Source organism: Triticum urartu, chromosome 2A (assembly GCF_056163025.1).
Source record: "Triticum urartu cultivar PI428250 chromosome 2A, HENAU_Tu73, whole genome shotgun sequence".
NCBI classification, from domain to species: domain Eukaryota; kingdom Viridiplantae; phylum Streptophyta; class Magnoliopsida; order Poales; family Poaceae; genus Triticum; species Triticum urartu.
Window position 1 is genome coordinate 380,354,491 of NC_141874.1, and position 72,089 is coordinate 380,426,579.

The window sequence follows — 72,089 nt, forward strand, 5'->3', positions numbered from 1 at the left end:
TCAAGAATGATGGTGGGCTTCTTAACATGACCCTATATTACCCTTGTGAAGCCTTCGGGTAGTTCTTTCATTTCCAATGCATGCAGTCAAGAGATCCAAGCAAACATGGCCACCCTCTTACTTCTAAGATTGCCAGAAGCCTCTCGGTGTCTGCCACAGTTGGTTCCCTCAGGTACCGAGGTCCGAACACCTCGACCATGGCAGTTGCAAACCTGACCATGGCATCTCCGCATGTGCTCTCAGACAACCGTAGGTACTTGTCCCACGAATCAGCGGTCGTGCCATATGCAAGCATCCGGAGTGCGACCATGCACTTATGGTAACCAGATAAGCCAATCGTCCCCACGACGTCCTTCTTCAGGATGAAGTAGTTGTTGGGAAACATAGCATGCAATTTTTTAAAAAAAATTCCTACGCTCACACAAGATCTATCTAGGGGATGCATAGCAACGAGAGGGAGGGGTGAGTGCGTCCACGTACCATTGTAGACCGAAAGTGGAAGCGTTTGACAACTCGATTGATGTAGTGGAACTTCTTCTAGATCCGACCGATCAAGCACCGCACGTACGGCACCTCCGAGTTCTGCACACGTTCAGCTCGATGATGTCCCTCGTGCTCTTGATCCAGCAAAGGTGTCGAGGAAGAAGATGAGTTTCATCAGCACGACGGTGTGGTGAAGTGATCCGTGTAGGGCTTCGCCTAAGCACTACGAAGATATGACCAGAGGCGTAAACTGTGGAGGAGGGCGTCGCACACGGCTAACAATTGTTGGTGTGTGTTCTAGGCGCCCCCTCCCCATGTATATATAGGTGGGAGGGGGAGGGGAACAAAGCCTTGGGGCGCCCCAAGTAGGAGGAGTCCTATTTGGGGGCCTATTCCAACTCGCCCCCTACCATATTTGCCGAAAGGGAAAAGGAAGAGATGGGAGAGGAAAGGAAGGGGGAGACCGACTCCCCCCCTTTCCTTCTTCCACTTGGCCAGCGGCTTAGGAGGGGTGCGCCAGCCCCTTATGGGCTGGTGTACCCCTTCCCCTTTGGCCCATGTGGCCCATTAACCTCCCGGGGTGTCCGGTAACCCCTTCAGTGCTCCGATAAATATCTGATACACTCCGGAACACTTCCAGTGTTCGAATACTATCGTCCTATATATCAATCTTTACTTCTCGACCATTTCCACAGTCCTTGTCATGTCCGTGATCTCATCCGGGACTCCGAAGGACATTCGTTCACCAAATCACATAACTCATATAATACTAAATCATCATTGAACGTTAAGCGTGCGGACCCTACGGGTTCGAGAACTATGTAGACATGACCGAGACACCTCTCTGGTCAATAACCAACATTGGAACCTGGATGCTCATATTGGTTCCTACATATTCTACGAAGATCTTTATCGGTCGAACCGTAATGACATCATATGTTATTCCCTTTGTCATCGGTATGTTACTTTCCCGAGATTCGATTGTCGGTATCTTCATACCTAGTTCAATCTCGTTACCGGCAAGTCTCTTTACTTTTTTCGTAATACATCATCCCGCAACGAACTCATTAGTCACTTTGCTTGCAAGGCTTCTTATGATGTGTATTACCGAGAGGGCCCAGAGATACCTCTCCGATACTAGGAGTGACAAATCCTAATCTCAATCTATGCCAACCCAACAAACATCTTCGGCGATACCTGTAGAGAATCTTTATAATCACCCAGTTACGTTGTGACTTTTGATAGCACACAAGGTATTCCTCTAGTATTCAGGAGTTGCATAATCTCATAGTCAAAGGAATATGTATATGACACAAAGAAAGCTATAGCAGTAAAACTGAACGATCAATATGCTAAGCTAACGGATGGGTCTTGTCCATCACATCATTCTCCTAATGTTGTGATCCCATTCATCAAATGACAACACATGTCTATGGTTAGGAAACTTAACCATCTTTGATTAACGAGATAGTCTAGTAGAGGCTTACTAGGGACACAGTGTTTTGTCTATGTATCCACACATGTATCAAGTTTCCGGTTAATACAATTTTTCTAACTTGAATAATAAACATTTATCATGAATTAGGGAATATAAAATAATAATTTCATTATTACCTCTAGGGCATATTTCCTTCAGTCTCCCACTCGCACTAGAGTCAATAATCTAGATTACATTGTAATGATTCTAACACCCATGGAGTCTTGGCGCTGATCATGTTTTCCTCGTGGAAGAGGCTTAGTCAACGGGTCTACCACATTCAGATTCGTATGTATTTTGTAAATCTCTATGTCTTCCTCCTTGACTTGATCACGGATGGAGTTGAAGCGTCTCTTGATGTGTTTGGTTCTTTTGTGAAATGGTCACAAAAGATTTTCATTGGACCCGATGCACTAGGTATTACACCTAGATCGGATATGAACTCCTTCATCCAGACTCCTTCATTTGCTGCTTTCGAAGAAGCTATGTATTCCTCTTCACACGTAGATCCCGCCACGACGCTCTGCTTGGAATTGCACCAACTGACAGCTCCACCATTCAATATAAATACGTATTCGGTTTGTGACTTAGAGTCATCTAGATCAGTGTCAAAGCTAGCATCGACCTAACCATTTACAACGAGCTCTTTGTCACCTCGATAGACGAGAAACATGTCCTTAGTCCTTTTCAGGTACTTCAGGATGTTCTTGACCGCTATCCAGTGATGCACTCCTAGATTACTTTGGTACCTCCCTGCCAGACTTATAGCAAGGCACACATCAGGTCTCGTACATAGCATAGCATACATGATAGAACCTATGGCTGAGGCATAGGGAATGACTTTCATTTTCTCTCTATCTTCTACAGTGGTCGGGCATTGAGTCTGACTCAATTTCACACCTTGTAACGCAGCCAAGAACCCTTTCTTTGGCTGATCCATTTTGAACTTCTTCAAAACTTTATCAAGGTATGTGCTTTGTGAAAGTCCTATTAAGCGTCTTGATCTATCTCTATAGATCTTGATGCCTAATATATAAGTAGCTTCACCGAGGTCTTTCATTGAAAAACTTTTATTCAAGTATCCTTTTATGCTATCCAGAAATTCTACATCATTTCCAATTAACAATATGTCATCCACATATAATATTAAAAATGCTACAGAGCTCCCACTCACTTTCTTGTAAATACAGGCTTCTCCGAAAGTCTGTATAAAACCACATGCTTTGATCACCTCATCGAAGTGTATATTCCAACTCCGAGATGCTTGCACCAGTCCATGGATGGACCGCTGGAGCTTGCACACATTGTTAGCACCTTTAGCATCGACAAAACCTTCTGGTTGCATCATATACAACTCTTCTTCAAGAAATCCATTAAGGAATGCAGTTTTGACGTCCATTTGCCAGATTTCATAATCATAAAATGCGGCAATTGGTAACATGATTCGTACAAACTTAAGCATCGCTACGGGTGAGAAAGTCTCATCGTAGTCAACTCCTTGAACTTGTCGAAAACCTTTCGTGACAAGTCAAGCTTTGTAGATAGTAACATTACCATCAGTGTCAGTCTTCTTCTTGAAGATCCATTTATTCTCTATGGATCGCCGATCATCGGTCAAGTCAATCAAAGTCCTCACTTTGTTCTCATACATGGATCTCCTATCTTAGATTTCATGGCCTCAAGCCATTTATCGGAATCTGGGCTCATCATAGCTTCTCCATAGTTCGTAGGTTCGTCATGATCTAGTAACATGACTTCCAGAACAGGATTACCGTACCACTCTGGTGCGGATCGTGCTCTGGTGGACCTACAAGGTTCAGTACTAACTTGATCTAGTTCGAGAGAAGGTACAGTTACCTCATCAAGTTCTACTTTCCTCCCACTCACTTTTTTCAAGAGAAACTCCTTTTCTAGAAAGGATCCATTCTTAGCAACAAGATCTTGCCTTCGGATCTGTGGTAGAAGGTGTACCCATCAGTTTATTTTGGGTATCCTATGAAGACGCACTTCTCCGATTTGGGTTCGAGCTTATCAGGCTGAAGCTTTTTCACATAAGCATCGCAAACCCAAACTTTAAGAAACGACAGCTTAGGTTTCTTGCCAAACCACAGTTCATACGGTGTCGTCTCAACAGATTTAGATGGTGCCCTATTTAACGTGAATGCAACTATTTCTAATGCATGACCCTAAAATGATAGTGGTAAATTGGTAAGAGACATCATAGATCTGTTGGGGAACGCAGTATTAATTTTTTTTACCTACGATCACGCAAGATCTATCTAGGAGATGCATAGCAACGAGAGGGGAGAGTGTGTCTATGTACCCTCGTAGACCAAAAGCGGAAGTGTTTAGTAACGCGGTTGATGTAGTCGAACGTCTTTGCGATCCAACCGATCCAAGTACCGAACGTACGGCACCTCCACGATATGCACACGATCAGCTCGATGACGTCCCTCGAAGTCTTGATCTAGTTGAGGCCGAGGGAGAGTTCCATTAGCACGACGGCGTGGTGACAGTGTTGATGAAGTTACCGACGTAGGGCTTCGCCTAATTGAAAGTGCGTTATATCGACTAGAGGGGGGGTGAATAGGCGATTTTTATGAAAGTCTTCAAAACTTGGGAGTTATGAAGACAACCAGTGAAGATTATGCCTATTACTATGCAGCGGAAGTTAGATTACACTAGCCCAGCCATGGTCATGTATTCAATAGAGTGAAAGCACAATGACAAACAGCTTCAGTGTAATAAGGATCAAGTAGGAAGAAGTTATGAAGCCAAACAGATCATGCATTCACGTTGTGAAGACAAATGATAAAGCAAGCACGCAATGACTTCACAATGAGTAACAGCAAGAGAAGGAAGTGAAGATGAAACCAGTGACTCGTTGAAGACAATGATATGTTGGACCAGTTCCAGTTGCTGTGACAACTGTACGTCTGGTTGGAGCGGCTAGGTATTTAAACCTTAGGACACATAGTCCTGAACACACAGTTCAAGACACCAAGTCCTCACCGTAATCTCCTTGAGCTAAGGTCACTTAGTCCTCGCTCAATCACTCTGGTAAGTCTTCAAGGTAGACTCCCAAATCTTCACAGACTTCGTTCACTGGCAATCCACAATGTCTCTTGGATGCTCTGAACGCGACGCCTAACCGTCTGGAGGATTCACAGTCCTCAAGTGTAATAAGTCTTCAGATCACACAGACAAGAAGACTTAATTGATGCCCAATTTGCTCTGGCTCTGGGTGGTTAGGGCTTTTCTCCTCACTAGGAATTTTCTCTCAAAGGCTTCGAGGTGGGTTGCTCTCAAACGACAAAAGCCGTGCACTGAAATCTGAGCAGCCAACCATTTATGGTTGTGGGGGTGGGCTATTTATAGCCACTTGGCAACCCGACCTGATTTGTCCGAAATGACCCTGGGTCACTAAGGAACTGACACGTGTCTCAATGGTCAGATTTCGAACTCTCATGGCAACTTTACTTGGGCTACAAGCAAAGCTGACTTGTCCGGCTCTGGACAAGATTTGCTCTCATTGTCTTCACTCGAAGACATAGGTTTTTGATTTAGGCATCACTTAAGTCATTCTGACTTGTTCTCCTGGACCCCACTTAACAGTACGGTGGTTCCTATGACTCAACAGAAATAAAAAGAACTACGAAAGATCTAAGTCTTCGAGTTCCATAGGCTTCATAACGTGTCTTCTGTTGTCATAGTCTTCAATGTGAATATCTTCATATACCACCTTTGACTTCAATGTCTTCATTCATTTTTAGGGGTCATCTCTGGTAGTAAACCGAATCAATGAGGGACTTCTACCTGTGTTTTCCTGCAATTCTCACAAACACATTAGTCCCTCAACTAGGTTTGTCGTCAATACTCCAAAACCAACTAGGGGTGGCACTAGATGCACTTACAATCTCCCCCTTTTTGGTGATTGATGACAAACTAGTTGAAGTTTTCAACGGGGAATATAAAGTGTGAAGTCTGTAAAGGAATTGTCTTCATAAGTTGCAAGAGCTCCCCCTGAAGATGTGCATGTAAGTTAATTTGCTTTTGGAATGCAAATGCACATGGCAGGTTGTACTTGTGGAGATCAGCTTCAGCTTATGATGACAATCCACTATGCATGTGAAAGTATATGAAGATAATGACATGCATAATGGAAAATGGACGTCTGCAGAATGAGAAGAGTGCGGAATTTATCGTCACACGTGCGGAATTTATCTTCGCAAACAGAGTGGTAAACAAGTAGCAGACGACCATCGAGTTTTCGTGTTTACAACTCAAAAGAACCAAATGAAGCAAAACAAGAGTTGCAAACACGAAGCAAGTATAACAAAACAAGGCACCCGCCCATATTGACCCGCTTGAAGACTGTAAACATCATATGCTTCTCCCCCTTTTGTCAGGAATGACTAAAAAGGTTTGAAGACATAGAGATTTCTACGTGTTCCCAGGCGCAGCAGGGTCGGTGGAGTTTTTCGGCGGTGCAGAGCTTTGAGGTGCTGAAGCGGGTGGTGGTGAAGTAGCATCATCATCGTCATCAATGATCCTAGCAGTGACGGTGGCAGCAGATGAGGAATACTCAGAGTCTTCAAGTGACGGTGTATTGCGCATCACAGCCCTCCAAGGAGGTGTGGTGTCAAATTTGAAGCGCTCTGTGAAGCCATCCTCTTCAAGTTCAGCTTCAGTGCAGATCATTGAGAGCCCTTTCCACGTACGACGGCAAGTCTCATGTGTAACGAAGGCATTCTTGGTGGCCAGGTTTCGAAGACGATTGACATCCACCAAGAGGCTCTTCATCTGACGTTTCAGCCAGTCGTGATGCCTATCTTGCTTTTGGTGAAGGGCCACAAGAAGCTCTCGGTCAGTGAGGACACGAGCACGCTTCTTGGGTCTTGGAGCGTTTGTGCTATCTGTGGCTTCAGTTGATGCTGGTGCACGTGTAGTGGCAGCCATCGGATAGACCCTGGACATGGCTTCAACACCTTCAACATTCTGCGTGAAGCTCTGGTGTTCGGCATTCTGAAGACTTATTGGTTGCTTGGCAGGCTCAGGGTATATTGCTTCAACAGAGGTGTCCACATCTGGCAAGAAGATCCGATGGTTGCGGGCTGAGGGCTGATATGAAGTTGTAGAGTGAATCTTGATCAGCCTCATAACCCAAGGAGCATAAAACTTCAAACCAAAGAGATCTGAGCCGGATGCTGCAAGTTGGCGTATAAAGAGATCCTGTGCGTTGAAGCATTTGCCATGCAGAATACAGAAGATGAGAGTCTTCATTGCTCCTTCAACCTTGGCATATGGAGAGTGCCCCTTAATGGGCCATAGAGTCCGCCTGACGATGTGATATATGGTTCTGGGCAGGTACTCTAAGTCTTCAACGAAGAACTCAGTTGGATAGGGTGCATCCTGAGGCAATGGCTTCATCATTGAGAGCATCTGACTCATATTTGGCTCAGGACGCTGAAATATGCTCTCAATTGCTTCAGCATGGGGTTGGCAGCCTTCTTCGAAGAATTCGCCAGGAGTGGGAAGGCCGGTAAGCTCAATGATATCGAAAGCATTGGCTTCATGATGGATATTGCCGGTCATCCACTCCAGGACCCAAGTCTTCGGATCTCTGTTGTAGCCTTTGATATGCAGGGTGGCATAGAACTGGAGCAGAAGCTCTTCATTCCAGTGCTCTTCATCGGTGATAAACGGCAGCAGACCCACTTGCTTGAAGCAATCCAGTGCGTCTTCCAGGCTAGGCAGGCCAGCAACAGCTTCAACCTCAAGGCGCTTGTGAGGAAAGATGCGGCCTTGGTTGTACAGGATGCATGAATAATAGCTGCGCTGTTGATAGCTCCAGAACCTATCTGATACAATCCGTTCCCTTGAATAAGGGTTCTTGGAGCTGTTGAAAAATGTGTTGTCTGCCCTGAAGCTGTTGATGTTGAAGGAGCCAGGAGCTGATGCAGGACCTGGGAACCTTGGCAGTCGTGGGATCGGCTTCTGGACCTGGGGCCTGTACGCAACATGATAATTGAATTGGGGACCGGCAGCAGACTCAGGCACAGAAGATTCAGGAGCAGTAGCTTCAGTGTCTTCTGAAGCTGTTGTTGGGGAGGGCTCCACATTTGCTTCGGCGTTGTTTGTGGTAGCCTCAACATTTGCAGCCTCCACACGTGTAGTGGGAGGGACGAACTTAGGCACGTTCTCCTGGAGAACTGCTTCTTGTTGGTGCGGGGGAGTTGGAGCTTGTGGTATTTCTGCATGCTCTTCGGCTGATGCAGCCGGAATGTCGTCAGCCTGAGCCCTTGGCCCTTTGCGAAGCCTACGGAATATAGGCGACGCCGGTGGAGTTGCAGTGGGCTGGGGCTCATTATCTTCCTCCTGTGGGCGATCTGCCCACGATGCATCTTGTGTGATTGGCGTCAATGGACGACCAATGCTGATCAGTTCGCTTGTCTCAAGCTGAGGAAGGGTTGCATCACCTTGGACATTGTCTTGGAGACCAATGTCTTCAGCAACGTTGGGGTCGGCTGCTGGAATGTCTTCAGCGTGCGGAGCCTCTATGAAAGCAGGCTCATGCACTGTTAACTGACGATCTGCGTCAGGATAGCGGACGGAGAGGGGTTCAACTATCAAGGGCTCTGTGGGAGCAGCCCGAGATTTCTTGGTCTTGCGCTTTTTGATGGTGGGGTCAGAAGGAGAGGCTTCAGAGTGTTTCCTCTTCCTAGCTTCAGCCTCTGCAGTCCGTGTCTTCTTGAGTTTTGAGGCGGTTGATCGACTCTTTGGCTTCGAGCCAGTCGTTGCAGTGGGGAAGACAATCGGAGCAGTTTCTGACCTTGGCGCCTCTGGTTCAGGCACGCAGGCTTCTTTTTCTTCTTCGCGGCCACCCTGGGGTCAATGCTGGGACGCCCAAGTGCCTTGCGCTTCTCGGCCTCATTGTAGGCCTGCACGCAGCGATCAGCCAGAGTCTTCATGCGCTCTCGCGAGCCTTGAGCTTCGGCACGCGTCTTCAGAAAGTTCTCTTTCAGCTCGTGCATCATGATCTTGAAGTTTTTCACTTCTTGCACGCTGAGCTTGGCCACGTGCTTCTTGAACTGAGCCTTTTCAAAATCAATTTTCTGCTTCAGTTCAACAATGCGCTGGGCTATTACAAGTTCTGAAGCAATTGCTCCTTGAAAGGCAACGCTGAGGCCTATGGGCAGCTGCAGATCGTCGAAGCTGATGTCTGGTGAGGCAAACCATTCATCGATGAAGTTGTGGATGATGGCGGCATCAAACGGAGGCAGATTGTTGAAGATTTCAGCCTCCTCCTTGCTCTTGATGAGCTGCTCAAGAGCGTCATCTCCAAGATCTTCATCGCTTGATAGATCAATGGTTTCGCAGCGCAGAACGGCAGCAGCTGTGAGCTCTTTGCCTGTGTGCGGCTGAGGCTTCTTGGCTTCTTGGGGCTTGGAGACTTGTGATAAGTCTTCAGACTGCACACTGGCTTCAGGAGGTGCAGTTGCCAATGGCTTCGCTCTTGAGATTTTGGGAGAAGCGGCTGGCTTTGAAGCTTTTGGCTTCTTTTGCTTTGGCTTCGGCGCAGCAGGGGCGTCATCAGACTCAGTATCTGCTGGAGGGTCATTCACGGCAGTCCCTTGGACTAGGATGCGGGTGATGAGGCCTGCAAGATTGGCATACGGCCCGATAATATTGGGATCGGCGTCGCGTGTGCCATCTGCCCTTGGTTCAGAGGGACCAGGGTTGAAGTCTAATCCTGGCTTCTTCTTGTTTTGCTTTGCAGAGTTCTGAGCAAATTGGAAGTTGCGCTTGAACAGATTGTCATCGCGACACTAGAGAAGTGATGACGGATGTGCTTCAGCTGGCTGTGGTCCTCTCACCATGCATGGATAGAAGCCTTGAGCAATGGCTTCGTCTCTGGACCTGGGTACGAGATTTTTGTATAATACGTCTCCCCACGGTCTCTTGATGGCACACTTTTCGGCATACTCCTGAGTGACGAAGCGATATTGAAACCATTTCTCTGCCCAATATCTTCGAATCCATTGGATTCGTGTCTTGCGCTGACCATAGCTTTCTTCAGGATCAGTTTTGTACATCTCTGCCAATTCATCAGGCAGATCTTTGGACGTTCCACCACGTCTTGTCTGCCTCCCTTCCTTGCTGCTGTTTCTGAAGCCATGAATCTTAACTTGGAAGGCTTCAAGATGTTCAAAGTCTTCAAAGGCTTCCTTTTGCTTGACCAACAAGAACTGGCTTCAGGAGAGTTGATGTGATGCTGCAAGTACTCTGCAAATGAATGCAGACTATGAGAACCAAGTGATTCTCCCACGGACATGTACCTGTGACAGCATTAAGGTGCGAGGGAAGGGGAAGAGGTCATATGCATTCTCAGAATATTTTGAAGATAAATCGGTTTAGAAGACATTGACCTCATAGTGCGAAGACATTCACTCATAGATAAGAAGTTGGTTCCAGATTTGTACGAACCCACAGATCAGTACAAGTGAGGAATCTAACTACTTCGTAATGCACAAGTGAATATTCTAGGCAGGTTATGAGATGCAGACTGCGAGAGATGTAACTTGTGAGAGCAGAAACTTCTTATGGCAGAAAGTGACTGAACTATAGGATCAAGAGAGGCTGTAAAAGGAGGTTTTATTTACCACACTTGGAACTGCTAGACGAAGTGGGAGTTGAGGCCGAGCAGTTCGATCCTCCGTGCCCTAACTTGGCGACGGAAGACACCTACAGCGACGGCGGAGAGAGCGATGTCCGCTGTCGGCGTGAAAACGGCGTCGGAGAGGTTGCGGCAGTGAAGCGCTTCGTCACCGGCGTCGTCGAGAGCTAGCGGTGGCGCTAGGGTTCGTGCGAGGGTGGAAGAAGAGATAATGACCGCAGTGAATCGTGTATTTATAGGGATAGAGGCGGCACTGCGCTATTACTCAGGTGCCCCTGGCGATTCGCATCTGAACAGCACGTGGCCATCATGCGGTATTTTGGGGGCAGTTCCACATCCCACGCACGCCTTGATTGTCGGGTGTCGTTCCTACTTCTTCGGATTTCTTGTGGATGAATGAGCATTGAAAACGGTTTTGAAGTTTGTCTCTGTGTCTTCTGCTGACAAGGATGCAGAGAAGACATTCGACAGTTTCAATAGAATGCATACGACTTGGAGAGATAGAGTTTGAGGTAGAAAGCATGGAGAGGTTAGGGTCCGATCACATTCACTTAGTTCAAAAGATTCAAACAAGAAGACATAGCTATAAGTGAATGCTGTAGAGGACAGAACACCAGTACATATATATATATCTATATAATCAACGCAGTGAAGATAATCATGAAGACATATTGAGATTGAAGCCAAACCAAATGTGAAGACATTGCGAGGTAACGCCATGAGTGAAACACTTCAAAATATTGGTGGTGGCATTACCCACCGTATAGGAAGTATTAGACCCAGACACGGCGCACAATTATCGTGGCGCTCCGAAGTCAAATTCCACATTAATGGATTCACACTTAGAATGTATGTCTTCATTGATTGAAGATATACGTTACTTCGTGTGTTGCACATCTAAATCATCAATATGCATAAGTGTTAGGATGTGTGCCTGATCACAGGACATTTGAGGATTCCAAGATATTTAGCTCACACCGTAACTTGCAAAACCTCTTCTCATCCAAGGGCTTGGTGAAGATATCTGCCAATTGCTCTTCAGTGTTGACGTGTATGATATCAATGTCTTCCTTCACAACATGATCTCTGAGAAAGTGATGGCAAATTTCAATGTGCTTAGTCTTCGAGTGCTGAACTGGGTTGTTGGCAATCTTGATGGCGCTTTCGTTGTCGCAGTAAAGTGGCACTTGCTTCAGATGAATGCCATAATCCTTGAGTGTTTGCTTCATCCACAGAAGCTGATCGCAGCAAGATCCAGCAGCAATATATTCAGATTCAGCAGTGGAGAGAGATACACAGTTCTGCTTCTTTGAAGACCAACATACAAGTGATCGTCCCAGAAATTGACATGTGCCTGATGTAGACTTGCGATCAACTTTGTCACCAGCATAATCAGCATCCGAAAATCCAACCAAATCAAACTCTGAGCCCTTTGGATACCATAATCCTAGAGTTGTGGTGTGAGCCAAATATCTAAGAATTCGCTTCACAGCTAAGTGATGCGACTCCTTTGGTGCCGCTTGAAATCGAGCACACATGCAAACACTAAGCATGATATCTGGCCTAGATGCACATAAATAAAGCAAGGACCCAATCATGGAGCGGTATACCTTTTGATCGAACTCTTTACCATTGTCGTCAGGACCTAGATGATGTTTGGCTGGCATTGGTGTTGTGAAGCCTTTGCAGTCTTGCATACCGAACTTCTTCAGGCAATCTTTGAGATACTTCTCTTGAGATATGAAGATGCCATTGTGCTGTTGTCGGATTTGAAGACCAAGAAAGAACTTCAGCTCCCCCATCATGGACATCTGATATTGCTCTTGCATCATATATCCAAACTCTTCACTGTACTTCCGATTGGTGCAGCCGAAGATAATGTCATCCACATATATTTGGCACACAAACAGTTCACCATCGTATGTCTTCGTGAAAAGAGTGGGATCCAGGGAACCAGGTATGAAGCCTTTGCTCTTCAGGAAGTACTTGAGTGTATCATACCAGGCCCTAGGGGCTTGTTTGAGGCCATACAGTGCCTTGTTGAGCTTGTATACCATATCAGGATGTTTTGGATTTTCAAAGCCAGGTGGTTGTGCAACATACACTTCTTCTTCAATCTTGCCATTGAGAAAGGCACTTTTCACATCCATTTGATATAGAAGTATGTTATGATGATTTGCATAGGCCAGCAGTATGCGTATGGCTTCAAGCCTAGCCACAGGAGCAAAAGTTTCATCGAAGTCAATGCCTTCTACTTGAGTATATCCTTGAGCAACGAGACGAGCTTTGTTTCTGACAACTTGACCATGCTCATCTTGCTTGTTGCGGTATATCCATTTGGTGCCTATTATGTTGTGCTTCCGTGGATCGGGACGCTTAACTAGTTCCCATACATTATTCAGCTCAAACTGTTGAAGCTCTTCTTGCATAGCTTGAATCCATTCAGGTTCCATGAACGCTTCTTCAACTTTCTTGGGTTCTGATATTGAGACGAATGCAAAATGCCCACAGAAGTTTGCTAGCTGAGTTGCCCTTGAACGAGTGAGTGGACCAGGTGCATTGATGCTGTCAAGTATTCTGTCAATCTGCACTTCATTTGCAACACGAGGATGTATAGGGCGAAGAATTTGCTCTTGCTGATCTGCGTTGTTGTTTGGAGGAATGTCTTCATGCTGAGCATTGTCTTCATGTTGATCAGGTGCTGAGATGATGAGTTCTTCAGGATGAGCTTCAGAAGGCATAATCTCTCCAGTTCCCATAAGCTTGATTGATTCACTAGCTGGGACTTCATCTAGCACATTTGGCAGTTGCTCTCTTTGTGAACCATTTGTTTCATCAAACCGCACATCCACTGTTTCGACCACTTTGTAATGGAAGAGATTGAAGACTCTGTAGGAGTGTGAATCCTTTCCATATCCAAGCATAAAGCCCTCATGTGCTTTTGGTGCAAACTTTGAGGTGTGATGTGGGTCCTTGATCCAGCACTTTGCGCCAAATACTCTGAAGTAACTGACATTTGGCTTCTTGCCAGTTAGGAGTTCATAAGATGTCTTGTTCAGAAGCTTGTGAAGATAAACACGATTGATTGTATGGCATGCACTATCAATGGCTTCAGTCCAGAATTTTCTTGGAGTCTTGTATTCATCTAGCATTGTTCTGGCCATTTCAATGAGTGTTCTGTTCTTGCGTTCTACGACGCCATTCTGCTGTGGTGTGTACGGAGCTGAGAATTCATGTGTGATGCCCAAGGTATCAAGATATGTATCAAGGCCAGTGTTCTTGAATTCAGTGCCATTGTCACTTCTAATGTGCTTTATCTTGGCGCCAAAATTGTTCATAGCTCGATTGGCGAAGCGTCTGAAGACATCCTGCACTTCAGTCTTGTAAAGGATTATGTGTACCCAAGTATATCTAGAGTAATCATCAACAATGACGAAGCCATAGAGGCAAGCAGTAGTAGTAAAAGTTGAGTAGTGAGTGGGACCGAAAAGATCCATGTGGAGCAGTTCGAAGGGTTGTGTAGTAGTCATGATTGTCTTCGAAGGATGTTTTGCCCTTGTCATCTTCCCTGCTTCACAGGCACCGCATAGATGATCTTTCTTGAACTTGATGCCCTCGATGCCTATGACGTGCTTTTTCTTCGCAAGGGTGTGGAGGTTCCTCATGCCATCATGCCCAAGCCTCCGATGCCAAAGCCAGCATTCTGAAGCTTTTGCAAGAAGACATACTGCAAGTTGTGGTCCTGCTGAGAAATCTACCATGTACAAATCACCTTTCCGATACCCTTCAAACACTAGAGATTTGTCAGATTCCATTAGCACCAGGCAACGATATTTTCCAAACATCACAATCATATTCAAATCGCAAAGCATTGAGACAGACATTAAGTTGAAGCCAAGGGATTCAACAAGCATGACTTTATCCATGTGTTGATCCTTTGAGATTGCAACTCTACCTAGACCCAATACCTTACTTTTACCAGTGTCAGCAAATGTGATGTGGCTCTTGTCGGATGGACGTAAAGTTGAGTCCATAAGAAGGCTTCTTCTGCCAGTCATGTGATTTGTACACCCACTGTCAATAATCCATTCTGAAGACTTTGAAGTCGCTGGTGTCGTACCCTACAGTGCAGTTAGGGGGATAGGCTTCACGAAGAGAATTGTGAAGCATAAACATTTGATGAACCAGTGGGTTATGAAAACTTAGATCCAGATTAGGACTAATAGGGAGAGTAGCATGCGATTCAGGAGCAAAGTACATAATGATGCCATTCGGGCATTTTATCTTGTGCCCTACAAGATTTTTAAGGTCCCCAGCAATAGCATCAGAAGATTTTGTTTTTCTGCTGGAGACCTTTCCCTGCAAAAGAGAGTTAAGCTTTCTTAACCACCCACATCTTCAAGGGTGGCTTAGAAGCAATAAGTCTAAGTGCAGCATCTGAGAATTTTGGCTTTGAAGCCTTAGCAAACAGTCTAGCAGGTGGACAATAATACTCATAGGAATAAGCAGAATAATTTTTGGTCACATGAGCACGATTCGATGAACCGCTCTCATATTCATATGCCTGAGTATAGTTTCCCTGCAAAATATTTGCGTTAGTGCGACTCAGGTGAGTCCTCTGTTTGTATGAAGCCGTTGGACCATATGAAGCCTTTGGTCTGAGGTTTGTCTTCTTTAAGTGAGGTGTCATGAAGACATTCACAGGAAGATTTTCCAGACACTTTTTCGGAACCCAGATCTTCTTCATAGGCGGTCCATTCCTGCAGTTAGTACCAATGTACCTGGCAAACACTTCACCATTCTGATTCTTAAACAGTTTATAGTTTGCATCAAAGGATTCATCAATGATAATGGGGTTAGCACAAGTGAAGCCAGATAAGTTGGATGGATCTGCTGAAAGTTCCTTTGCAGCAACCCATGTGGTTTTGGGGTACTGCTCAGGTTTCCAGTAAGAGCCATCTGCATTGATTTTCCTCACAAATCCAACACCCTCTTTCCTAGGGTTTCGATTCAGGATCTGCTTCTTGAGGACATCACATAGTGTCTGATGTCCTTTGAGACTTTTGTACATCCCTGTTTCAAGCAATGTCTTCAACATAGCATTCTCATCAGCAATAGCAGTGGTATCCTCAGCAGAGGGGTTAGTTACCACGTCAACAGTTGAAGATATTGCAACAGCAGTAGCAGTGGAACATTCAGCAACAGAATTAGCATTATCACGCTCAATGCATTTAAGACATGGTGGTTCAAATCCTTCCTGAGAGGGACTGATCTGTTCGGAGCGAAGTGAATCATTTTCCTTTTGAAGATCTTCATGAGCCACCCTCAATTTCTCAAGTTCTTGCTTCCTTTGAAGATAATCATAGGAAAGCTTTTCATGAGTTGTTGAGAGAGTATCATGACGATCTTCAAGTTCCTGATACTTAACGTGAAGGTTTTTTATGTCTTCAATTAAGGATTCAGATCGAGTCATTTCAGCACCCAACAGATCATCGCTTCTGTCTAACAGTTTTTGAATATGTTCCATAGCTTTCTGTTGTTCAGTTGCAATTTTAGCAAGTGTTTTGTAGCTAGGTTTTGAATCACATTCAGAGTCATCGTCACTAGATGTTTCATAGCGAGTAGTGCGTGTGTTTACCTTGGCACCGCGTGCCATGAAGCAGTAGGTAGGAGTGGAGTCGTTCTTGTCATTTGCGCCGGTGTCGGTGATGCAGTCATTATCTTCAGTGTTGAAGATGGACTTGGCGACGTATGCTGTAGCCAGACTCGCAATGCCAGAATCAGACTCCTCCTCAGACTCCACTTCTGCCTCTTCAGATGCGGACTCCTCCTCTGAATCCATCTCCTTTCCAACAAACGCACGTGCCTTGCCAGATGAGCTCTTCTTGTGTGATGAAGACTTTGATGAAGACTTGGAAGAAGACTTTGAGTATTTCTTCTTCTTCTTGTCGTCAGAATCATATTCCTTGCTCTTCTTCTTCCTTCTGTTCTCATTGTCCCATTGTGGACACTCAGAGATGAAGTGTCCAGTTTTCTTGCACTTGTGACATGTTTTCTTCTTGTAGTCATGAGCAGAAGCTTCATCATTCCTAGAGCTTGATCGTGAAGATTTTCTGAAGCCTTTCTTCTTGGTGAATTTTTGGAACTTCTTCACTAGCATTGCAAGTTCTCTTCCAATGTCTTCAGGATCATCAGAACTGCAGTCAGATTCTTCTTCAGATGAGGAGACAGCTTTTGCCTTCAAGGCGCGAGTTCGCCCATAGTTTGGACCGTAGATATCTCTTTTCTCAGAAAGCTGAAACTCATGCGTGTTGAGCCTCTCAAGTATGTCAGACGGATCGAGTGTCTTGAAATCAGGACGTTCTTGAATTATCAGGGCCAGGATGTCAAACGAACTATCAAGTGATCTCAGCAGCGTTTTGACGATTTCATGTTTGGTGATTTCAGTGGCGCCGAGGGCTTGAAGCTCATTTGTGATGTCAGTGAGTCTATCAAATGTGTGCTGGACATTCTCATTGTCATTTCGCTTGAAGCGGTTGAAGAGATTGCGAAGGACACTGATTCGTTGATCTCTCTGGGTTGACATGCCTTCATTGACTTTGGAGAGCCAGTCCCAGACCAGTTTGGATGTCTTCAAGGCACTCACACGGCCATACTGTCCTTTGGTCAGATGACCACAGATGATGTTCTTGGCAGTAGAGTCCAGTTGAACGAATTTCTTGACATCAGCAGCAGTGACACCTTCTCCAGCCTTGGGAACGCCGTTCTCGACGACATACCATAGGTCGACGTCAATGGCTTCAAGATGCATACGCATCTTATTCTTCCAGTAGGGATATTCAGTTCCATCGAAGACGGGGCACGCAGCGGAGACTTTGATTATCCCTGCAGTCGACATAGCTAAAACTCCAGGTGGTTAAACCGAATCACACAGAACAAGGGAGCACCTTGCTCTGATACCAATTGAAAGTGCGTTATATCGACTAGAGGGGGGGGAATAGGCGATTTTTATGAAAGTCTTCAAAACTTGGGTGTTATGAAGACAAACAGTTAGGATTATGCCTAATATATAAGTAGCTTCACCGAGGTCTTTCATTGAAAAACTTTTATTCAAGTATCCTTTTATGCTATCCAAAAATTCTACATCATTTCCAATTAACAATATGTCATCCACATATAATATTAAAAATGCTACAGAGCTCCCACTCACTTTCTTGTAAATACAGGCTTCTCCGAAAGTCTGTATAAAACCACATGCTTTGATCACCTCATCAAAGTGTATATTCCAACTCCGAGATGCTTGCACCAGTCCATGGATGGACCGCTGGAGCTTGCACACATTGTTAGCACCTTTAGCATCGACAAAACCTTCTGGTTGCATCATATACAACTCTTCTTCAAGAAATCCATTAAGGAATGCAGTTTTGACGTCCATTTGCCAGATTTCATAATCATAAAATGCGGCAATTGGTAACATGATTCGTACAAACTTAAGCATCACTACGGGTGAGAAAGTCTCATCGTAGTCAACTCCTTGAACTTGTCGAAAACCTTTCGTGACAAGTCAAGCTTTGTAGATAGTAACATTACCATCAGTGTCAGTCTTCTTCTTGAAGATCCATTTATTCTCTATGGATCGCCGATCATCGGTCAAGTCAATCAAAGTCCTCACTTTGTTCTCATACATGGATCTCCTATCTTAGATTTCATGGCCTCAAGCCATTTATCAGAATCTGGGCTCATCATAGCTTCTCCATAGTTCGTAGGTTCGTCATGATCTAGTAACATGACTTCCAGAACAGGATTACCGTACCACTCTGGTGCGGATCGTGCTCTGGTGGACCTACAAGGTTCAGTAGTAACTTGATCTAAAGTTTCATGATCATTATCATAGCTTCCTCTCTAGTTGGTGTAGGCATCACAGGAACGGTTTTTTGTGATGAGCTACTTTCCAATTCGAGAGAAGGTACAGTTACCTCATCAAGTTCTACTTTCCTCCCACTCACTTTTTTCAAGAGAAACTCCTTTTCTAGAAAGGATCCATTCTTAGCAACAAGATCTTGCCTTCGGATCTGTGGTAGAAGGTGTACCCATCAGTTTATTTTGGGTATCCTATGAAGACGCACTTCTCCGATTTGGGTTCGAGCTTATCAGGCTGAAGCTTTTTCACATAAGCATCGCAAACCCAAACTTTAAGAAACGACAGCTTAGGTTTCTTGCCAAACCATAGTTCATACGGTGTCGTCTCAACAGATTTAGATGGTGCCCTATTTAACATGAATGCAACTGTTTCTAATGCATGACCCTAAAATGATAGTGGTAAATTGGTAAGAGACATCATAGATCTGTTGGGGAACGCAGTATTAATTTTTTTTACCTACGATCACGCAAGATCTATCTAGGAGATGCATAGCAACGAGAGGGGAGAGTGTGTCTATGTACCCTCGTAGACCGAAAGCGGAAGTGTTTAGTAACGCGGTTGATGTAGTCGAACGTCTTTGCGATCCAACCGATCCAAGTACCGAACGTACGACACCTCCACGATATGCACACGATCAGCTCGATGACGTCCCTCGAAGTCTTGATCTAGTTGAGGCCGAGGGAGAGTTCCATTAGCACGACGGCGTGGTGACAGTGTTGATGAAGTTATCGACGTAGGGCTTCGCCTAATTGAAAGTGCGTTATATCGACTAGAGGGGGGGTGAATAGGCGATTTTTATGAAAGTCTTCAAAACTTGGGAGTTATGAAGACAACCAGTGAAGATTATGCCTATTACTATGCAGCGGAAGTTAGATTACACTAGCCCAGCCATGGTCATGTATTCAATAGAGTGAAAGCATAGTGACAAACAGCTTCAGTGTAATAAGGATCAAGTAGGAAGAAGTTATGAAGCCAAACAGATCATGCATTCACGTTGTGAAGACAAATGATAAAGCAAGCACGCAATGACTTCACAATGAGTAACAGCAAGAGAAGGAAGTGAAGATGAAACCAGTGACTCGTTGAAGACAATGATATGTTGGGCCAGTTCCAGTTGCTGTGACAACTGTACGTCTGGTTGGAGCGGCTAGGTATTTAAACCTTAGGACACACAGTCCTGGACACCCAGTCTTGAACACACAGTTCAAGACACCAAGTCCTCACCGTAATCTCCTTGAGCTAAGGTCACTTAGTCCTCGCTCAATCACTCTGGTAAGTCTTCAAGGTAGACTCCCAAATCTTCACAGACTTCGTTCACTGGCAATCCACAATGTCTCTTGGATGCTCTGAACGCGACGCCTAACCGTCTGGAGGATTCACAGTCCTCAAGTGTAATAAGTCTTCAGATCACACAGACAAGAAGACTTAAGTGATGCCCAATTTGCTCTGGCTCTGGGTGGTTAGGGCTTTTCTCCTCACTAGGAATTTTCTCTCAAAGGCTTCGAGGTGGGTTGCTCTCAAACGACAAAAGCCGTGCACTGAAATCTGAGCAGCCAACCATTTATGGTTGTGGGGGTGGGCTATTTATAGCCACTTGGCAACCCAACCTGATTTGTCCGAAATGACCCTGGGTCACTAAGGAACTGACACGTGTCTCAACGGTCAGATTTCGAACTCTCATGGCAACTTTACTTGGGCTACAAGCAAAGCTGACTTATCCGGCTCTGGACAAGATTTTCTCTCATTGTCTTCACTCAAAGACATAGGTTTTTGATTTAGGCATCACTTAAGTCATTCTGACTTGTTCTCCTGGACCCCACTTAACAGTACGGTGGTTCCTATGACTCAACAGAAATAAAAAGAACTATGAAAGATCTAAGTCTTCGAGTTCCATAGGCTTCATAACGTGTCTTCTGTTGTCATAGTCTTCAATGTGAATATCTTCATATACCACCTTTGACTTCAATGTCTTCATTCATTTTTAGGGGTCATCTCTGGTAGTAAACCAAATCAATGAGGGACTTCTACCTGTGTTTTCCTGCAATTCTCACAAACACATTAGTCCCTCAACTAGGTTTGTCGTCAATACTCCAAAACCAACTAGGGGTGGCACTAGATGCACTTACACTAATCACTACAACGATATGACCAAGGTGTGTAACTGTGGAAGGGGGCACCGCATGTCGGTGTCAAAACCGGCGGATCTCGGGTAGGGGGTCCCGAACTGTGCGTCTAAGGTCGATGATAACAGGAGACATGGGACACAATGTTTTACCCAGGTTCAGGCCCTCTCTAGGGAGGTAATACCCTACGTCCTGGTTGATTGATCTTGATGAATATGAGTATTACAAGAGTTTATCTACCACGAGATCATAATGGCTAAACCCTAGAAGTTTAGCCTGTATGACTAGGGTAATGAGTATTCGGCCTATCTACGGACCTAGCCCTCTGGTTTATATAAACATGGGAGGGATCTAGGATTACACAAGGTCAGTTATAGAGAAAGGAATCTACATAATCGGCCGCCAAGCTTGCCTTCCACGCCAAGGAAAGTCCCATCCGGACACGGGTGCAGTCTTCGGTCTTCATATCTTCACAGCTCATCAGTCCGGCACATGGCTAACAGGCCGGACGCCCAAGGACCCCTTAGTCCACGACTCCCTCAGTAGACCCCGAACCAATCTTCAATGACGAGGTGTTCGGCAGATAGATTATCTTCGGCATTGCAAGGCGGGTTCCTCCACCGATGACTTCTGAGTAGTGTGCTCGGCCTTCCATTTAATGTTGTACCCCTCGGCTTCTGTGCATCAACAACTTCAGTTTCCATGTGTCAAGCGAATGCGAGAGGTTGAGGTATTTTTTGCATATACCACCCGACCGTACCATAGAGGTGATTATTTAAAGAGAATAGATATCAGATCCATTCCACACCCCGCGAAAAATCCTCAGAGCTTGCTAAGAAAAAACCACTCCAACATGGCTAGCGCTCCTAGCTCTTCCTCTCGTCCCCACGACTCCAAAGAGGGTGATTGGGGGAGATGTTCCGTATCCCACAGTCAGCTGGCGAAGCTGCAAACACAGGCCCCCCCCTCACGGACTTGGTCCTCGTACAAGCAGGGATGAAGTCCTTCAAGGGCGGGGCTCAAACGGAGAACTTGCCCAATCCGTCCAGGGGAGAACGAGTATGCTTCGTCCCCTCCTTGTTAAGAGGTGTCGGATTTCCGATCCTACCCTTCCTCCGAGGTCTGCTAGAGTATTACGGCCTCCAACTGCGCAGTCTCACTCCCGCCTCTATCCTTCATATCGCGGGTTATGTCGCTCTATGCAAGCTATTCCTGGGCTGCGACGCCCATTTTGATTTATGGAGAAGACTATTCTGCCTCGTCCCTCGCAATCAAGGTGGATCAATTTTTAAAGTGGGAGGAGCCGAAGTGTGGTGCATTGCCGAGACCGGATACCTGTCCGGCACGCCGAAGAAAGCTCCCGTAGAGTGGCCTTCCGAATGGTTCTACATCGACGACGTCGCTCTACCCGACCCCGTCCGCACGGGCCTCCTCGAGTTTTCAAATGCCCCCCCTGAAGAAACGCCATAGCTGGCGTCCTCGGAGCCTCGAGGAAGAGGATAGTGCAGAGATCAGCCTGCTGCTGGGCAAGATTAAGACGCTTGCCCAGTCCGGATTGTCAATAGTCGAGGTAATGGCGATCTCTATAACGCGGGGGAGGGGGGGTCCAGCCACTCCAATATAGAGGGCTGCCCATGTGGCATTATAACGGGGAAGACGGCGCCTCACGCTATGGTCGGAAGGGCCCGAAGACCCCCGCCGCCCTGGCCAAAATACTGGCCGAGTTGTATAAAGGGGAGAAGGAGGTGTTCACTCGTCTCCAATATCGAGACAGATTTTCCATGTATAATCCTCCCAGCTAGGTAAACTTCAGCTCCACTATTTTACTCCTGTCCCTGAATCATTCTTGACAGTCAATATCTTATCCGCTTATAACAGGAATGGCAAAAGGCTGTCGAGGGGATCCATGACCCTGCCCCTCAGCCGGAGAATCGTAACCGGGATCTTGACCCCGGATATGAGGAAGATCCGGACATATTTGTGAAGCTCGAGGATGGAATATTCTATCAGATGAGCTATGACGGTATAGATGTACCCATATTCGCCGATTACCCCAGCCTCCTTCCTGCTTGACATGTAAGTAATCCGGAGATACCTTGTCCAAGAGAGTTTTCTCATTCCTCCTTACCCACCGCACGGTCCTGTGCTCAAAAGGGGAGGCGTTCAGCGCGCCATGCTGCCACGGGGGCATCTCCGAAGAGAGTGCCCCCCACACCAGGCAAGCCTTCGAAGAGGAAGGCAAACGAAGATACGGTCGAGCCTTCATCAAAGAGGTATGAATTTGTGAATATGCACCTTGGCAGCCACATCCAGCTGTGACCTTTTCGTTTACCCTGTATCAGGAAAAAGGTGTGCCGAACTATATCCGGGGGTCTGGCCGGTCATACTTTGCGTAGCCAGGATCCAGATCCTGCTGTGAAGACGGGGGCTGATGCGGGGGTGGCGCCGGACTGTCCTCCAGCCGAGGATTCGGATGATGTATCCGTCACCAACTCGGAAGTGGAGAGCGCCATGAATCATCGGCACCGCAGGGCTGTTTTATAAGACCCCGACTTCTCAGAAGAGGCATTTAATGCCTTCAGCTCGGCTGATGCATATATCCGAGCTGCTCGAGATGGGCTTAACAGAGCCACAAAGCAGCATTTAAAAGATGTGCAGGTAAGTTTACTTTGTCTGACTATGATAACCATATGCCAGTAGCCCCCGAGACTTAAAGTAGTTGGGACAACTGATTTGAGGATTGCTGCATGACCAGGTTCTGTCGGAGAAGAACGATGTGCTAGCCCAAGAGCTATAAAAGTGCCGGACGCAGTTAAATGCAGTGACCGCCGAACTGGAAAAATCCAAAGCGGCGTCTTCCGGTGATATTTCTCTCCATCGAGAAATGGTAATTGCATAGCGACCGTGTTAACACTGCGACTTTATCTCATAACATGATCATCGGATCAATTGGAGGAAAAAGAGTCAAAAAGACTGAATGCCGCAGGCGAGCGGGTTTTGACCCGTGTCAGACAGGAGAAAAACAAACTCCAAGATGCAAACACCCAGCTGGGCGAAGAGCTGAAGGATGTGCGGGCCCAGCTAGCCGACTCCGTGAAAGAGAACAAAAAACTGTGAGGCGACATATTCAGTATGTGGCCATATTTACCTTATAACAGTTTTGGAAGTAAAAGTAGCTGATATAGCTGTGATTGCAGGTATATTGACGGGCCGTCCCGAAGAGGAGGTGTCCGGATCATCAAGTGATCTTCTACAAGGGCTGTCGCAGTTGCACGAGCAAGCTCGGCCGGCAATGCGGAGTGTAGCCAAGGCCTTATGGCCATCCAACTCCCCTCCAGGGAGTATGGAGAAGCTTGTAGAGTTGTTCAAGGGAGCGCGGCGGCGTATCCGACTGTGGAAGATACCAGCTTGCCGAGAGGGTGCGCGAGAGGCCTCGGCCATGGTAAAAATACGATATACCAAGCTGGATCCGAATCACATGGCCTGGGTCGGACCGCTAGGGTCAAATGGGGAAGAAATTCCTGTTAGTTTAGTATACTAGTTGACCCGTTGCGCCAAATGGCGCAGAGACCTGCTGAAGACATGTTGTCGATGAAAATAGTTTCATGCTGCAAGAACCTTCAACTAAAGTCATGTTCGCGATGAAAATAGTTTCCTTTACTAAGGACAGGCCATGTATATACAGTCGGTTTAGTTGTGTTCTGCTAAATCCATATGTGCCTTGAAAAAAACATGGTTTAATTGGCAGAGCCTCACGTGTTTCAAGTATGAATAAGAACTACGAACTCTTTTTGTGCGATTCAAACACATTTCCAGAGAGAGAGAGAGAGAAGCATACCCCTCTCTCATTATGATTATTATTAAAAGGTATTAAATTCGAAATACTACCTCCATTTGAGTTTAAAAGTCCTACGCGTATACCTAGGTTACCAATTTTATCACCCTAATATAAACTATATAACACAAAAATTATATTGTTTGAAAATACAACATCTGAAGTTTATATTGGTATATTTTTTGTAATATATGACTTGTATTAGGTTGGTCAAATTGACGACCTAGGGATACGTGCATGCCCTGTAAACTGAGAGAGAGGTAGTAGAAAATTTCATTTACTTGAAGCACTTGAAGAAAGAGAACTTAGACATACTTTTACGCAATGCTCATTTAACCTGTGAAGGACTACGCAATGCGTGAAGGACAAAAATATTCCACCATCTTTGAATGATGAACTAAACTAAATAAGAAATATATACAGTAAATTCATTCAAAGTAGAAAAGGGATACATGGTGTTATCTTAGTAAAAGAAATTACATCATTAGAAGAGAAAAGGGAAGAAAACCAAACATGAAATTAAGATTAATACATCTAGGAGGAGGTCGTAGACATCACTATGATCATTTTACGGCCTGGGGAGCAAAGGATCCATGGTTTTTATATGCCTTCAACTCCTTGCGAAGACCCTGCAGCCATCACAATCATTCAGGGCACAAAGAGGGGAAACAAACACCTCAACAAGATTCGTGAGGAAGTGCCCAAGGAAAGAAAAAAGAACATTAGGTCTGAACTGTAAGAACATGCTCATAAATATGAATTGTCAAGGGCAAGATGAAATGCGAGAACAAGCACTGATGAGTAATGATATACTGAAAATTTCCTTTCTTTGTTGTTGTTAGCCCTTGTTTTTCGAATATACATCGGAGGCACTCAGGTTGTACTCATATCTACAACCCAATCTTGTAGCTCTTTTCTCTTTACAACCTACAGACAGATTGAACAAATGGAGATTGCTATATGGTGGACTACCTACAGATTACTAACTTTACAAAATCCCTTGCATCCTCTCAATTTCTGATCCTATGGAATTCATTGTCATTAGGCACCTTTTGACCATTATATGTTGGGGAACATAGCAGAATTTTAAAATTTTCTACGCATCACCAAGATCAATCTATGGAGTCATCTAGCAACAAGGGAGAGAGGAGTGCATCTACATACCCTTGTAGATCGCGCGCGGAAGCGTTCAAGAGAACGGGGTTGATGGAGTCGTACTCATCGTGATCCAAATCACCGATGACCTAGCGTCGAACGGACGACACCTCCGCGTTCAACACACATATGGTTGGGAAGACGTCTCCTCCAACTTGATCCAGCAAGGGGGAAGGAGAGGTTGATGAATATCCAGCAGCACGATGGCGTGGTGGTGGAAGCAACGGTGATCTCGGCAGGGCTTCGCCTAGCACAGGGAGATGGAGGAGTGTCACGGGAGGGAGAGGGAGAGGCCAGGGGCTAGGGTGCGGCTGCCCTCCCACCCCCACTATTTATAGGACCCCTAGGGGGGTGCCGGCCCTAGGAGATGCCATTTCCAAGGGGGGCGGCGGCCAAGGGGGTGGCTTGCCCCCCAAGGCAAGTGGGGCACCCCCACCCCTAGGGTTTCCAACCCTAGGCGTAGGGGGAGGCCTATGGGGGGGCGCACCAGCCCACTAGGGGCTGGTTACCCTCCCAATTCAGCCCATGGGGCCCTCCGGGATAGGTGGCCCCACCCGGTGGACCCCCGGGACCCTTCTGGTGGTCCCGGTACAATACCGATTACCCCCGAAACTTTCCCGATGGCCGAAACTTGACTTCCTATATATAAATCTTCACCTCCAGACCATTCCGGAACTCCTCGTGACGTCCGGGATCTCATCCGGGACTCCGAACAACTTTCGGGTTATCGTATACTAATATCTCAACAACCCTAACGTCACCGAACCTTAAGTGTGTAGACCCTACGGGTTCGGGAGACACGCAGACATGACCGAGACGACTCTCCGGTCAATAACCAACAGTGGGATCTGGATACCCATGTTGGATCCCACATGCTCCTCGATGATCTCATCGTATGAACCACGATGTCGAGGATTCAATCAATCCGTATACAATTCCCTTTGTCAATCGGTACGTTACTTGCCCGAGACTCGATCGTCGGTATCCCAATACCTCGTTCCATCTCGTTACCAGCAAGTCACTTTACTCGTACCGTAATGCATGATCCCGTGATCAACCATTTGGTCACATTGAGCTCATTATGATGATGCATTACCGAGTGGGCCCAGAGATACCTCTCCGTCATACGGAGTGACAAATCCCAGTCTCGATTCGTGCCAACCCAACAAACACTTTCGTAGATACCTGTAGTGTACCTTTATAGTCACCCAGTTACGTTGTGACGTTTGGCACACCCAAGGCACTCCTACGGTATCCGGGAGTTGCACAATCTCATGGTCTAAGGAAATGATACTTGACATTCGGAAAAGCTATAGCAAACGAACTACACGATCTTTGAGCTATACTTAGGATTGGGTCTTGTCCATCACATCATTCTCCTAATGATGTGATCCTGTTATCAATGACATCCAATGTCCATAGTCAGGAAACCATGACTATCTTTTGATCAACGAGCTAGTCAACTAGAGGCTCACTAGGGACGTGTTGTGGTCTATGTATTCACACATGTATTACGATTTCCGGATAACACAATTATAGCATGAATAATAGACAATTATCATGAACAAAGAAATATAATAATAACCATTTTATTATTGCCTCTAGGGCATATTTCCAAAAGTCTCCCACTTGCACTAGAGTCAATAGTCTAGTTACATTGTGATGAATTGAACACCCATGCAATTCTGGTGTTGATCATGTTTTGCTCTAGGGAGAGGTTTAGTCAACGGATCTGCCACATTCAGGTCCGTATGTACTTTACAAATCTCTATGTCTCCATTTTGAACACTTTCATGAATGGAGTTGAAGCGACGCTTGATATGCCTGGTCTTCCTGTGAAACCTGGGCTCCTTGGCAAGGGCAATAGCTCCAGTGTTGTCATAGAAGAGAGTCATCGGGCCCGACGCATTGGGTATGACTCCTAGGTCGGTAATGAACTCCTTCACCTAGATTGCCTCTTGTGCTGCCTCCGAGGCTGCCATGTACTCCGCTTCACATGTAGATCCCGCCACAACGCTTTTCTTGCAACTGCACCAGCTTACTGCCCCACCATTCAAAATATACACATATCCGGTTTGTGACTTAGAGTCATCCAGATCTGTGTCGAAGCTAGCATCGACGTAACCCTTTACGACGAGCTCTTCGTCACCTCCATAAACGAGAAACATATCCTTAGTCCTTTTCAGGTACTTCAGGATATTCTTGACCGCTGTCCAGTGTTCCATGCCGGGATTACTTTGGTACCTTCCTACCAAACTTACGGCTAGGTTTACATCAGGTCTGGTACACAGCATAGCATATATGATAGACCCTATGGCCGAGGCATAGGGGACGACACTCATCTTTTCTCTATCTTCTGCCATGGTCGGGCATTGAGCCGTGCTCAATCTCGTACCTTGCAATACAGGCAAGAACCCCTTCTTTGACTGATCCATTTTGAACTTCTTCAATATCTTGTCAAGGTACGTACTCTGTGAAAGACCCATGAGGCGTCTCGATCTATCTCTATAGATCTTGATGCCTAATATATAAGCAGCTTCTCCAAGATCCTTCATTGAAAAACACTTGTTCAAGTAGGCCTTTATGCTTTCCAAGAATTCCATATCATTTCCCATCAACAGTATGTCATCCACATACAATATGAGAAATGCTACAGAGCTCCCACTCACTTTCTTGTAAATGCAGGCTTCTCCATAAGTCTGCGTAAACCGAAACGCTTTGATCATCTCATCAAAATGAATGTTCGAACTCCGAGATGCTTGCACCAGCCCATAAATCGAACGTTGGAGCTTGCACACCTTGTCAGCATTCTTAGGATCGACAAAACCTTCCGGCTGCATCATATACAATTCTTCCTTAAGGAAATCATTAAGGAATGCCGTTTTGACGTCCATTTGCCATATCTCATAATCATATAATGCGGCAATTGCTAACATGATTCGCACAGACTTCAGCTTCGCTACGGGTGAGAAAGTCTCATCGTAGTCAACCCCTTGAACTTGTCGATAACCCTCAGCAAAAAGGCGAGCTTTATAGATGGTTACGTTACCATCCGCGTTTGTCTTCTTCTTAAAGATCCATTTATTTTCTATGGCTCGCCGATCATCGGGCAAGTCAGTCAAAGTCCATACTTCGTTTTCATACATGAATCCTATCTCGGATTTCATGGCTTCCAGCCATTTGTTGGAATCCGGGCCCGCCATCGCTTCTTCATAGTTCGAAGGTTCACCGTTGTCTAACAACATGATTTCCAAGACAGGGTTGCCATACCACTCTGGTGCGGAACGTGTCCTCGTGGACCTAAGAAGTTCAGTAGCAACTTGATCTGAAGTTTCATGATCATCATCATTAACTTCCTCTCTAGTCGGGAACATTTTCTTGAGCTGCGCCACTTACCGGTTCAAGAGGTAATATTTCATCAAGTTCTACTTTCCTCCCACTTATTTCTTTCGAGAGAAACTCTTTCTCTAGAAAGGACCCATTCTTGGCAACAAAGATCTTGCCTTCGGATCTGAGGTAGAAGGTATACCCAATAGTTTCTTTAGGGTATCCTATGAAGACGCATTTTTCTGATTTGGGTTCGAGCTTTTCAGGTTGAAGTTTCTTGACATAAGCATCGCATCCCCAAACTTTTAGAAATGACAGCTTAGGTTTCTTCCCAAACCATAATTCATACGGTGTCGTCTCAATGGATTTCGATGGAGCCCTATTTAAAGTGAATGCGACAGTCTCTAAAGCATAGCCCCAAAATGACAGCGGTAAATCGGTAAGAGACATCATAGATCGCACCATATCCAATAGAGTGCGATTATGACGTTCGGACACACCATTACGCTGAGGTGTTCCAGGCGGCGTGAGTTGTGAAACTATTCCATATTTTCTTAAGTGTGTGCCAAATTCGTGACTCAAGTATTCTCCCCCCACGATCTGATCGCAAGAACTTGATTTTCCTGTCACGTTGATTCTCAACCTCGCTCTGAAATTCCTTGAACTTTTCAAAGGTCTTAGACTTGTGTTTCATTAAGTAGACATACCCATATCTACTCAAGTCATCAGTGAGGGTGAGAACATAACGATAGCCATCGCGAGCCTCAACACTCATTGGACCGCACACATCAGTATGTATGATTTCCAATAAGTTGGTTGCTCGCTCCATTGTTCCTGAGAACGAAGTCTTGGTCATTTTATCCATGAGGCATGGTTCGCACATGTCAAATGATTCGTAATCAAGAGACTCCAAAAGTCCATCTGCATGGAGCTTCTTCATGCGTTTGACACCTATGTGACCAAGACGGCAATGCCACAAGTATGTGGGACTATCATTATCAACCTTACATCTTTTGGTAGTCACACTATGAATATGTGTAATATTACGCTCGAGATTCATTAAGAATAAACCATTCACCAAGAGAGCATGACCATAAAACTTATCTCTCATATAAATAGAACAACCATTATTCTCGGATTTAAATGAGTAGCCATCTCGAATTAAACGAGATCCTGATACAATGTTCATGCTCCAAGATGGCACTAAATAACAATTATTGAGGTTTAAAACTAATCCCGTAGGTAAATGTAGAGGCAGCGTGCCGACGGCGATCACATCGACCTTGGAACCATTCCCGACGCGCATCGTCACCTCGTCCTTCGCCAGTCTCCGCTTATTCCGCAGCTCCTGCTTTGAGTTACAAATGTGAGCAACCGCACCGGTATCAAATACCCAGGAGCTACTACGAGTACTGGTAAGGTACACATCAATTACATGTATATCACATATACCTTTAGTGTTGCCGGCCTTCTTGTCCGCTAAGTATTTGGGGCAGTTCCGCTTCCAGTGACCATTTCCCTTGCAATAAAAACACTCAGTCTCAGGCTTGGGTCCATTCTTTGGCTTCTTCCCGGCAGCTTGCTTACCAGGCGCGGCAAATCCCTTGCCGTCCTTCTTGAAGTTCTTCTTACCCTTGCCTTTCTTGAACTTAGTGGTTTTATTCACCATCAATACTTGATGTTCCTTTTTGATTTCCACCTCTGCTGATTTCAGCATTGAATATACCTCAGGAATGGTCTTTTCCATCCCCTGCATATTGAAGTTCATCAAAAATCTCTTGTAGCTCGGTGGAAGCGACTGAAGGATTCTGTCAATGATCGTGTCATCCGGAAGATTAACTCCCATCTGAGTCAAGCGGTTATGCAACCCAGACATTTTGAGTATGTGCTCACTGACAGAACTATTTTCCTCCATCATACAGCTGAAGAACTTGTCGGAGAATTCATATCTCTTGACCCGAGCATGAGCTTGCAAAACCATTTTCAGCTCTTCGAACATCTCATATGCTCCGTGTCTCTCAAAACTCTTTTGGAGCCCCAGTTCTAAGCTGTAAAGCATGCCGCACTGAACGAGGGAGTAATCATCAGCACGTGACTGCCAAGCGTTCATAACGTCTTGGTTCTCTGGGATGGGTGCGTCACCTAGCGGTGCTTCTAGGACATAATCTTTCTTGGCAGCTATGAGGATGATCCTCAGGTTCCGGACCCAGTCCGTATAGTTGCTGCCATCATCTTTCAACTTGGTTTTCTCTAGGAACGTGTTGAAGTTGAGGACAACGTGGGCCATTTGATCTACAAGACATATTGTAAAGATTTTAGACTAATTTCATGATAATTAATTTCATCTAATCAAATTATTCAATGAACTCCCACTCAGATAGACATCCCTCCAGTCATCTAAGTGAAACATGATCCGAGTTAACTAGGCCGTGTCTGATCATCACGTGAGACAGACTAGTCAACATCGGTGAACATCTTCATGTTGATTGTATCTTCTATACGACTCATGCTCGACCTTTCGGTCTTCCGTGTTCCGAGGCCATGTCTGTACATGCTAGGCTCATCAAGTCAACCTAAGTGTATTGCGTGTGTAAATCTGGCTTAGACCCGTTGTATTCGAACGTTAGAATCTATCACACCCGATTATCACGTGGTGCTTCAAAACAACGAACCTTCGCAACGGTGCACAGTTAGGGGGAACACTTTCTTGAAATTATTACGAGGGATCATCTTATTTAAGCTACCGTCGTTCTAAGCAAATAAGATGTAAAACATGATAAACATCACATGCAATCAAATAGTGACATGATATGGCCAATATCATTTGCTCCTTTTGATCTCCATCTTCGGGGCTCCATGATCATCGTTGTCACCAGCATGACACCATGATCTCCATCATCGTGTCTTCTTGAAGTTGTCTCATCATCTATTACTTCTACTACTATGGCTAACGCTTTAGCTATAAAGTAAAGTAATTACATGACGTTTATGTTGACACGCATGTCATAAATAAATAAAGACAACTCCTATGGCTCCTGCCGGTTGTCATACTCATCGACATGCAAGTCGTGATTCCTATTACAAGAACATGATCAATCTCATACATCACATATATCATTCATCACATCCTTTTGGCCATATCACATCACACGGCACATGCTGCAAAAACAAGTTAGACGTCCTCTAATTGTTGTTGCAAGTTTTTATGTGGCTGCTATAGGTTTCTAGCAAGAACGTTTCTTACCTACACCAAAACCACAATGTGATATGCCAATTTCTATTTACCCTTCATAAGGACCCTTTTCATCGAATCTGATCCGACTAAAGTGGGAGAGACAGACACCCGCCAGCCACCTTATGCAACTAGTGCATGTCAATCGGTGGAACCAGTCTCACGTAAGCGTACGTGTAAGGTCGGTCCGGGCCGCTTCATCCCACGATGCCGCCGAATCAAGATAAGACTAGTAATGGCAAGCAAATTGACAATATCCACACCCACAACTACTTTGTGTTCTACTTGTGCATAGAAACTACGCATAGACCTAGCTCATGATGCCACTGTTGGGGAACGTAGCAGAATTTTAAAATTTTCTACGCATCACCAAGATCAATCTATGGAGTCATCTAGCAACGAGGGAGAGAGGAGTGCATCTACATACCCTTGTAGATCGCGCACGGAAGCGTTCAAGAGAACGGGGTTGATGGAGTCGTACTCGTCGTGATCCAAATCACCGATGACCTAGCGCCGAACGGACGACACCTCCGTGTTCAACACACGTACGGTTGGGAAGACGTCTCCTCCAACTTGATCTAGCAAGGGGGAAGGAGAGGTTGATGAAGATCCAGCAGCACGACGGCGTGGTGGTGGAAGCAACGGTGATCTCGGCAGGGCTTCGCCAAGCACAGGGAGACAGAGGAGTGTCACGGGAGGGAGAGGGAGAGGCTAGGGGCTAGGGTGCGGCTGCCCTCCCTCCCCCCCACTATTTATAGGACCCCTAGGGGGGCGCCGGCCCTAGGAGATGCCATCTCCAAGGGGGGCGGCGGCCAAGGGGGTGGCTTGCCCCCCAAGGCAAGTGGGGCACCCCCACCCCTAGGGTTTCCAACCCTAGGCGTAGGGGGAGGCCTATGGGGGGGCGCACCAGCCCACTAGGGGCTGGTTACCCTCCCAATTCAGCCCATGGGGCCCTCCGGGATAGGTGGCCTCACCCGGTGGACCCCCGGGACCCTTCTGGTGGTCCCGGTACAATACCGATTACCCCTGAAACTTTCCCGATGGCCGAAACTTGACTTCCTATATATAAATCTTCACCTCCGGACCATTCCGGAACTCCTCGTGACGTCCGGGATCTCATCCGGGACTCCGAACAACTTTCGGGTTACCGTATACTAATATCTCAACAACCCTAGCGTCACCGAACCTTAAGTGTGTAGACCCTACGGGTTCGGGAGACACGCATACATGACCAAGACAACTCTCCGATCAATAACCAACAGCGGGATCTGGATACCCATGTTGGCTCCCACATGCTCCTCGATGATCTCATCGTATGAACCACGATGTCGAGGATTCAATCAATCCGTATACAATTCCCTTTGTCAATCGGTACGTTACTTGCCCGAGACTCGATCGTCGGTATCCCAATACCTCGTTCAATCTCGTTACCGGCAAGTCACTTTACTCGTACCGTAATGCATGATCCCGTGATCAACCATTTGGTCACGTTGAGCTCATTATGATGATGCATTACCGAGTGGGCCCAGAGATACCTCTGCATCATACGGAGTGACAAATCCCAGTCTCGATTCGTGCCAACCCAACAGACACTTTCGGAGATACCTGTAGTGTACCTTTATAGTTACCCAGTTACGTTGTGACGTTTGGCACACCCAAGGCACTCCTACGGTATCCGGGAGTTGCACAATCTCATGGTCTAAGGAAATGATACTTGACATTCGGAAAAGCTATAGCAAACGAACTACACGATCTTTGAGCTATACTTAGGATTGGGTCTTGTCCATCACATCATTCTCCTAATGATGTGATCCCATTATCAATGACATCCAATGTCCATAGTCAGGAAACCATGACTATCTTTTGATCAATGAGCTAGTCAACTAGAGACTCACTAGGGACGTGTTGTGGTCTATGTATTCACACATGTATTACGATTTCCGGATAACACAATTATAGGATGAACAATAGACAATTATCATGAACAAAGAAATATAATAATAACCACTTTATTATTGCCTCTAGGGCATATTTCCAACATTATATCCAACATCGAACGGTTTGGGATATGCCAGAGGGTTTCAGAATCTCCTGAGAAGCACCAAATGCTTTATTTCACTCTAGTTTTCATCATGACCATCAAATCCTGATCATGCAGTCAACAATGCCATGCCTTTGGTACCTTTGTTGCACAAAGGCAGAGGATATGCATCCCTCAGTTATGTATGCTAACGCGTAGATCATATTCCGTCTTGTTGGCACATGCAATCAGGCATTGGGAAGGTGTATATGGAATCATTAGGTTTCCTGAATGCGATGCCCCTTATGTCACTATGGTGTAGTATTTCCAGCATGTGGTGCTTGAATCGACTCCATCTGCAGTTCAAAGAAACAATTTGAGTTTCATATACCACTATATCCATTTACACGTTAAGCAAAGATGGGCAAACATTTAGAGCATGTATGTGAAGGTCAACTCGGAGATGTATTTCAATTTGTTAACATGGCTAATGCGTTCCGAAAAGTAGGCAATAGTTACAGTCTCGGATGGTGAAGGAATAACAAGGGCAGGGAACTGCTTCAGCAGTTTGATTTGGTGAAAGATTCCAGCATATACTCAAAACTGAAACTGATTCGGTGTGATTTGTAATACTTTGTTGACGATATAATGGCAGCTCAAACTGACCTGATATTTCGGTCGTCAAAAGATAAGACCAGCTTCCGTTTGTCGGGTTTTATTGTCTTTGCATTCCCTCCTAATAGGTAACGCCTGTGTCCCATCAAAAAGTGCGGGAAGCCCCCCCTTGTGTCGTCACAAACACTTCGCTCTGAACACAGACGGTGTAATCTAATGCTGCTAACTGAGAGGAGTACCCCTACAGAGAATAGGTTGGTGAGTAACGGTATGAAGATTCAATGTGAATTGATGAACAGTTCAATGCATGCATATTCATCTGACATTCAGAACGACATCCAGCTAGGCTGATGGGCTGGCTGGCGGAAACAATACCTCAAACTCAGCAAGCTCTTCAGACAATGCAAGAGTGTCCTTGGTTTGTAAAGAGGGAACATCTGGCGAAGGGGACCCATGTATTTTGCAGCATTGTATATTTTACTGGAGGCAACGTAGAGGAAGGTTGTATCGTCAAACCCCATGCCTCGCAGCATCATACCAACCTGCTCAAATTCAGTCAGTTAACATATTAGCTCTAGTGAGTATATTTACATATTTGAAAGCTTCTAAATTTGTTCTGAATGCTACTAAAGAGATGCAACTGATGGAACTGAACTTAAAGGTTATTATTATTGACCTGAAGCATCACAAACTAAGCAACAAATATCAATTCTAGTATAACAGAAAATGTCAGCACCAGTGAAAATTGATGCTTCTAGTGACATCTGTTAGTAGTGAACAGAAAGATATAAGTTGATTAGTATATACCATTTGAATGCTAAGAAACAGAAATTAAATATATAAAACCCAGGTGGCTATAAATGGTCACGGAGGCAAAGCCCGATGAGAAATTATAAACCTGGCTCAAATATAAATGGAAGCCACCACAAACTCAATCTTGTAGCAGGATGCGAAACATGGCCATGAATCGTGTACCAATTATGCTAAAGAAATGTGAAAAAGAAGTGTCTTGTGTGTAAAAGCTTTTGCTTCTTTATTTCTGAAGTTCCTAGAGCTTGGTACACACAGGTTGCTCATACTCTTGATTTTCCGACCGATGTGAAAATTGTCTCATACCAAGGGAAATTACAAAGTATAGTTTCTAAGCAAGCAGGGGGCTGTAAACTAATGATCTTTCTTTGGAAGACAGAATTGGGTATGTTCTTTGTTTACTCGGAGTTTTTTTGGCACTGCACTGTCGAATTCTGATGATAACAGCTTAGGGCCATTCTAAGTTTGCTTCTGAATGATAATATCTTTTGGCCTTAATTTTTAATTCTTTGTAAGAAATACTTGGATATATAGTCCACCAAAAAACACATGAACTCAAGCAAGCATGCAATCTTCTTGATTGTTCCGATGACACTCAACCAATACGTGATGTATTTTTGACTCGTAGCCTGAATGCACAGATTTCGGATCTTGGTGGTCTTTGCTGTGTATAACCAAACGTAAATGAAGCCATCTGTCATCACTTTATGAACATCAACAACTAAAGCATAAAAATAAACCATGCATGCATGCAGGATTCATCAACGTCCTCCCCTGCTGGACTGCTAGTGAAATATTTGTCCTCGCCAGGTTATCTGTGATGTATTAAAGAGAACCAATGTACATACGTATAGTTGATCTTGCAGAAACCAGTGCACTATTGAATTCAGCGAATCAGTTATGGTAAAAAGAAAAAGAAACACTGAGTTTGTAACATAGACGCGCATCATCAGGCACACTCCCACAACAATTGATGATTGGCACATCCAAGGTTAAAGATATGTATATTATAGGGATTAAGTTAACACAGTTGTCATGTTGGTGGGTACATTATTGTGTCCATCATTTAAAGAATTGTCCGCCTATGTGGGGCACACATAAATTCAAACATGATTTTTTATCTCTCGTAGGGAAAAGGTACAATTTCATATTAGTGTTTACAGCAAGTAAAGATTATGGGTATCTACTTTTCCTATTTCACAAGGATACTGACATCACCACAATGGTGACGAAGTGAACAAACCTTGGCAATGTAAGCAAAAAAACAAACTTTTGCAAGAAAAGAAACTTTTCTAATCGATTGAAGTGTGACCCTATTTCTACAAAGAAGGTGTAATCTGTAAGCATCACCAAAGGAAACATCAGACGAACAAAACAAACGAAAGGCCACGATAGGAAGTAAAAAAATTGAATTCAGTGTGCGGAATATATGTTTATACACCCAGCCTAGAATCTGAGAATACAGTTTGCAGCCATAAATGCAATAAACGGAAGGAAAAACATAAGATCTGGTACATCCTTGACAAACTATTCATGTGTGCCATCTTGGCCAAAAACATAGGAAATCATGATCCTCAAAATGACAACTTTCGAAGTCCTAAAGCTCACTAAGATGATTAATAAGCATAGAGCTAGAGTCAAGGCACAAAGAAATATCTACACGTAAAGCATGTCATCCTTTATTTCTACACCAAAGTATACTACTGCCATAGTACTGCACCATCTAATTACTAAGTGAAGAAATCATTGAAGCATGAATCACACAAACCAAACAATACTAAGCAAGGGATAATTAAGGTCTAAATGCATGCACATACCTCTGCTTATAGAAGTGTCTCTTACAACACTCTGTTTCATAACTTGATTACAGATTTAAGCTTCCAGGCATGCACCTAAGAACCAGACATGGCACCAATGAGCATTGATATATTAGCAAATATATTCCATAAATTCAGAGGTGATAAAAAAGAACACCCATTCAGTTACCATTTCTACAATGGTTTGGGAATTAGCAAGTGTGGAAGTTCTATTTCTGTAAAGACTCTTGATCAAATGCATTTCTCCCAGAAAGATAAAATTGGTACCATCAAGAGTTCAAGACAATTGGAGCATAGAATATCATGAAAACACCTTTATACTATGGAAATAAGCACCTTCTCCCCTTAATACATGGTTATATTTGTTCTTCTTCTCCTATGTCAGATTGTAATTCATTTAATCATAACCTTTATAGTATGGAATAGTAATAATCAGGCTCAACATCCGATGTAGTCGGACTAAATAAGGTACCATTAGTTTTCCCATGAAAAATAGGCAAGCCATATTAGATTTTCGAAATAAAAAAGGCAAAACCTGCAACAAGCATGTTCGTCTGCATCATCTTGTGGTCCTTTATCATCGAGATAATACCCATACGCATATGTGCATTGCAACACTTGTATGCATTCTATGATCTGTCGTAGTGAAGGATGGTAGGGTAGGCGTGTCAGAAAAAGGAAGGCTATATTAAGCATAGAACCAGTTTATGGGCATCATAAGATATTTAGCCTATGACCAAGCTTCAGGTATGAACTTTAGTTCAGTCTCTGGTATTCCAAGGATATCACTTAACTTCGTAAGCTAGATGAGAACAAATAGCCAATCGGCAGCGCCGCTGAATTATGAGCCTCAATTAGGCAGCGGCGCTGAACTCTACACCATGCAATCCTGCGTCATTTAATAATATAATTGTATAAGCATGCTAGAAAGAAGCTAGCAAATTATATGTTTATCATTCCTCTAATCCTTGAGGCATTTAGGCAGTCAGGCAAAATTTGGAACTGAATACTGCATGCAGCAATTTAATAGTGTACCTATGGAGACAAGCTAAGAGCCAATGTAACAAAACACACGATAGATTTACAAAGTACTACAGATCACCTGAAAGTTTGCCAAATAACAGGCACACCAAATTGTAAGCAGAGCTGGTAATTCCTCTGTCAAACTAACAGAACACAGAGAGGAGTAAGCCATTGCCCAGCAAATTTACCTCGAGGGATAGAATAGAACAACTCCCGCAAAGGTAAAAAAAGATAAAACAAGAACAGAGTCAGTCATGAACAGAACATGCAAAGGAATAGATTTACCAGCATGGAAGAGACCTTTACACAAAAGAAATAACTCACCCACGTACATTTGCTTCCCAAACACAAACAACAGAGCATGCAATTGAATTCAGTCAGCCACGAGCTCGCCTTCTCTCCCGTGCTCTCCCCTCCCCTGACCCCCTTCTTCCCTCCCGACCGATGGAGCCATCCAGTGGCGGCAGCGGCGGCGGTGGCGGCATGGGCCTGACGCGACCACGCAGCAGTCAAACAAACTTTTGCAAGAAAAGAAACATTTCTAATCGATTGAAGTGTGACCCTATTTCTACAAAGAAGGTGTAATCTGTAAGAATCACCAAAGGAAACATCAGACGAACAAAACAAACGAAAGGCCACAACAGGAAGTTAAAAAATTGAATTCAGTGTGCGGAATATATGTTTATACACCCAGCCCAAAATCTGAGAATATAGTTTGCAGCCATGAATGCAATAAACGGAAGGAAAAACATAATATTTGGTACATCCTTGACAAACTATTCATGTGTGCCATATTGGCCAAAAAGATAGGAAATCATGATCCTCGAAATGATAACTTTCGAAGTCCTAAAGCTCGCTAAGATGATTAATAAGCATAGAGCCAGAGTCAAGGCACAAAGAAATATCTGCAACGTAAAGCATGTCATCCTTTATTTCTACACCAAAGTATACTACTGCCGTAGTACTGCGCCGTCTAATTACTAGTGAAGAAATCATTGAAGCATGAATCACACAAACCAAACAATACTAAGCAAGGGATAATTAAGGTCTAAATGCATGCACATACCTCTGCTTATAGAAGTGTCTCTTACAACACTCTATTTTATAACTTGATTACAGATTTAAGCTTCCAGGCATGCACCTAAGAACCAGACATGGCACCAATGAGCATTGATATATTAACAAATATATTCCTTAAATTCAAAGGTGATAAAAAAAGAACACCCATTCAGTTACCATTTCTACAATGGTTTGGGAATTAGCAAGTGTGGAAGTTCTATTTCTGTAAAGACTCTTGATCAAATGCATTTCTCCCAGAAAGATAAAATTGGTACCATCAAGAGTTCAAGACCATTGGAGCACAGAATATCATGAAAACACCTTTATACTATGGAAATAAGCACCTTCTCCCCTTAATACATGGTTATATTTGTTCTTATTCTCCTGTGTCAGATCGTAATTCATTTAGTCATAACCTTTATAGTATGGATGACCCGCTTTTGCGCGGGTGAGGACAGCTGGCTAGCCAGATGCAGCACCAGCAACCCCAGTATATCTGAAGTTAGAGATGGAAACGGGAAATCACGGTGCAACAGCAATAACAAACGCCGGAATAAAGAAGACAACACGAAGAGCACGGCAGTAAACGCCGGATTCAAAAGCTCTCGGCCAGGTCAGCAAAAGCCGCACTCTAAAGGCGCCAGAGACGAACTGTCCAGCCTAAACAAAATTCTGGACCAAATATGTCAGATCCATAGCACCCCTGGTAAACCCGCTAATCATACTCACAGAGAATGTTGGGTCTTCAAGCAGTCCGGCAAGCTCAACGCCGTACACAAGGGGGAGGATGCACCAAGCGAAGACGAGGATGAGCCTCTCAAGCAAGACACTGGGGAACAAAAGAAATTTCCACCATAAGTCAAAACAGTAAACGTGTTACACGTGATCAAGGGGAGAAACAAAACGACACTCCCAGAAAAATATGCCCAAGGGCCTATCACCGCGGAGCCCTGCCACAGGTCGTCTCAACCGATCACTTTCGACCATCTTGATTACTCAGCAAGTATCCGGCGTGCAGGATGGGCTGCCCTGGTATTAGACCCAATAATCGACAGATACCACTTGACACGGGTCCTGATGGACGGTGGCAGCAGTCTCAACCTGATATACCAGGATACAATCCGTGAAACGGGGATAGACCCAACGAAAATTTGCCATAGCAATAATACCTTTATAGGGGTAATGCCAGGCCCAGGGGCTCATTACACGGGCTCCCTGCTACTAAAGGTTATATTCGGCTTCCCCGATAACTTCCGTAGCGAACATTTAACCGTCCACATCGCTCCGTTCCAAAGCGGCTATCAGGCACTACTTGGACGCGAAGCTTTTGCTCGCTTTAATGCAATACCACATTACGCTTCCCTGACGCTCAAGATGCCCGGTCCACGTGGCATCATTACAGTGAATGGAAGTATCAAGCGATCTTTGCGCGCCGATGAGAATGCGACTGCCTTGGCAGTCGCACACTAAAAACGGCCTCACCAACTAAAGCATTTGATAGGTCGTCAAGATCACAGACGCGGTTAGACGAGTCCGGCGCTGCTATATGTAATTTGTACCGGATGGATGGCCACACCCCTATTACAAATACAAGGGGCTCAATGCGGACAGACAAGCGACAATTTCTACTCATTTTTAGTTATACATGGTTTCTTTAAAAACTATCTTTTTGCACGACAACTTTTTCACCTAAGTTCCTCTCTTTTACAGATGATCATCGTGCTACACCCGTCCAGGATACGGCACAACGGAGACACAGGCACAGACGTGCAGCAGGGACCCGTTCCAAGGATTCTTTTTAGATTAAGACCCTGCATAAACCTTTTTTTACTGTCTCTTGTTGATACACATCCACCGAATTCTCAGCACAATTGGGAAGGATGCTGACGTCTTGGCATGTGGCCACGTCAGAATAATGCACGTACCTGGACACAAGGGGCTTCTCACAAAGGGCACTATTTAGGCCCGGTTTATACCATAAAGACCGAATACCTTAGGGAGTGTTTGGCGTCACGAGTTTGGCCTTATGTGCATCACCTCCGAATCATTGTCTTTGGTCAAATGTTGGGTTTTCCTGGCTCCTGTGTTTTGGTGCCTTACGTTCCACTTTATCGGCTAAGGCAGCACCAGGAGAACTACTGCGATTGTGCCCTGGTTCACCCGGACGAGCACCTCAGTAGAGAAAGCCGAAAACTGACTGTCATGATATAGCGTGAGACTGGTCAACCACTCGATGACCTATCGGAATGTTAGAATTCCTCCGCCTTAACGAAGGGCCGTTTTCCAGCCAGGCATGTACGCACCCCGAGATCGGGAGAGTGCGGAGCCACCAGGGGCTATCTAGTAGCCCCACTGTCAAACTCCTATGGCTAAGTGAAAGTGTTAAAGCATTATAGTCCAGTTGCCTCGTTCGCTGCGCTATCACCTCCTTAATAGGACCAAGACGTTGGGTTAAGTGTGAACACGCATTTTTTGCGAGCACCTCCGCATTATATGCGTGGGGGTTGAAGCCGACGACTGCAATCTTTCAGGTTATATACATATATACACAAACAGCCGCACAGGAGGCATCACATTACTTTCTGGCAAAAGTATAAGTATAGCCTTACTATATTTCATGAAAACATTGTGTTTACAATGGGAATACATGTCATTCAAACATAATATTCTTCGAGCACTGGGACTCTATCAAACGAGCACCCTCAAGAACCTCTTCAAAATAGTGCTCGGCAGCTACTCGGCCTATGGCCGAACCTTGCGCCGCAACAGTGGTAGCATCCATCTCCGCCCAGTATGCCTTGACACGGGCAAAGGCCATCCGCGAGCCTTCTATGCACGCCGATCTCTTCATCGCGTTGATGCGTGGCACCGCACCAAGGAACTGCTGCACTAAGCTGAAATAGTTGTTCGGCTTCGGCTTCTCCGGCCACAAATGATCTACAAGAGACCTCATGGCGAGTCCGGACAACCTATTAAGTTTGGCCCATTCGGCTAGCTGATCAGTCAAGGGAAGCGGACGCTCTGGAACGTTGAATTGCGACCAGAATAGCTTGTCCACTTCACGATCTGATTGATCTTGGAAGTATTCGACCGCATCGACAGCGCTCGCCGCCAAGTCCATATATGTGTTTGCCAAACTCCACAGCCGATCCAGAGGGGCATACCGCGGATCTCCGAACTTCCTCCGCAGCAGAAAGGGCTTCCCAGCCGCAATATCCCCGGCTTCGTGAAGCTCCTCCTTCTTCGCCCTCATAGCAGAGCGTCTGTCTTTGGTCGCCATAGTGGCCTTCTCAAGGTCCGCTGCCTTCACTCGGTTTTCTTCTTCAAGGAACTGGCAACGGTCGGCAGTGCCTTTTAATTCTACGGCCATCTTGGCCATCTTTTCTTTGCTTTCGCAATGGGCGCCTTCTCGGTTCTTAACTCTTGGGCCGCATTCAAAGCAGCCACATTACTAACCCTCGCTTGTTCCTTGGCTCGGGCGAGTTCCGCCCAAAGGGTCTCCACGGTGGCAGCTCCGTCTGTAGTCACAACATATTAAAAATACTGGCATCATGCTGCGCTTATTGTGTGACTTTCACTAGAAAACATTACTTACCCTGTGATTCGTCAAGCCGCTTATGAACAAGCTCGATGTCGGTGTCTGCCGCATCCAGCTGCCGTTTTAATTCGGCAAACTCACTAGTCCGGCTAGCCACCGGAGCTTCCACCACCTACACATAAAGGCAGTCTGGTTATTGCCTGGGACTATGATCCTCTGTTCGCCGCTGTTCTCGATGACAACCAGAGTCTCAGGGGCTACTATCTACACAGGGCACACCTAACATGTGCGGTACTATCACATATTATTTCACGTACCTCAAAGCCTGTCAGTAGACTCATAAAGGCTTCATGTAATCCGCTTTCGGCGGACGAAATTCTTTCCATCACCGTACCCATCAGCGTACGGTGTTCTTCTGAGATGGCCGCTCGCCCCAACAGCTCCCTCAGAACGTCCGACCGCATACCATACGGTGCCGGACTCTTTTGTTTGCTCTCTTTGGGAGCCGGACGCTGGGGACTTCGAGGATCTATGGGATTATCTTCTGGCCTCACCGGATCCGGAGAGGCCCTCCGTGATGACACTTTGGGGTCGCCCACTTCTTGAGCGGAGGAGTCCGGGGGAGGCGTTTCGCTCTCCATCATCTCCGGAAGAAGATCCCCCGAAGACGAGCTCAGCTGAGAAGGGCTAAGACCCGAACTACAAGATATATGCGGCGGTTATTTTCTCAGAAGAAAGATAGTATACCTTCACTATTAAAGTATTTTTTGGATCACTTACGACTCGTTGGAGGGCTGATCCTCCCACGGACTTTGTGCGGCAAGAGCACCCCCCGAGGCAGGACCCTCTATTGGAGACCTCTTCTCTCGTTTGGAGGCCTCGACTTCCGGATCCTCGGAAGCACTCCCCTTCCTCCCCCGGTTATCCTCCTTTAAGGAGGCGTTCATTCCGTCGGTTGAAACTGGCAGCGATGGGGGCCCGCTTCCACCCATATTATTCCCCCTGTATCTTCCTTCGAGGGCTCCGGGCAAGGTGCGAGCTCGAGCATCTTTTCCAATACCGGATTTTCCAAACCCTCAGTGAGGGGGGCCGAACACCGAATCATCTTCGCCTTTGTTAGCCAGTCCTGGTCAAAGAGCGATCTCTCAGAAATAACTTCATGATGAATAAAAGGCGGTGTGTTCGGCTAGAGGATTTCTTACTTGCTCGGCGGTGCGGTTACTGCTCAGGCCCACATCCTCAGTGGCATCTGGACACTCTATTTGAGGTCCGAAGAATGACTTGTACATATCCTCGTGCGTCGGGCCGAGGAAACTTTGAATGGCACACGGTCCTTCTAGGTTGAACTCCCACAAGCGAAGGGGCCGGCGTTTGCAAGGCTGGATTTAACGAACCAGCATAACTTGTATTACCACTACCAAATCAAAATCTCCCTCGAAGAGATCTCGAATGCGGCTTTGCAGTATCGGCACGTCCTTGGCTGGACCCCAGCTCAGACCTCTACTAATCCATGACATTAGTCGTGGTGGGGGGTCCGAGCGGAAAGCGGGGGCAGCCGCCCACTTGGCACTTCTGGGAGCTGTGACATAAAACCACTCTCGCTGCCATAATTCGGACACATCTGGAAAGGAACCTTTCGGCCATGGAGCTCCTGCCATCTTGCCTATTGATGCACCTCCGCACGCTACATGTTGCCCCTCGATCATCTTCGGCTTCACTTCAAAGGTCTTGAGCCACATGTCGAAGTGAGGGGTAATGCGGAGGAAGGCGCCCAGACGACAATAAATGTCGAGATGTGGAGAAAGGAGTCCGAAGCTAGATCATGGAAATCTAGCCCGTAATAGAACATCAAACCCCTGACGAAGGGATCCAGAGTGAGGCCTAGGCCTCGGAGGAAGTGGGAGACGAACACAATGTTCTCGTTAGGTTCGGGAGTAGGGACGACCTGCCCACGAGCAGGAAGACGATGCGAAACCTCGGCGGTCAGGTATCTGGCATCCCTCAACTTTTTGATGTCCTCTTCCGTCACGGAGGAGGGCACCCATCAGCCTTGAAGGCTGGATCTGGACATGATTGAAGATCCGGAGCACCTAAGCTGGGCTTTGGGTGTTGGAACTTGAGGCGGGGAAGGGTTTGATTGAGCACAGGAGGAAAAAAGTGAAAACCTTGTCCCTTTATAAAGAGGGTGAATATCAAGCGTCCTCTCCTTAGCCGTTTAGGACTTGCCTATAATCTAGGAGTCCTAGACACGGTTGGTTACTCACGACCGCATTAATGAGAATCCCGTAATTGGGGGAACACGATCTCCGCTTCGATAAGACGTGTCAAGAAACCGCCTCGCCTTATGTGTGGAGCTGGTGAAAAGAAACAGTTCGAATAATCACCGGGCCATGACATAACGTCATGCTGCCAAAACAAGTCAACAAATTGGATCTGTGAAAATATTATTCTCTCTACGGTGGCACGTGGAACTTATTTTGCAGGGTCGGACACTATCCTCGTTTTCAAGTTCTTCTGTGATGTATTCGGAGAAGGAACCCGCCTTGTAATGCCGAAGATAATACTGCGCGCCGGACTCATCGTCATTGAAGCCTGGTTCAGGGGCTACTGAGGGAGTCCTGGATTAGGGTGTCTTCGGACAGCCAGACTATCTCCATTGGCCGGACTGTTAGACTATGAAGATACAAGATTGAAGACTTCGTCTCGTGTCCGGATGGGACTCTACTTGGCGTGGAAGGCAAGCTAGGCAATACGGATATGGATATCTCCTCCTTTGTAACCGACCTCGTGTAACCCTAACCCTCTCTGGTGTCTATATAAACCGAAGGGTTTTAGTCCGTAGGACAACAATCACAACATACAATCATACCATAGGCTAGCTTCTAGGGTTTAGCCTCTCTGATCTCGTGGTAGATCTACTCTTGTACTACCCATATCATCAATATTAATCAAGCAGGACGTAGGGTTTTACCTCCATCAAGAGGGCCCAAACCTGGGTAAAACATCGTGTCCCCTGCCTCCTGTTACCATCCGGCCTAGACGCATAGTTCGGGACCCCCTACCCGAGATCCGCCAGTTTTGAAACCGACAAACAGTCTGCCAGAAAATTGTATTGACAACTGGGAGGACTTGGAGGACGCCTTTCGCAACAACTTCCAAGGAACATATGTCTGGCCACTGGATGCCGATGACCTAAGTAATATTGTCCAGCAGCCTGGAGAGTCAGCAAGGAAGCTCTGGACCAGGTTCTTAGTTAAAAAGAACCAAATCATCGACTGTCCGGACGCGGACGCCCTTGCGGCCTTCAAACACAGCGTCCGGGATGAATGGCTTGTATGCAACCTCAGTCAAGAAGGACCTAGATCAATGACAACCCTTAGCGCTGTAATGACCCGCTTTTGCACGGGAGAAGACAGTTGGCTCGCTCGTAGAAGCAATAGCGCCAGCAACTCGGGCACTTCCGAAATCCGAGACGGCAATGGCAAGCCACGACGAAGCAAATACAACAGTCACAATGATAACGATAGATCACACGACACAACGGTTAATGCTGGATTCAGCAATCCCAAGCCCGGTCAGCAGAAAAAGCCATTCAAGGCGAACAGAGACGGACCATCCAACCTAGACAGGATACTAGACTGACCCTGCCAGATACACGGCCACCCCCAATAAACCAGCCAATCATACCAACAGAAGCTATTGGGTCCTCAAGCATGCCCCCAAGCTTAACACCGAACACAAGGGAAGGGGGCCGCAAGGAAATAGGGACGACGGAATGGTTCAACAGCCAAATGCAGAGGGCCAGAAGCAACTTCCCCCCGAAGATCGATCTAATCAGGAACAGAAATAGCAGTTCGGCTTCCGCCACCCATCTCACATACACGATGAAGCTATACCGCGTATACATAACTACGCACTTAAGATACCATGGGCAGCGGCGGAAGCACAATACAGATAAGTCTGCAAACATTCCGGTAACATTTTTTATACACTTTCCTTTTTTTCAATACTTCTTAAAAGCAGGTAGAGCAAAGGAGAAACACTTACGACCGACTCCATCGGAGTTCGGATCCATACACTCACCTACGGGGCTACTTCCTTCAAGGATTCCCCTCGCTGAGGACAGGCGGTGCAGACGTGCGACAGGAGGTCCAAAATAAACTTTTGTAGACCGCACTCTTTTTTTAGAGCCTGTAACATGCCTTTTTCCTCTGCCTTCGACCCAGGACATATCAAATGACCAAGGTCGTGGCATATATATTAATTAATCATCGGCATATCGTGCAGGTCCTAGTTCACACTATCCGAATTAATTACCCTTGTTTTTCCGCAAATAAATACGCCTCCCATGGTTGTTTCACAAACATACCCCGTCTTAACTTGCCAGGGGCTCGGTACGGGAACAAATGAGTTGCCAACAAAGTCCGAACAACTTTTACAGCGCACTTCGGCATCGCGAGTTTGGCCTTATATGCATCAGCTCCGAATCATGTCTTGGGTCAATAGTTGGGTTGCCCGGCTCCGTTGCTATCCTACGTTTCGCTCTATCGACTAGGGTAGTAAAGGGAGAACTACTGCGATTGTGCTACCGGTTCACCTGGTGATGCACCTCAGTAGAGAAAGCCGAAAATTGACTGTCATGATGCAGCGAGAGCTGGTCAACCACTCGATGACTTACCGGAGTCTCTAGCGATTCCTCCGTGTCACACGAAGGACCTCTTTTCCGGCCAATTATGTAAACGCATCGTATGAATAAGCCGCATACATACTAGAGGCTATGTCGTAGACCCACCATAAAACTCCTACGGGTAAGTGAAAGTGTTAACGTCCTATAGTCTGGTTGCCTGGTTCGCCGCATTGACACCTCCTTTACGGACCAAGACGTTGGGTCAAGAGTGATCATATGGTTTTTCGAACACCCCTATACTTCCTAAAAGGGGGCTGAAGCCGACGACTGGAAATCTTTCAGTTTATATTAAAACGGCCGCACAGGAGGAACACAAGCTTTCATGCACAATATACAAATAGATTCACTATAAAATTGTCTCGAACAATTCTTATACACCTCACTCGAACATCATGTCTTTCGAGCATTGACCCTCTATCAAGCGGGCGGCTACTAGGACGTCTTCAAAATAATGCTCTGGTTCGTGGTGGTCCTTGCCCTTGGGCGGACTCTTCACCGCAACATCGATGGCCTTCATATTCCCCCAGAATGTCTTGACTCGGGCAAAAGCCATCCGTGCACCCTCAATGCACACCGATCGCTTCACAGTGTCGATACGCGACACTATGTCAACAAGCCGCTGCACTAAGCCAAAGTAACTATTTGGAACAGGCTCAAGTGGCCATAACCGGATTATGACGTTCTTCATAGCAGCACCAGATATCCTATGAAGCTCGGCCCACTAGGACATCTGCTCATTCAGCAACAGGGGGGTGCTTCGAGGCGCCGAACTGTGACCAGAAAAGCTTGTCCATTGTGTACCCCTCTGGCGCCTGATAATACCGCGCCGCATCGGAAGAACTCTTCGGCAAGTCTAAAAACTCGTCCGAAGAACTCCACAATTGGTTCAGCTCAGCATAGTTCGGATCGCCGAACTTAGCCTGTAGAAAAAATGGCTTACCAGCCACAATCTCCCTAGCTTGCCGGATCTCCTCACGGGCCGCTCTGGATTCAGACCGCGCTTCTCTTGCTTCTCTTAAAGCCTTTTCAATTTCAGCCATTTTGGCTTCGTTCTCCTTCTCAAGGACCTCACAGCGGCTGGCAGCACTTTTTAGCTCAAGCACCATCATGGATATCTTCTCCTCGTCTTGACGTTGAGCAGCCCGTCCGGCTTCTAACTCCTCCGATACCTTCTCGGCAACCGCATTACTACACCAGGCCTGCTCCTTGGCCCGGGCTAGCTCAGCTCGAAGAATTTCAACGGCGGCAGCACCATCTGCAGCCAGGTACAGCTTTCAGTGTCATGCTTATATCACAAAAATGTATGTACAGAGACTGCTCCGAATACATACCTTGCGACTCGTCAAGACGCATATTGATCAACGTAATGTCATCCCCAGCCACATCAAGCTTCCGTTGTAGTTCGGCAATATCCGCAGTCCAGGAAGTAGCCAGGGGGAAGCAACCTGTGTTCAAAGTTAATCAGATTGGTCCTCCAAAATTTCTTCTTGATCCTCCATTCGCCTCCCATGGGAAGCCAACCGGAGTCTCAGGGGCTACTGTCTATACACAGGTGTATTTTTTGAATAAAACACAATTGCACATGTTACATTACAAACCTCGAAGCCTCTCAGTAGGCTCACAAAGGCCTCATCCAATCCGCTCTTCACGGATAGGACCTTTTCAACCACCGTACCCATCAAGGTACGATGTTCCTCTGGAACGAACGCCTGCCGCAGCATGTTCGTCAAGATATCCAGCGCCTCTGGATCTCCGGAGGCAGCCGCAGAAGTATGGTCACCCTTTGAAGGGACCTGTTTATTTGTATCCGGCTGCATTCCGGACTGTTCGGGGTCTTCATTGTTGTTCCCCGGACCCTGGGCCATCGAAGTATCACCTTCGTATAACTTCTTTGTCATCCCTTGCACCACTTGTTGGTCGAGGGAGACCCTCCGTGATGACACCTCAAGATCGTCTGCCTATTGGACGGAGAGGCCAGTGGGGGCGTCTCGCTTTCCATCATCTCCGGAGAAGGTCCCCCGAGGAACAGGATTGTTGAAGGGGACTGCATGCTGGGCTGCAAAAATGTATATTTCAAGCATCATATGAAAAGAACGGGATATGTTTAGAACAACCTTGTTTACTTACCATTGGGCCGGAGGCTCCTCCTCGTCACGAGACTGCGCTTCAATGACCTCCAGGCCCGGGCCACCTCCCAGAGGCATCTTGCCTCGCTTAGGAGCTTGCTTCTCCCAATCTTCGGAGGCGGCCCTCTTCTTCTTGGGAGCGAAAGAGATAGTGGCCCCACTTTACTTTTGTCTTCAGACGAGGGGATATTTATTCCTCCGGACATAAAGTCCGAGGTCCCTTGCGAATAGAGGCCGTCCTTGGTCCTCTTGTCCTACGCCTTATCCTCCTTCTCCGGCATCTGGTTTGGTGCTGGGGCCAGCATCCTTGTTAGGACAGGATTCGCTGGACCCTCGGGCAGAGGGGCCGAACACATAATCAGTTCCTCCTTCTTTATCCAGCCCTGAAAAAAGATAGCCTGCTCAGTGTCATATTACTGTATGCATGATTGCAAAGTATTCGAGGGCCAAGTGCTTACCAGGGTATCTGGACTATTACAGTTGAGACCAGCGTCCTTAGCGGTATCCGGCCAATGGTTCCGCTTCCCGAGAAATAACTTCCACATCCCTTCATGTGTGGCGCCGAAGAAGTGTCGGAGGGTCTGTGGTCCTTCTGGATTAAACTCCCACATGCGGCGAGGCCTGCGCTGGCAGGGCAGGGTTCAGCAGACTAACATCACTTGCATCAAAATAACGAGATCGATATCTCTCTCGAGGAGGGTTCAGATGCGGCTTTGGAAGGTCCGCACTTCATCGACCGATCCCCAGTACAGCCTCTTGTTGACCCATGATGCAAGCTGTGACGGTGGGCCAGGACGGAAAGTGGGTGCAGCAACGCACTTAGTACTGCGGGGCTCTGTAATGTAAAACCACTCCCGCTACCAGTAATTGGAAGTCTCAGTAAAGGAACCTTTTGGCCAGGGAGTGTTGGCAATTTGGCTGATTGTAGCACCGCCGCACTCCACCTGTTCCCCGTCGGATATCTACGGTTTCACACTAAAGGTCTTGAGCCATAAGCCGATGTGTGGGGGGATTCGAAGGAAGGCCTTGCATGTAATGATAAACGCCGAGACATGGAGAATCGTGCCCAGGGCAAGGTCGTGAAAATCCAGTCCGTAATAAAACATTAGCCCCCGGACGAAGGGGTGAAGCACAAACCCTAACCCCCGGAGGAAGTGGGGGATGAACACAACCCTCTCGCCAGATCCGGGGGTCGGAATAACTTGTCCTTGAGCAGGAAGCCGGTGGTCGATCTCTGCAGTCAGATATCTGGCTGCCCGAAGCTTTGCAATATCCTCCTCTGTAACGTAGGTGTTGAGGCATATCTCTCTCGAGGTAGTTTTGGTGATTGATGACAACATGTTTGCGTACTAATCATGTGCTTTGAGTAGTTCACAGATTCATCCTTGGCATGAGACGTTTTCTTCCCTTCGGAGTGTCATTCAAGACGGTGTAGCTCTTTCGTTTCTCTTTCGGTGGACTAGTTGCGTAGAGGGCACCGTACTATCAAGAGGGGGTCCGCTGGGGTATTACTTGGGTGGAATCAACACGTACACATCAGCTTCTCACCCTCAGAGCTCTTCCACTTCATTGGAGAGATCTCTTCTCTTTCCGTGTCCTGTCTGGGTTCCAGCGGTAGTACCGCACAACCCAGCGGTAGTACCGTTGAGGAGTCACAAGCGACAGTACCGCTCCGCAGCGGTAGTACCGCCGGTGACTCCACAGCAGTACTACCGCTGGCCTGCCTGGCACCACCGCCTCGTCCTTAGCCTCGACGGAGTGATCTTCTCTCTCTCTTGTCTGTGTCCCAGCGGTAGTACCGCACTACCAGCGGTAGTACCGCCGAAGGGTCACAAGCGGCAGTACCGCTCCCCAGCGGTAGCACCGCCGGTGACCCCGCAGCTGTACTACCGCTGGGCTGTCTGGCCCCCACCACCTCGACTCAAGGGCTCTTTTTCTCGTGTTGGGTTTTGCGGCACTAGTTGTGGCAGTAGAGGCAGTAGTACCGCTTCGGAGTGGTAGTACCGCCCTTACCACCGCGGTAGTACCACGCTGGGTCCAGATCCCTGCTGCTCTTCTCTGCACGGCAGTACCGCTAGCTGGAGCGGCAGTACCGCTGGCTCAGCGGTAGTACTACCCCCCCTTAGCGGTACTACCGCCCTGTGCAGGGCTGGTTGGTGGGGCAACGGTTGGATTGTTGCCCCCACTATAAAAGGGGGTCCCCTTCTTCCCCTTTGACTCACCTCTTCCCCCTCAAGCTCCATTAATGCTCCAAGCTCCATTTTCGCCCGATCTATCTCTCTAGCCAATCAAACTTGTTGATTTGCTCGGGAGTGGTTGAGAAGGCCCTGATCTACACTTCTACCAAGGGATTTTTGATTCCCCCACTCATCCCTAGCGGATCTTGTTACTCTTGGGTGTTTGAGCACCCTAGACGGTTGAGGTCACCACGGAGCCATAGTCCATTGTGGTGAAGCTTCGTGGTATTGTTGGGAGCCTCCGATTAAGTTGTGGAGATTGCCCCAACCTTGTTTGTAAAGGTCCGGTTGCCGTCTTCAAGGGCACCAATAGTGGAATCACGGCATCTCGCATTGTGTGAGGGCGTGAGGAGAATACGGTGGCCCTAGTGGCTTCTTGGGGAGCATTGTGCCTCCACACCGCTCTAACGGAGACGTACTTCCCCTCAAAAGGAAGGAACTTTGGTAACACATCCTCGTATTCACCGGATCCACTCTTGGTTATCTCTTACCTTTACTTGTGCAAGCTCTTTAGTGTTACTTCTCTTGCTTGCTTGTATGCTTGTTGTTATTGCATCATATAGGTTGCTCACCTAGTTGCACATCTAGACAACCTACTTTGATGCAAAGTTTAATTTGGTAAAGAAAAGTTAAAAATTGGTAGTTGCCTATTCACCCCCCTCTAGTCAACCATATCGATCCTTTCAGTAGGAAGCCACCCATCGGACTTGGGAGCTGGATCCGGACATGATGGGAAGGCTGAAAGCAATGGAGTCGAACCTTGCGTGTTGGAACTCGGGGTTGGGAAGGCCGAGGAGAAGTTTGGCGTATAAAAGACGGCCCTTGGTTCCTTTATAAAGGCCTGTGGTATTGAACGCCTCCTCCTAAAGCCTAAGAACCAGCCTATTCCTAAGGAATCTTTCCCGTAGGACGGTTGGGTTACCCATGCCTGTATTGATGAAAATCCCGCAATAAGGGGGCACGATCCCTGCTTCGACAAGACATGCCAGTAAAAACCATGACCCCAAAACATGGAACAACGGGACAGGAAATAGTTCAAAATAAAGGCCGGGAGGGCGTGACGTCACATTATTAAAGTTGTCAGCGGATCGGATTCAAGAAAGTGTATACTCTCTACAGTTGTGCGTTGTAGACCTGAACACGTTCGTTTCGTCCGAAGACTATTTTTTGAAGTTCGGAAGGAGGAACCCACCTTGCAATGCTGAAGACAGCACTACGCCCCGGATACCTTGTCATTGAAGCCAGTTTCAGGGGCTACTGAGGGAGTCCTGAGGGGTCCTCGGGCGTCCGGCCTGTTATCTATGGGCCAGACTGATGGGATGTGAAGATATGAAGACTGAAGACAGTGCCGTGTCCGGATGGGACTCTCCTTGGCGTGGAAGGCAAGCTTGGCGAACAACTATGAAGATTCCATATTATGTAACCGACTCTATGTAACCCTAGATCCCCCGGTGTCTATATAAACCGGAGGACTTAGTCCGGATAAGGGATACTAAATACCGTAGTCATACAGGCTAGACTTCTAGGGTTTAGCTATTACGATCTCGTGGTAGATCAACTCTTGTAACACTCATATTCATCAAGATCAATCAAGCACGAAGTAGGGTATTACCACCATAGAGAGGGCCCGAACCTGGGTAAACATCATGTACCCTATCTCGTGTTACCATCAACCTTAGACGCACAGTTCGGGACCACCTACCCAAGATCCGCCGGTTTTAACACCGACATCCGCTTCATCCAACAATACCGCCGAATCAAATTAAGACATTGTTGGCAAGCAGTATGACTATTATCGCCCACAACCCTTTGTGTTCTACTCGTGCATATAACATCTACGCATAGACCTGGCTCTGATGCCACTGTTGGGGAATGCAGTATTTCAAAAAAATTTACCTACTATCACGCAAGATCTATCTAGGAGATGCATAGCAATGAGAGGGGAGAGTGTGTCTACGTACCCTCGTAGACCGAAAGCGGAAGCATTTAGTAACACGGTTGATGTAGTCGAACGTCTTCGTGATCCAACCGATCCAAGTACTAAACGTATGGCACCTCCGCGATCTGCACACGTTCAGCTTGGTGACGTCCCTCGAACTCTTGATCCAGTTGAGGCCGAGGGAGAGTTCCGTCAGCACGATGGCGTGGTGACGGTGATGATGAAGTTACCAACGCAGGGCTTTGCCTAAGCACTATAACGATATGACCGAGGTGTGTAACTGTGGAGGGAGGCACCGCACATGGCTAAAATATCAACTTGTGTATCTATGGGGTGCCCCCTTCAACGTATATAAAGGGGGGAGGGAGGAGGAGGCCGACCAAGGTGTGGCGCGCCTAAGGGGGGAGTCCTACTCCAAGTAGGATTCGCCCCGCCCCCTTTCCTATTCCCACAAGGCGAAGGGGGGAGGGAGGAGGAGAAGAGAAGGAAAGGGGGGCGCCCCCCAACACTAGTCCAATTCGGTTTGGGCTAGGGGGGCACGCTCGACTCACTGGCCTGCCTCCTTTCTTCCACTACTAGGCCCATGAGGCCCAATAACTTCCGGGGGGGGGGGTTCTAGTAACCCGCGGTACTCCGAAACGACCCGAACCATTCCGGTGTCCGAATATAACCTTCCAATATATGAATCTTTATGTCTCGACCATTTCGAGACTCCTCGTCATGTCCGTGATCTCATCTGGGACTCCGAACAACCTTCGGTCATCAAATCACATAACTCATAATATAAATCGTCATTGAACGTTAAGCGTGCGGACCCTATGGGTTCGAGAACTATGTAGAAATAACCGAGACACATCTCCGGTCAATAACCAATAGCGGTACCTAGATGCTCATATTAGTTCCTACATATTCTATGAAGATCTTTATCGGTCAAACCGCATAACAACATACGTTGTTCCCTTTGTCATCGGTATGTTACTTGCCCAAGATTCGATCATCGGTATCATCATATCTAGTTCAATGTCGTCACCGGAAAATCTCTTTACTCGTTCTGTAATGCATCATCCCATGGCTAACTCATTAGACACATTGCTTGCAAGGCTCATAGTGATGTGCATTACCGAGAGGGCCCAGAGATACCTCTCCAATACACGGAGTGACAAATCCTAATCTTGATATATGCCAACTCAACAAATACCATTGGAGACACCTGTAGAGCATCCTTCTAATCACCCGGTTACATTGTGACGTTTGATAGCACACAAGGTGTTCCTTCGGTATTCGGGAGTTGCATAATCTCATAGTCTGAGGAACATGTATAAGTCATGAAGAAAGCAATAGCAGAAAAACTAAACGATCATTATGCTAAGCTAACGGATGGGTCTTGTCCATCACATCATTCTCTAATGATGTGATCCCGTTCATCAAATAACAATACATGTCTATGGTCAGGAAACATAATCATCTTTCATTAACGAGCTATTCAAGTAGAAGCATACTAGGGACACTTTGTTTTGTCTATGTATTCACACATGTACTAAGTTTCTGGTTAATACAATTCTAGCATGAATAATAAACATTTATAATGATATAAGGAAATATAAATAACAACTTTATTATTGCCTATAGGGCATATTTCCTTCAAGATCACACCATATCTAATAAAGTACGGTTACGACGTTCGAACACACCATTATGATGTGGTGTTCTAGGTGGCGTGAGTTGTGAAACTATTCTAGATTGTTTTAAATGAAGGCCAAACTCATAACTCAAATATTCGCCTCCGCGATCAGATCGTAGAACTTTATTTTCTTTTTACGATGATTCTCCACTTCACTCTGAAATTCTTTGAACTTTTCAAATGTTTCAGACTTGTGTTTCATTAAGTAGATATACCCATATCTGCTTAAATCATCAGTGAAGGTCAGAAAGTAACGATTCCCACCGCGAGCTTCAACACTCATCGGACCACATACATCGGTAGGTCTTATTTCCAATAAGTCATTAGCTCGCTCCATTGTACCAGAGAACAGAGTTTTAGTCATGCACGTAGTACTTTGTTTCGATGACTAATAGATTTTTTGCAATAAGTATGTGAGTTCTTTATGACTAATGTTGAGTCCATGGATTATATGCACTCTCACCCTTCCATCATTGCTAGCCTCTTCAGTACCGTGCATTGCCCTTTCTCACCTTGGGAGTTGGTGCAAAGTTCGCCGGTGCATCCAAACCCCGTGATATGATACGCTCTATCACACGTAAGCTTCCTTATATCTTCCTCAAAACAGCCACCATACCTACCTATCATGTCATTTCCATAGCCATTCCGAGGTATATTGCCATGCAACTTCCATCATCATCATATAGATGACTTGATCATTTATTGTCATATTGCTTTGCATGATCGTAAGATAGCTAGCATGATGTTTTCATGGCTTGTCCGTTTTTCTGATTTCATTGCCATGCTAGATCATTGCACAGCTCGGTACACCGCCGGAGGCATTCATATAGAGTCATATCTTTGTTCTAGTATCGAGTTGTAATATTGAGTTGTAAGTAAATAAAAGTGTGATGATCATCATTATTAGAACATTGTCGCATGTGAGGTTATCAAAATAAAAGTGGCCAGAGAAGCCCCCCCCCCAAAAGAGAGAGATGCCAAAGAAGCCTACAAAAAAAGAGAAAAAATAAATAAATAAATGAGAGAAAAGAGAGAAGGGACAATGTTACTATCCTTTTACCACACTTGTGCTTCAGAGTAGCACCATGTTCTTCATATAGAGAGTCTCTTGAGTTATCACTGTCATATACTAGCGGGAATTTTCATTATAGAACTTGGCTTTAATATTCCAACGATGGGCTTCCTCAAGTGCCCTAGGGCTTCATGAGCAAGCAAGTTGGATGCACACCCACTTAGTTTTAGTTTGAGCTTTCATACTCTATTCCACCTATAGTGCTATATCCATGGCTCACGCTCATGTATTGCGTGAAAGTTGAAAAGGTTTGAGAACATCAAAAGTATGAAACAGTTTCTTGGCTTGTCATCGGGGTTGTGTATGATTTGAATATTTTGTGTGATGAAGATGGAGTATAGCTTGACCATATGATTTTGTAGGGATAACTTTCTTTGGCCACGTTATTATGAAAATACATGATTGCTTTATTAGTATTGAGGGAGTCCTGGATTAGGGGGTCTCCGGATAGCCGGACTATATCCTTTGGACGGATTGTTGGACTATGAAGACACAAGATTGAAGACTTCGTCACGTGTCCGGATGGGACTCTACTTGGCATGGAAGGCAAGCTAGGCAATACGGATATGTATATCTCCTCCTTTGTAACCGACCTTGTGTAACCCTAGCCCCCTCCGGTGTCTATATAAACCGGAGGGTTTTAGTCCGTAGGACAACATACAATCATACCATAGGCTAGCTTCTAGGGTTTAGCCTCTCCAATCTCGTGGTAGATCAACTCTTGTACTACTCGTATTATCAAGAATAAATCAAGCAGGACATAGGGTTTTACCTCCATCAAGAGGGCCCGAACCTGGGTAAAACATCGTGTCCCCTGCCTCCTATTACCATCCGCCTTAGACGCACAGTTCGGGACCCCCTACCCGAGATCCACTGGTTTTGACACCGACATTGGTGCTTTCATTGAGAGTTCCTCTGTGTCGTCATCATTAGGCTTGATGGCTCCTTCAATCATTGATAGCGATGCAGTTCAGGGTGAGACTTTTCTCCCCGGACAGATCTTTGTGTTCGGCGGCTTCGCACTGCGGGCCAACTCGCTTGTCCATGTGGAGCAGATCGAGAGTTACGCCCCTGGCCACCAGGTCAGGTTTGGAAGCTTAAACTACACGGCCGATATCCACGGAGACTTGATCTTTGACGGATTCGAGCCCCTGCCTTGTGCGCCACATGGTCACGATGAGTATGATTTAGCTCTACCATCGGGCAGTGTTCAGGAGATCGCACCGGCAACCGCTCCGACCCTCAATTCGGAACCTGTTGCGCCATCCATGGACGGGTGGATAGACCCCACCACGGAGGCCGTATCCTCAGCGGCGATCGAGCCGAATATCGACCTTACCCTTCATGAGAGCCGTGATGCTAAACTGCCGGATCCTTCTCCGGCCACGGACTCCGAACCGCCTGCTCTCGTGCCTATCGAATCCGACTGGGCGCCGATCATGGAGTTTACCTTCGCAGATATCGTTCAGCACTCTCCCTTTGACAACATACTGAACTCATTAAGGTCTCTCTCCTTGTCAGGAGAGTCCTGGCCGAACTATGTCCGGCAGGATAGGGATGAGGATGACGAAGAAATTCGCCGCCCACCCACCACCCACTTAGTAGCCACTATCGATGTTTTAACCGACATGCTCGACTTCGAGTCCCAAGACATCGAAGGCATGGACGACGATTTAGGAGGCGAACAAGCACCACTGCCCACAGGGCACTGGATAGCCACCTCATCATATGACATATATATGGTGGACACACCCAAAGAAGGCAATGGCGATGGGACAGCGTAGGATGACCCCTCCAAGAAGCAACCCAAGCGCCGACGTCAGCGGTGCCGCTCTAAGTCTCGCCAAAGCAAAAGCGGTGACACCGGCATAGGAGATAATAGCACTCCGGATAGTGTCGAAGACGACAACAATCCCCTCGAGCAAGATTTAGGGCAGGAGGATGGAGAAGCCAACCCTCCCAAGAGAGCGGCAGATGGAGAGGCGGAGGATGATAATTACATGCCTCCCTCCGAAGACGAGGCAAGCCTCGACGACGACGAATTCGTCGTGCCTGAGGATCCCGTCGAACAAGAGCGCTTCAACTGCCGGCTTATAGCCACGGCAAATAGCCTTAAGAAAAAGCAACAACAGCTTCAAGCTGATCAAGATTTGCTAGCCGACAGATGGACTGAAGTCCTTGCGGCCGAGGGATATAAACTCGAACGTCCCTCCAAGAGTTACACAAAGTGCAGGTTGCTACCCCGACTGGAGGAGGAAGCACCAAAACCTACATCTCCAGCGTATGAAGCGGCCGATCGGCCACCTCGTGGCCGCGACAGAGAGGCATTTCAGCCAAAAGCTCAGCTCGCACTCCGACGCCACTCAACTAAAAATGTCAAGGCATGGGGAAATACGCCAGACCTGCGAGACGTATTGGAGGACAAAGGAAAGCACGCAAGATCAACCTACGGATCACGAGGGCGCGCCACTATGCGAGACGATAACCGTCACGCCGGATACAGTAAAAGTAAATCCGGCCGGGCTGAACACAGCGGGCAAGACTCATTTGAGCTGCGTCGCGATATAGCCCAGTACAGAGGCGCCGCACACCCCCTATGCTTCACAGATGAAGTAATGGATCACCAAATCCCAAAGGGTTTCAAACCCGTAAATATCGAATCATACGACGACACAACAGATCCTGCGGTATGGATCGAGGATTTCCTCCTGCACATCCACATGGCCCACAGTGACGATCTACATGCCATCAAATACCTCCCACTCAAACTCAAAGGACCAGCTCGGCATTGGCTCAACAGCTTGCCAGCAGAGTCCATTGGCTATTGGGAAGATCTGGAAGCCGCATTCCTCAACAACTTCCAGGGCACTTATGTGCGACCACCAGATGTCGATGACTCGAGCCACATAATTCAGCAGCCAGAGGAATCGGCCAGGCAATTCTGGACACGGTTCCTAACAAATAAAAATCAAATCGTCGACTGTCCGGACGCAGAGGCCCTAGCAGCTTTTAAGCACAACATCCGCAACGAGTGGCTCGCCTGGCACCTTGGCCAGGAAAAGCCGAAATCTATGGCAGCCCTCACGATACTCATGACCCGCTTTTGTGCGGGAGAGGACAGCTGGCTGGCTCACAGGAATAACATATCAATGGTACTTCGGATACCAAGGACAGCAATGGCAGGTCACGTCGCAACAAACATAAGCGCCGCATCAACAATGACAATACCAAGGATACGACAGTCAATGCTGAATTCAAAGGCTCTAAACCCGGTCAACGGAAAAAGCCATTCAAAAGAAGCACTCCGGGCCCGTCCAGTTTGGACCGTATACTTGATCGCTCGTGTCAAATACACGGCACCCCTGACAAGCCAGCCAACCACACCAACAGGGATTGTTAGGTGTTCAAGCAGGCCGGCAAGTTAAATGCCGAAAACAAAGACAAGGGGTCACATAGCGATGACGAGGAGGAGCCCCGACAGCCGAACACCGGAGGACAGAAGAGGTTCCCCCCACAAGTGCGGACGGTGAACATGATATACGCAACCCACATCCCCAAGAGGGAGCGGAAGCGTGCGCTAAGGGATGTATATGCGTTGGAGCCAGTCGCCCCAAAGTTCAACCCATGGTCCTCTTGTCCGATCACCTTCGATCGCAAGGACCACCCCACTAGTATCCGTCATGGCGGATTCGCCGCACTGGTCCTAGACCCAATCATTGACGGATTTCACCTCACTCGAGTCCTTATGGATGGCGGCAGTAGCCTGAACCTGCTTTATCAGGACACAGTGCGCAAAATGGGTATAGACCCCTCAAGGATCAAACCCACAAAAACGACCTTCAAAGGCGTCATACCAGGAGTAGAGGCCCATTGCACAGGCTCAGTCACACTGGAAGTGGTCTTCAGATCCCCGGATAACTTCCGAAGCGAGGAGTTAATCTTCGATATAGTCCCGTTCCGCAGTGGCTATCATGCACTGCTCGGGCGAACCGCATTTGCGAGATTCAATGCAGTACCGCATTATGCATACCTCAAGCTCAAGATGGCAGGACCTCGGGGGGTCATCACAGTTAATGGAAACACAGAGCGCTCTCTTCGTACGGAGGAGCACACGGCGGCCCTCGCAGCAGAAGCGCAAAACAGACTCTTAAGGCAATCCACCAGTCCAGCGATTAAAGACCCGGACACCTTCAAGCGCGCCCGAAGTAATCGGCAACAAGACCGATTGGCACGTTCCGAGCTCGCATAGCAATGCGGCCCCCGCCCCAGCCCCAGCCAAACGGCAAAATCCGTGCCACGCGTACACAATTACGCATTGAAAATACCATGGGCATAGGTGGGGAGGGGGCACGACTATGGCACGCCCCAAGATGCGGATCAACCGCACTAGGGGCTTCCCGCTTTGTTATTTTTCTCTCTTTCAGGACTTTAATCTCTGGAAACCCTGTCCGGCAGTATGATTGCCGGACACATGATGCGGCAACCAAGGAGGCATAAAGCTACGTCGCACCACGGAACTCCCAGGTGGTCTCTGACAACGAGCGAAATACATGCTTTAAATACCATTCCTCAGCTTGCCCTTGGAAGGGACATGTCAAATAGTCCTACTTTTTGCTTATCGCACTACTTGTATCATTCTGCTTTAACGCACCTTTTTGAATAAACAATGCATAGCACTAGACTATTATTGCATTCTCTTTTCTTCTTTATATATATATTATATGTTCATTCATGACATTCAACACCCGTACACTCTGGTACGGCCAATACGCCAGGGGCTTAAGCATACCCCATAATACGACGTGAGAGGTCCGAACACTTTCGACAGTGCGGCACCCCGAACTTATAGCATTATATGCATCAGCTCCGAATCATGTCTTGTGTCAATAGTTGGGTTTGCCCGGCTCCCATGTTTTGGTACCTTATGTTCCGCTATATCGGCTAAGGTAGCACTGGGAGAACTACTGCGATTGTGCCCTGGTTCAGCTGGGCTAAGCACCTCAGTAGAGAAAGCTAAAACTGACTGTCCTGATAAGGCGAGAGCTGGTCGCTGTTCGAGAGGTTTCGAGTCCCTAAAGACTTATGCCGCTTAGAGCGAGGAGTCGGCTTTGTCCGGCTTAAGGTGTGTATAGCTCCCCGAATCCGGCCTTCCGAATACTAGGGGTTTCGCCAAAATTTAAAATTGTAGAATTCTATGGCTAAGTGAGAGTGATAAAGCATTATAGTCTGGTTGCCTTGTTCATTGTGCTGAGCACCTCCCTCGAAGGACCCAACAATGGGAAAAAGAGTGCTCAGGTTTATCCCGAACACCCCAGCACTCGTGGCATGGGGGCAGAAGCCGACGACTGGCCATCTCTCAGATTTGATAAACAGCCGCACAGAAGGTAATATTTTAAATTCAAACAAGCGTTGCATAGCGCATATGAACAAGTTTTCATAATACAGGATCACACGAGCAAGTTCATTCAAAAATTACATCTTTTGCACACTCGTCCACCACAAGACGGGCACCCTTCAGGACACCCTCATAATACATTTCCGGGTGGCGGTGCTCCTTGCCCTGCGGCGGCCCCTCCTTCACCAGCTTCTCAGCGTCCATCTTGGCCTAGTGCACCTTTGCACGGGCAAAAGCCCGGCGGGCACCTTCTATACAGATGGACCGCTTGATGACTTCCAGCCGTGGGCAGGCATCCACAAGCCGCCTCACCAGGCCGAAGTAGCTGTTGGGAAGGGAGTCGCCAGGCCACATCCGGACTATAAAGCCCTTCATGGCCTGTTCGGCCGCCTTGTGCAGCTTGACCAGTTGCTTCAGCTGGTCGCTCATAGGCATCGGGTGTTCGGTCCCAGTATATTGAGACCAGAACAACTTCTCTGTCGAGCTTCCCTCCTCGTCCTGGTAAAATTTCGCGGCATCCGCACGCTGCGGGGCAAATCTGCGAATGCTCCTGGAGAGCTCCGGACTCGGGTAAGTAACAAGTAATTTACTTTCACATGCTTGCTTTGCATATTGAATGCCTTACCCGCCGCTATCCTCCTGATCGCGCTCAATCTCCTGGAGGGCCTTTTGGGCTTCGGCCTTGGCATGCTTTGTGCTCTCGAGGGCCGCGGCATGCTCGGACTCTCGCGTCTTCGAGTCAACCTCCAAAGCCTCGTGCTTCTTCACGAGAGCCTGGAGCTCTTGCTGCACCTCGTCCATCCGTGCCTCTTGTTCCCCCCGCTCGGTGCGCTCCTTGGCCGCTTTGTCTTCGGCCTCGGACATCACTTGCTTCAGGGTCGCCACTTCGGTCGTGGCCCCTGGCACATTCATGATGATCCTGTCATTTCGCAACCACATTTTCTTTTATATATATAGACAAGATATTACTTACCTTTGTTCTCGTCGAGCTGCCTCTTGGCAAGACCGAGCTCTTTCTCGGACCCTTCGAGGTCCTGCTTCAGTGCGGCGACCTCCGCGGTCAGTGCGGCAGAGGTCAGCAGCGAAGCCTGCATACACATACAGACATACTTATATTAGACTCATGCATATATTATTTGATCCTCTATTCGGCTTTTCTTTGTGAACACCAAACAGAGCATCAGGGGCTACTGTCTATGCGGTAATATTTTTCCTATATTTTAAATACTTACCTCAAAGCCTGTTAGAAGGCCGGCACAGGCTTCAGTCAGTCCGCTCTTGGCAGACTGAACCTTCTTGATCACCGCACTCACAATAGTGCGGTGCTCTTCGTCGATGGAAGCGCCGCGAAGCAGTCCCAGCAGGTTGTCCGGTGCCTATGGATGGACAGAGGTCACCGGCACGGGCGTCTTGCCCCTTTTGGAAGGGGGGCACCTGCCCGAGTCCGGAACCACTGTAGGTTCCAACGCGGTGTTCGGCTGAGAGCCGAACTTGGAGCCCCCGGGAGCCCTGCTCCCTTTGCTCCTGGAGTTCGGAAGGTCGCCTTGAGGCGCCTCCGGGACTGTCTCCCCCCGGCTCGGTGCCCCCTGAGACAGTACCTCGGCATTGTCCGTAGGGCAAGGAGAGGTGGCAGTTGGAAGTGTATCACTATTCATGTTTGACGAGTCCAAGGAACCGTCCGACGATGATACATCGATACGGGCTTGGGGCGGACTGCATAATCATATTCGATGTTAGGAGAAGCAGTGTGACAAAGGTATGCTATGAGTTACTCTGGTATTCGAATACTTACGACTCCATGAGGGACTTGGTCCTGAGCAGCCACTCATCTTCGCCGTCGGCGGCGGTGGTGGAACAGTCCGGAAGGAGAGTCCTTCCCTTCTTGGAACCTTCGGCCTCCCCGGTTGGGGCGGCCTTCCTTTTCTTGTCTCCCCCGGATGGAGGGGGAGAGTCTTCGTCTTCCTTCTCCTCGTTTTCGTGGGAGGAGTGCGTCTCAAAGTTATCGGACGATGAGTCTGATACCACCTGGCGCCGGGAACTCTTTCAGGTTCCCTTGGCCTTCTTCTTGGTCTTATCCGGCACCTCATAAGGAGCCGGAGTCCGCATCTTCGTCAGGAGAGCGTCCACAGGGTCTTCGGGCAGAGGGGCCGGACAGTTGATCTGCTTCGATGTCTCCACCCAGTCCTATCAAAGGCATGGGAGCTCAGATCCCGCACATGGTTAAGCTACGGGAAATAAACACCTTATCAGATGTATAGAACTTACCGGATTCGCAGAACGCTTTGCGCTTAGTCGGCGGTCCTCGGTAAGAGAAGGAGGGACCTCGGCACCCTTGAACAGCACCCTCTAGACGTCTTTATGCATCGTGCCGAAGAGCTTGCTTAGAGTCTGGTGCCGGGCCAGGTCGAACTCCCATAAGTTGAAATCCCGTTGTTGACACGGGAGGATCCGGTGGAAGAGCATGACCTAGACTATGTTGACAAGCTTAAGTTTCTTGCTTGTCATGTTCTGGATACACTTCTGGAGTCCGTCTAGCTCCATCGATGAACCCCAGGACAGGCCCTTCTCCTTCCAGGAAGTGAGCCGCGTGGGGATTCCGGATCGAAACTCGGGGGCTGCCACCCAGTTGGTGTCGCGCGGCTCGGTGACGTAGAACCACCCCGATTGCCACCCCTTTATGGTCTCCACGAAGGAGACCTCGAGCCATATAACGTTGGGCATTTTGCCCACCATGGCTCCGCCGCATTCCGCTTGTTGGCCGCCCACCACCTTCGGCTTGATATTGAAGGTCTTCAGCCACAGGCCGAAGTGGGGCCGGATGCGGAGGAAAGCCTCGCACATGACGATGAACGCCAAGATGTTGAGGATGAAATTCGGGGCCAGATCGTGAAAGTCCAGCCCATAATAGAACATGAGACCGCGGATGAATGGATGGAGGGGAAACCCCAGTCCGCGGACGAAGTGGGGGAGGAAAACCACCCTTTCGTGAGGTTCCAGGGTAGGGACGACCTGCCCCGCGGCTGGCAGCCGGTGCGCGATATCCGCGGCTAAGTATCCGGCTCCACGTAAATTTTTGATGTGCCCCTCCGTGACGGAGGAGGCCATCCACTTGCCTCCTGCTCCGGATATGTTTGGAGAGAGTTGAGGAGGAGGATGCGGACTTGGGCGCTGGAGCTCGAGTGCGTGAGAATGGATGAGCAAGGAGGAAGAAGGCGTGGGAAGAAAAAAAGGTGAGATCTTATCCCTTTATAAGGGCGGACTAAACTATGCGCCCCCACTAGCCTGGTAAAACTCGCTTATCCCCCAAGCGCCATAATTGATGGCGCGGTTGGGTTACCCACGTCCATATTGATGAGAATCCCGTAATAAGGGGAACACGATCTCTGCTTTGACAAGACATGTCAAGAAACCGTCTCGTGTTATGTGCGGGGCTGGTTAAAGAGAAACAATTCAAATAATTACCGGGCCATGGCATGATGTCATGCTGCCAAAATGTGTCGGCAGATTGGATTTGTGGAAATATTATTCTCTCTACGGTGGTATGTGGAACTTATTTTGCAGGGTCGGACACTATCCTTGTAATCAAACTCTTCTGTGGTGTATTCGGAGGAGGAACCCGCCTTGCAATGCCAAAGACAACGCTGTGTGCCGGACTCATCATCATTGAAGCCTGGTTCAGGGCCTACTGAGGGAGTCCTGGATTAGGGGGTCTCCGGACAGCCGGACTATATCCTTTGGCCGGACTGTTGGACTATGAAGACACAAGATTGAAGACTTTGTCCCGTGTCGGGATGGGACTCTACTTGGCGTGGAAGGCAAGCTAGAAATACGGATATGTATATCTCCTCCTTTGTAACTGACCTTGTGTAACCCTAGCCCCCTCCGGTGTCTATATAAACCGGAGGGTTTTAGTCCGTAGGACAACATACAATCATACCATAGGCTAGCTTCTAGGGTTTAGCCTCTCCGATCTCGTGGTAGATCAACTCTTGTACTACTCGTATTATCAAGAATAAATCAAGCAGGACGTAGGGTTTTACCTCCATCAAGAGGGCCCGAACCTGGGTAAAACATCGTGTCCCCTGCCTCCTGTTACCAGCCGCCTTAGACGCACAGTTCGGGACCCCCTACCCGAGATCCGCCGGTTTTGACATCGACAAGTATGCTTGAGTATTATTGTCTTAATGTCAAATGATAGATTATTGCTTTGAATCACTCATGTCTTAATATTCATGTTATGATCAGACTACATGATCAGGATTATGCTAGGTAGCATTCCACATCAAAAATTATCTTTTTTATCATTTACCTACTCGAGGACGAGCAGGAATTAATCTTGGGGATGCTGATACGTCTCCGTCGTATCTATAATTTTTTATTGTTCCATGCTAATATTCTACAACTTTTACATACTTTTCGCAACTTTTTATACTATTTTTGGGACTAACATATTGATCCAGTGCCCAGTGCTAGTTCCTGTTTGTTGCATGTTTTTTGTTTCGCAAAAATCCATATCAAACGGAGTCCAAACGGGATAAAAACTTACGGAGATTTTTTTGGTATATATGTGAATTTTGGGAAGTGGAATCAACGCGAGACGATCCTGAGGGGCCCACGAGGGTGAGGGGCGCGCCCCAGGGGGTAGGGCACGCCCTGGGCCCTCGTGGCCACTCCATAACTCCGATTGGTACATATGATTACTATGATGTGGAACTAATAGAAGAATTTGTTGCTTTTAAGAGTGCTTGTGAAATTGAATCTTTGTTTAAAGAGTTTGAAGATTCTGATGATTCAGTTTATAGACCTGGAAATGTAGCTATCCTTAAATATTATTATGAGAATTATAAATACAGTTATGATATTGATGAATTTATTGAGAAAGTCTCCCTGTCCGAGAAGAGACTAATATTTTGCAGGAGTCTATGGAAGAAGCAATTGATGAAACTGTGAGCTCATTGGATGAAAAAGATGATGAGGAGAGCGAAGAACAAAAGGAAGAAGATTGGATTAGCTACCCATGTACACCTTCTAATAAGAGTAACTCTCCAACTCATACATTATTTAATGTCCCTTCATTCTTACCGAAGGATGAATGCCATGATAATTTCTATGATCCCGTCGATTCGTTTGAAATATCCCTTTTTGATGAACTTGATGCTTGCTATTCTTGTGGCCAAGATGCCAATATGAATTATGCTTATGGAGATGAACTTGCTGTTGTTCCTTATGTTAAACATGAAATTGTTGTTATTGCACCCACACATGATAGTCCTATTATCTTTTTGAATTCTCGAAACTACACTATATCGAAGAAGTTTGCACTTATTAAGGATTATATTGATGGGTGGCATTTTACCATTGCACATGCTAATTTTGATGAATATAATATGCATGTGCTTACTGCTCCTACTAGCAATTATTATGAGAGAGGAACTACATCTCCGCCTCTCTATGTTTCCAGCACGATAAAATTGCAAGAAACTTCTTATGCTATGCATTGGCCTTTACTTGATGTACATGAATTGTTCTTGTATTACATGCCGATGCATAGGAAGAGAGTTAGACTTCGTCATTGCTTGATGTATGTTGCTTTGTGCTCACTACTAAATGCCAAATCATTGCTAATTCAGATTGGCTTTGATATACCTTGGGATCCGGGTGGATTCATTACTTGAGAACCTTATGCCTAGCTTAATGGCTTTAAAGAAAGCGCTGCCAGGGAGACAACCCGGAAGTTTTAGAGAGTCATTTATTTCTGTTGAGTGCTTTTATAAAGTTCAAAAACAAAAAAATAAAGAGGGGAGCCCAAAACTTTTCAAAAAGGAAAGTGAAAGTGAGAGAGACAAGCATTGTTGAAGTGAGGGAGCTCCTTGAACTTTGTTCATGCTCATGGAAACTTTTTGAATCTTGATTGCAGAAACTTTTTAACAAAAATAATTATCCCCTTGTACAATTCCATTGTATTATAAAAATAATGTGCCAAGATTTGCCTTTAGGATGTTTACATTGCTTGTTGGTTTGTGCGGTGCAAAACAGAAACTTTGGCTGTAGTGTGCGATTTTACATTTTTTTTACTGGACGTCAAACGGTTCTGAAACTCTTTGCACAATCTTTCTATACAAATTGTTTATTTTTACTAATTTTTTCAGAATTTTTGGAGTAACAGAAGTATGGTGAATGTTCAGATTACTACAGACTGACCTATTTAAGACAGTTTCTGTTTTTGATGCATTGTTTGCTTGTTTTGATGAAACTATCGATTTCTATCAGTGGATTAAGCCATGGAAAACTTATATTATAGTAGCTACAATGAAAAAACAAAATATGAATTGGTTTGCAACACTACTTAGAGTAGTGATTTGCTCTATTATACTAACGGATCTTACCAAACTTTTTGTTGAGTTTTGTGTGGATGAAGTGATCAACGATCGAGGAGGTCTTAATATGAGGAGAAGGAGGAGAGGCAAGAGCTCAAGCTTGGGGATGTCCAAGGCACCCCAAGTAAATATTCAGGGACACTCAAGCATCTAATCTTGGGGATGCCCCGGAAGGCATCCCATCTTTCTTCAACAAGTATCGGTATGTTTTTGGTTTCGTTTAGTTCATGTGATATGTGCAAATCTTGGAGCGTCTTTTGCATTCAGTTTTCAATTTTGTTTGATGCACCATGCTGGTATGAGATAGTCCATGGTTGATTTATAGAATGCTCATTGCACTTCACTTAAATACTTTGAGTATGGCTTTATAGAATGCTTCATGTGCATCACATGTATCGTTTGAAGTTTGGATTGCCTGTTTCCCTACACATAGAAAACATCCATTTGTATGCTATTTTGCTTCACTTATATCTGTCAGAGCATGGGCATTTCTTTTGTAAAAAGAATTAAACTCTCTTTCTTCACTTATATTTATTTAGAGAGATGACAGGAATTGGTCATTCACATGGTTAGTCATTAAATCCTACATAAAACTTGTAGATCACTGAATATGATATATTTGATTCGATGCCAGTGGGTAGTTGTGGATTGTAGAAATACTTGTGTTGAAGTTTCTGATTCCCGTAGCATGCACGTATGGTGAACCGTTATGTAACGAAGCTGGAGCATGAGGTATTTATCGATTGTCTTCCTTATGAGTGGCGGTTGGGGGCGAGCGATGGTCTTTTCCTACCAATCTATCCCCCTAGGAGCATGCGCGTAGTACTTTGTTTCGATGACTAATAGATTTTTTGCAATAAGTATGTGAGTTCTTTATGAATAATGTTGACTCCATGGATTATACGCACTCTCACCCTTCCATCATTGCTAGCCTCTTCAGTATTATGCATTGCCCTTTCTCACCTTGAGAGTTGGTGCAAAATTCGCCGGTGCATCCAAACCCCGTGATAGGATACGCTTTATCACACATAAGCCTCCTTATATCTTCCTCAAAACAGCAACCATACCTACCTATCATGGCATTTCCTTAGCCATTCCGAGATATATTGCCATGCAACTTCCATCATCATAATATACATGACTTGATCATTTATTGTCATATTACTTTGCATGATTGTAAGATAGCTAGCATGATGCTTTCATGGCTTGTCCGTTTTTTTTATTTCATTGCCATGCTAGATCATTGCACATCTCGGTATACCGCCGGAGGCATTCATATAGAGTCATATCTTTGTTCTAGTATGGAGTTGTAATATTGAGTTGTAAGTAAATAAAAGTGTGATGATTATCATTATTAGAACATTGTCCCATGTGAGGTTATCAAAATAAAAGTGGCCAGAGAAGCCCCCAAAAAAACAGAGAGGCCAAAGAAGCCTACAAAAAAGAGAAAAAATAATAAAAAATGAGAGAAAAGAGAGAAGGGACAATGTTACTATCCTTTTGCCACACTTGTGCTTCAGAGTAGCACCAGGTTCTTCATATAGAGAGTCTCTTGAGTTATCACTTTCATATACTAGTGGGAAGTTTCATTATAGAACTTGGCTTGTGTATTCCAATGATGGGCTTCCTCAAGTGCCCTAGGTCTTCATGAGCAAGCAAGTTGGATGCACACCCACTTAGTTTCAGTTTGAGCTTTCATACACTTATAGCTCTAGTGCATATGTTGCATGGCAATCCCTACTCCTCGCATTGACATCAATTGATGGGCATCTCCATAGCCCGTTGATTAGCCGCCTTAATGTGAGACTTTCTCCTTTTTTGTCTTCTCCACCCAACCTCCATCATGATATTCTATTCCACCTATAGTGCTATATCCATGGCTCATGCTCATGTATTGCGTGAAAGTTGAAAAGGTTTGAGAACATCAAAAGTATGAAACAATTGCTTGGCTTGTCATTGGGGTTGTACATGATTTGAATATTTTGCGTGATGAAGATGGAGCATAGCTAGACCATATCATTTTGTAGGGATAACTTTCTTTGGCCATGTTATTTTGACAATACATGATTGCTTTATTAGTATGCTTGAAGTATTATTGTCTTAATGTCAAATGATAGACTATTGCTTTGAATCACTCGTGTCTTAATATTCATGCCATGATTAGATTACATGATCAAGATTATGCTAGGTAGCATTCCACATCAAAAATTATCTTTTTTATCATTTACCTACTTGAGGACGAGCAGGAATTAAGCTTGGGGATGCTGATACGTCTCCATCGTATCTATAATTTTTTATTGTTCCATGCCAATATTTTACAACTTTTACATACTTTTGGCAACTTTTTATACTATTTTTGGGACTAACATATTGATCCAGTGCCTAGTGCAAGTTCATGTTTGTTGCATGTTTTTTGTTTCGCAGAAAATCCATACCAAACGGAGTCCAAACGGGATGAAACTTAAGGAGATTTTTTGGAATATATGTGAATTTTGGGAAGTGGAATCAACACGAGACGATGCCCGAGGGGCCCATGAGGGTGAGGGGCACGCCCTGGGCCCTCGTGGCCACTCCGTAAGGCGGTTGGTGCCCTTCTTTCGGCACAAGAAAGCCAATATCCAGATAAAAATCGTGTCAAAATTTCATCCCAATCGGAGTTATGGATCTCCGAGAATTTAAGAAACGGTGGAAGGGCGGAATCGGGGAGAGCAGAAACAGAAGGAAACAGAGAGAGAGAGATCCAATCTCGGAGGGGCTCTCGCCCCTCCGCCGCCATGGAGGCCATGGACCAGAGGGGAAACCTTTCTCCCATCTAGCGGGAAGGTCAAGGAAGAAGAAAAAGAAGGGGGTCTCTCCCCCTCTCTCCCGGTGGCGCCGGAACGCCGTCGGGGCCATCATCGCGACAACGATCTACACCAATAACTTCACCGCTGTCATCACCAACTCTTCCCCCCTCTATGCAGCGGTGTAACCCATCTTTTACCCACAGTAATCTCTACTTAAACATGGTTCTCAACGCTATATACTATTTCCCAATGATGTTTGAGTAGATCTGTTTTGTCCAATGGGTTAATTGATGATCGTGATTGGTTTGAGTTGCATGTTTTATTATTGGTGCTGTCCTATGGTGCTCTCCGTGTCGCGCAATCGTGAGGGATCCCCGTTGTAGGTTTGCAATATGTTCATGATTTGCTTATGGTGGGTGGCGTGAGTGATAGGAGCACAGACCCGAGTAAGTAGGTTGTTTGCGTATGGGAGTAAAGGAGGACTTGATGCCTTATAATGCTATGGTTGGGTTTCACCTCAATGATCTTTAGTAGTTGCGGATGCTTGCTAGAGTTCCAATCATAAGTGCATATGATCCAAGAATAGAAAGTATGTTAGCTTATGCCTCTCCCTCAAATAAAATTGCAATAATGATTACTGGTCTAGTTATTGATTGCCTAGGGACAAATAACTTTCT